Consider the following 72,089-nt stretch of genomic DNA (forward strand, 5'->3'; position numbering starts at 1 on the left):
ACAGGGAGACATGGAGACACTGGGAGACTTTGAGACCTGGGAGACATGGGGCACTCCCAGTATTCCCATGTCTCCCAGCCAGTGTCCCTAATATCTCAGTATCCCCATGTCTCCTAGTGTCCCTGGTGTCTCAGTGTCCGTAGTGTGCCAGTGTCCTTAATGTCTCAGTGTTTCCTAGTCTCCCAAAGTCCTCTATACTCTTAGTGTCTCAATGTCCCCTAGTATAAAAGAAAAAATCCCAGGCACTCACTGTAATAGATTTAAGCAGGTTTATTGGACAACGCAACGTTTTGAACTGTACTCAGGTCTTTATCAAGTCTCCAGTGTCCCCTATGTATCACAGTTTGCCCTTTGTCTCCCAGTGTCCCCTCGTGTCTCAAAGTCACCCAGTGTCCACAGGTCTCCAAGTGTTCCCTAGTATCACAGTTTCCCCAGGTCTCCCAGTGTCCCAATGTCTCTGAATGTCCCCCAGTGTCCTAGTGTCCCTGGTGTCTCTCAGTGTCCGTAGTGTCTCAGTGTCCTTAGTGTATCAGTGTCCCTAGTCTCTCTGAATTCCGAGTCTCCCAGTGTCCCCATGTTTCACAGTGCCCCCAAGTGTCTCAGTGTCCCCTAGCATAAAAGAAAAATATCTCAGGTACTCACTGTGATAGATTTGAGCAGGTTTATTGGACACCGCAATGTTTTGACCTGTACCCAGGTCTTTATCAAGTCTCCAGTGTCCCCTATATATCACAGAGTGCCCTATGTCTCCCAGTGTCCCCTCGTGTCTCAAAGTCACCCAGTGTCCTTAGGTCTCCAAGTGTTCCCTATTATCACAGTCTCCCCAGGTCTCCCAGTGTCCCAATGTCTCTCAATGTCCCCCAGTGTCCTAGTGACATGGGGACACTGGGATACATGGGGACACAGACACAAAGGGACTGGGAGACATGGGGACACAGAAATGCCCTCTTTTTGTGTATGTTCGTCCCTTTCGGCAGTTCTGGTTATGTGATTTGTGTCAGTGGCCCATCCATTTACCCTATCCATAGACTTCCTGCTTTACTGGACACGGCTGTTAGAGGGTATGGATTTACTTGAAAGGTGAAAGTGTGAGATAAACATAGGGTATGTGTTTTTTCATGGCTGCATCCCAGGGGCGTATTTGCCGCGAGGTAAACAAGGCATTTGCCTTGGGCGGCATTTTCCAGAGGGCGGCAAAAAAAGCCGCCCCCAAATGCCCAAGGCAAATGTCTTGTTAGCCTTGCGGCTAAAAGACATGCCGGCGGGCTGCTGGGCGATCGGGCGGCACTGCCTGGCGGGCGGGCGGGCGGACGGCCGGCGAGGGAGCACTTCCCCTGAGCTGTCTGCTCAGCTCCCTCGCCAGCCGCAGAGTGAGGCTGGGAGGCGGAGCCGGAATATGACGTCATATTCCGGCTCCCAGCCTCACTCTGAGGCTGGCGAGGGAGCTGAGCAGACAGCTTAGGGGAAGTGCTCCCTCGCCGGCCGGCCGCCCGCCCGCCAGGCAGTGCCGCCCGCCCGCCCGCCAGGCAGTGCCGCCCGATCGCCCAGCAGCCACTGGACCACCAGGGAGGAAGAGACACCCCCCTCCCCAGCATTCCCAAAGGTAAGGTGGGAGGGGGGGGGTCGGGGCTGTTAAAAAAAAATGTGTTAAAAATAAATTTTAAAAAAATGTGTTACAAATAAATAAAAAAAAAACGTGTTAAATTTTTTTTTTAAAAATGTGTTAAAAATAAATTTAAAAAAATGTGTTAATGTGGGTGGGTGAGTGTGTGTCTGTTAGTGTGTGTCTGTGTCTGTTAGTGTGTGTGTGTGTGTGTCTGTTAGTGTGTGTGTGTGTGTGTCTGTTAGTGTGTGTGTGTCTGTGTCTGTTAGTGTGTGTGTGACTGTGTGTCTGTGTCTGTTAGTGTGTGTGTGACTGTGTGTCTGTTAGTGTGTGTTTGCCTGTGAGTGTGTGTGTATGTCAGTGAGTGTGTGTGTCTGCTAGTTTGTGTCTGCTAGTGATTGAGTGTGTGTCTGTTAGTGAGTGTGTTTGTCTGTTAGTGAGTGTGTCTGTTAGTGTGTGTGTGTTTCTGTTAGCGAGTGTGTGTGTGTGTATTTAGAATGCGGGGCGGGGGGAAAGGTTGGGGGTGGCGCGGGGGGAGGTGGGGGCGCCTGAGTTTTGTCCTGCCTAGGGCAGCACAAAACCAGGATACACCCCTGCTGCATCCTATGAGTTTACCTACAGCACCATCTCCATCAGATAGATGACGCTTAGGCGGTAGGACTGTTTTAGTGTTTTTGGTCAATAAGATTTTGTAATTAGGCCCATCATAATTGTCGGCACCAGGCCCACTGGGCTCTTAATCTGGCCCTGGGGTACACAGGTGAAGATGAATTTTGCTGTCCCCTCCTCCCCCACACACAAATAAAATGCATCTTTAGCAGTGTCTTGTATCCAGCCTTTGGAAATTCTTACCCCATTTAGTGTATTGTATCCCCCTTGTATCTTGTGTCTTACACCTCCTTGTATGGTGGGGCAGGGGCCGTATGGTGGGGTCAGGGGCGGTAGAGGGGCACAGGGGCAGTATGGTGGGGCAGTGGCAGTATGGTGGGGCAGGGGCTGTTGAGGGAAATAGAGGGAGCATGGGGCAGTAGAGGGGGGGGGCAGGGGCGGTAAAGGAAAATAGAGGGGCTATAGAAGGGGCAGGGGCAGTATTGTGGGGCACAGGGGCAGTAGAGAGGGGCTGCAAAAAAAAGTTTTGAATTAGAAAAAAAAAGAAGTAACATACTAAAAGTCTTCCCCTGTCCCAGAGGCTTACCTTGGACCAGGAAGGGGAGAAACTTCGGGTGGGACGGCTGCACTGGAGGCTGGAGCTGCAGATAGTCAGGGATCGCTGGGGAGTCTGGGAGCATTTGAAGTCCTGCCCCCTTCTGACATTATTAGAAGAGGCCGGCTGACTTCACTGCCAGGCTCCTGTGTGCTGGCTACAGGAATAGCGAGATGAGTCGATAAATCAGAGTCCCCAGCCAGAGGCAGGGGATTCAGATTTTTGTGCCCCTCTGCTCTGGCGCCCTAAGGCAGTCGTCAGAGTGGACTTTGAAGCCTTCAGGGTGGCATAGAAAGCCCTGTGTGTAGGGTTAAATCCCTGCTCACCCTAGAGAATACCCATTTTTAGTGGCCCCAGACATTTTGATGAGCTGCATTCTGAAAGTTAGCAATGCATGTAGCCCTTTAAATTCATCCAAAAAAACTGCAGTTGAGCGGTCAAGCTTGCCTCAGTGATTCTCTCACTGGATCTAGTGACTGTAAGACCTTGGAGGGTCTCCCTCCTTGCCCCAAATTGCATTTTGATCAGTGCTAGGCTTCGTCAGTTGCGCAGCATCGATATCAATGCATTGGAAATACTATATTCAATAAAGCCGTCATACTGAGAATAACCAGTAGATGGCAGCAACACACCACTCAGTTTTATCTTAGATTTCCCATTGCTGATATCAGTACTGCTAAAGAGAAGAAAAAAAACTTTGGAATTAGGATTAAATAAAGGATTAAGATGATGGATTAAGATTAGGGTTAGAATACATATTACGTTTAGTATTAGATTTTTTTTAATTAAAATTGGTTTAGATTTAATTGAGGATTGAGTTTAAATTTCAGATTTAAATTTGGATTAGGATTAGGGCCAGCCAAGATCGATCACAGAAGTTTGCCAGTGTATATTGTCTAGTGCTTATTAACTGACCCAGCCAATGGAGCAACCTAGTTAGACATTTAGAGCACTAACTAAAGACACGTCACTTTGGTCCGCTCAGCATGTAATAGATAAATAGACAAGACGTCTACCTACAATCACACTGGTATTAGTAAGTTTATCCTTTTTCTTTCCTTTTTTCTTTCTTTTTAATACGTTTAGTTATAAGATTGTTTTTGACTGGGTCATGCCTTTAACAATTTGACTGGCAAATTAGCCTACTTCAATGCTATACTACTTAAATTTGCGGCATGCTCGATCACACCACCACTTACAACTACGCAAGTTGAAACACATTCTTAACATGATTTTACATGAACGTGCATCACTCCATATGGTTTTTAACAAAAAACCTGCGCGTAACTCACCTATTAATGACTAGCTCTCATTTATATAAAGAAAATGCACAATATTAAAATGCAAGAAACAGGTTTTTTTTTTTTTTTATATGCCTCGATTGGCCAAGTACATTGTCTGATAACACCTAATCTCTTGATTTTATTCCATGTCTTTGATAGCCCACGCAGGGGATCCTAGGGGGTCTCTCTCGTCGGTCACTTGCTCAGACTATCACAAATGTATTCTTGAATGACTAACCGAGTATATTAAATGTATATCTAGTTAGATAAATCAGGTATGTTAGCTCGGGTCCTGGGCCTGTTAGAATCATACCAAATAGACAAAGCGGATTACCAATTTACGTTTCACTATTAATATGCTTAATTCCTTTAGCACGTTATATCATATAAGCAATGTATAAAAACCTGTTATATTCCTATTTAACAAAAATGTGCAAATGTATCATGCCATGAACATGTCTGCATCAACCGGCCTGTGTTTGCTGTTGTGGCTACACGGGCAAGCTTGTAAAGTCTATTGCACCAAAAATAAAGAATTTATAAAAAAAAAAAAAAAAAAAAAGGATTAGGGCCAGCAAGGGAATTCGTCCTCTGACATCAGGAAATCATTCTAACACTATTTATAGGTTTAAGGTTATAATTAGGATTCGGTATAGAATTAGGTTATGGGTTAGTATTTAGGTTAGGTTTATTTTAGGGTTAGATTTGGGATTAGGGTTTGGTTAAGGATGTGTGAGGTATAGGTGTGTGAGCGCTCCAATAATAAGAATAAACTCCAGTAACAATAAAATAATAGTGAGAGACAATATAAAAAGTAAACAATAGGTACAATGTTCCAAAGATTTTCTAAATGTGATACTGTATAGTAGTACAGAAAAGGGTTCCCTAGTGTTATGAAACTCAGGTCCCAGACAAAAAAATATTTTAGTTTTAGGTGTTTTTAAAAAACTAAAAAAATCTGTCAGCACCGAAGTTGCTGTTTAGTGGATAAGGGAGTGCCCTGGATTTTCTCTTTTTTATTGTATAAATTGGCTCTGAGCAGCACCCTATTTATGCATGTTCAGGTGAGTGCAGCCCCTGGTTTCGTCACTAATATTGTGTGATGTCCCCTGTGTTATGCTAGTAAAAAGGTGTGATTTCCCCTGTGTTATGCTTGTAAAATGGTGACAAGCATTCCACTGGCACATCACCAAAGTGATATATACAGTATTTATGATTTAAAGCTGATAACATATTCATTAGAGCAGTGGTTCCCAGACCAGTCCTCATGGCCCACCAACAGTCCAGGATTGATGTATTTCCCTGTTATTCTAATGGAGATACTAACAAAACCTGGACTGTTGGTGGGTCTTGAGGACTGGTTTGGGAAACGCAGCATTAGAGCAAACCCTATCATTGGCATTATTGGGAAAGCATTGAATAAGAAGATTTGTGATTTCATGTGCACTAGCTGATGGAGTTCTCCTTGTAGTGGTTTCATATAGAGAGGGGGGGGCTTTGGGTGACTGGCAGGACTCTGTTCCTAAGAAACCTCAGGAACTTTCAATTCCTCTTTATTCACTTTCAATTCCTTTGATCTAAAAAAAATTAAGTTTTTGTTTTTTCATGAAATGGGGGGAGGAGGGGAAGGATGCCGATATGGTTTCTTGCCAAGGGCGCTGGAGACCCTAGGTACGCCTCTGCCCATTGCCCATGAGAGCTGGGACTGAATGCCCTGAGCTTACTCTGTGCACCATGAGCATGTGTCCCCAGATGCACTTCCTGGAAAGCAAAAGATAAAGAGCAAATAGGAAAAAGTACACAAGACACAACAAGAAAAACACAAGAAAAGATGATACCAAGAGGAACATAAGAGGCACACAAAGGACGTAGTGCAGTAGTTCCCAATCCAGTCCTTAAGTATCCCCAACCAGTCCAGAATTTAGGGATTACCCAGTTGTGTCTAAGGTGTTTTGAGAAAGTAAAAACAATCACTTTAGACACAACAGGGTAATCCCTAAATCCTTGACTGGTAGGGGGTACTTGAGGACTGGGTTGGGAACCACTGGCGTAGTGTGTCTGTATGTGTATAAGTATATGGCTATGTATGTGTGCATGTGATGTGTGTCTCTAGGTGTGTTACTGTGTTTGTGAGTGACTGAGTCCACATATTTGAGGTACTGTGCTAGTGGCTCTGTCTGTTATTGTGTCTGTGTTTGCATGCTGGAGAATATCTATGCATGTGTGCTAGTGTGTGTTTGTGTGTCTGCGATAGCACGCTAGTGTTACTCTCTGTACACATACTAATATGCCTCTGTGCACCGGCCCTGGGGGCGCAATGTCAGGCTGACCGTGAGGAAGGAAGCGCACTGCGCTCCCCTCCAGCCGGTAGCTTCTTGTAGCATGGCCAAGCGCAGCCCAGAGCTTTCCGCCCACCCAGCCCAGCCTCCTACTGCCCGCCCAGCCTCTTACCCCGGTGTCTACCACAGACTGTGTGGAGGGGGTGGGGATATGAATGACATCATATCCCTGCTCCCTGTGCGGTTGGTGCCCAGTGATGAGGCTGGGTTGCAAGACAGGACTCTTCAGAGCCGTACAACATGCACCCCAGGGACCAGGTTAAACAGTTGTAAGTATGTGAATGTGACTGTCTCTGTATGTATGTATGTCTCTGTATGTATGCATGTATGTATGTCTCTGTATGCCTGCATGTCTCATATGTGTGTAGGTGTGTCTGTATGTCTCTGTGTGACTGTGTCCGTATGTCTCTGCCTGTATTTCTATATGTCTCTGCCTGTATGTCTCTGTATGATTATATCTGTGTTTGTATGACTGTGTACTTGTATGACTTTGATTGTGTGCCTTTTATGACAGTGTGCCTGAAAACGATGCCTGTTTGCCTGTGGCTTGAGAGGAAAGACACACAAAGGGATCTGGAGGGAAGGGGCACACAAAACGGACTGAGGGGGAAAAGAGCCACACAGAGGGACTGTGGTGGAGAAGGAGACAAAGAAAGGGGCTGGGGTAAGAAAGAGACACAGAAAGGGGCTGGGGTAAGAAAGACACACAAAGGGGCTTGGGTAGGGAAGAGACACACAAAGGGGGTTGTAAGACACAAGGGGGAATAAAGTCAGTAGAGCACTGAAGGGGTAAGAAATTCAAAGGGGGGGGGGGGGTTAAAACAAGACACACAGGTGTAGCTAACAATCCTTGCATCAGCCCTACTTCTGTGTGCATGTGTATAGGTATGTATTTGCCCTGATAACTAGGTTGGTGTGTGGCACGTTATCTGTCAGTAGCTAATTGCGTATGTGAGGCTAGATATGTGTGTGCTTCTTTGGAAGTGAAGGCTCTGCACAAATGACTCAAATAGAGTGGTAAGGGTGACCTGGCCTGACATTTGCCACATTACTGTATCCCTGTGTTTCCTTTACTTTTCCTGTGTCCTGACCCTCTTCTCTATCACTGTATCCATGTGTCTTGATAACTACATTTAGTAAATTCATATCAGCAATCTCTTCCCCTCTCACATTATTCTTATTTTCTCCTCTCAGTGAATTCCTGCATCCTACTCAAATTCTATTCCTGTTATTACTCTTGTTCAATCTATCCCAGTCTCTCCTGCTGCTCACTGTATTCCTGTTTCTTCCTTGTATCTCACTTCTCACTGTAGCTGTCTCTTCTCTCTCCCTCCCTGCCTCTCCCTCCTCTCTACATATCCATTGTCCCCTCCCCTCAATCATTCTATTGCTGTACCTCTGTCTCTTTGTTTGTGATGCTGGAATCACGAGTTTCAATAGTTCTGTTTCCATTTTATTTGGAATGTTGGCAGCTTTTATGATCACAGGACACAGACCCCTGGCCAGGCAGAGGGAATGAAACGCTGATGGGAGGAGGGGGTGAATGGCTGCAGAGAGTATGGTATAAAAAGAGAGAGATCAGGGAGTGAATGAATAATGTCAAAAAACTAAATTCAGTATTTAGAACACAAGAGAAGAGTGTGCTTTAAATATTATATTACCAAGTATTTAATATTTCATGAAGCCCAGAAATCAAGCATAACGTTTTACTAAAAGGTTTTCATCCAAGCATCATAACCAGTAGCGCCCGCTGTAGCACCCTGGCCCATTTCCTAGTAATAGGGAAAACCATTTTGCAACAGTTTGCCCTCGTACCTGTGTCCACTCTGGGCGCGGAGGGTCCTGCAAGTTCAGTGACATCAGGCTTCTACAGAGCAGCAGAAGTTTGAAGTCAATCCCATCAAAGAGTGTCATCAGTCAAAGACAGTGTCAGCTGACTGCCATCAGCCAATGAATGCAATAATGAGCGTAGCAATATATACAGAATTGACATTAGCCAGCCTGGAATTCTTGATCCTGACTGACTAATGACGCCCTTATGACACTGCCCGAGGTGGAGTTCCACTCCAGCAGCAAAGGGGTTGCACTCCGAATGTGCAGCGTTTTAAATCACAATGCTGCGTATACACACTCCAAGCACCATGACCATTTTAAATCATTGAAGTTTTCATGGTGCATGGAGTAACCCTTTAATAAAATAGACAAAGTTCTTTGCAGGTTGCTTTTGTTTATATTGCCCTACGGGAACACATCCACCAGCTGCCCATGATAAAATCTTTCTACATTGGAATGACAAAGTATGGTCTGCTTTGTTTTATTGTATGTATTTATGTATTTAAGTATGCATTTGTCAAGTTTCATGAAATCCCAGCAGCTGTCACTAAATAAGGCTCTGGAATCATGCACTTTCTCATGTATTGCACCAGTAGTCGGTCGGTAGAATATCCTGCTGTCTCAAGGGATCTTCCACAAATTTCACTCATGTGTGAGAGCAAAACAGTGACACGTGCTTCTGATGGATAAAGCTATGCTTTACCCATATATATGTGAACTACATTTCTTGTGTTACTTAGCCAGTCAAAACAAAACCTTTGTTTTTTCACACTTCACAGATATATATATATATGTTATGCCTTGTTTCCACATCTCTGCTGTTCATTCTTAACTCAATATGATAGAGAGAGATCAGGACAAGGTAAAGACGATAACCCACCATATCAAACCTACGGTACCCTAATAGTATAAAAAGAGATAGTGGTGTATTACTGGTCCTTAGAAAGACTGGGCTTAATATAGCATCCATAGTTGGTGAAAATAGCAGAGTTGAGAAACGAACCAAGGTCACAGAATCTACAAATACACAAGAATGTAATAAAGAGCAGAGTCTAGGAGTACAGAGATCATGATAGTTAAACAAGCCCAGTCAGTATACCAAAGAAACAAACTGAACAAATGTGCTATTGGGAATTAGGAATTAAACCAAAACAGGACAAAGACAGAGTTTTTATAGGCCTGCTGCCAATAGTCAGGCTGGTTGCGTCTGAAGCACTGTGATGCAGGTTGGAGCTTAGAGCCCGTTCAGCATCAATATTTATGCGAATATTGTACAGTTTAGGACTTAAACTATGCTTTGTGTTTTAATTGACACATATAAGACATGAGGAGGAACAAAGAGCCATAGGTAACCTTAAATTCACTCCTATCATGAAACGCCTCCACGTGTCGTGGACCTGGGTGACCTTGTCATGGAAAGCAGGCATCAACCTGAATGCAAGGATATCAACGTGTCAACCCATGAGCGTTCCTCCAGACTGTAAACCTTAACCAGTTAACCAGGTACAGCATCTTTCCTCTAGATACCTTTGAATCAACAAGAGCCCGAACCTCATTTCCACCTAACAACAATAAGGCAACGAAGAGTAACCCTTCTAGTGTACCAATTGCATGTAAGGCGTTTCAAAAGGGAAACATGAAAATAGTTAGGTATTGCTAGAGCAGGAGGTAGAACCAATTTTTGGCATTGGAGTATTCTATAAGGGTCAATGTAAAAAGGTGACAGCCTCATGGAGGGAACTTGGAGCCTGATGGTATGGGTACTCAGCTAAACCCTATCCAGGGCTGCCATCAGAAATTGTGGGGCCCCTAACACAGCTCAAGGGAACCCGTGTGCCCGCCTCTAAATCCCGCCCACAGAAATACACACAGACACAAAAGGACACAGACACAGAAAGATACACACATACTAACAGACACACACACATATAGACAAATACACAAATACACACACACACTGATATACAGACACACACTGACGTACATACATACTCACATACTAACACACACACATACATACATACTGACAAACAGACATACATACAAACTGACATACAGACATACACATAAAAACATAACGGCATACATATACATACACACACACAGATAGATATATACATACACAGATACATACATACACACACAGACACACACACATACACACACAGAAATACACACTGACAGACATACACACTAACATACACACACACTGACATACACACTGACATACACACAGACACAGACGTACTGACACACACACAGACAGACATACATACAGACAGACACACAGACAGACATAAACACAGACAGACATACACACACACAGACATACACACACACACAGACAGACATACATACAGACAGACATACACACACACACACACACATACACACACACACACAGACATACACACAGACAGACATACACACAAACAGACATACACACACAGACATACAGACATACACACTGACATACAGACATACATACTGACATACACACAGACATATTATTATTATTGCCATTTATATAGCGCCAACAGATTCCGTAGCGCTTTACAATATTATGAGAGGGGATTTAACTATAAATAGGACAATTACAAATAAACTTACAGGAACAATAGGTTGAAGAGGACCCTGCTCAATCAAGCTTACATTCTATAGGGACATACAGACTGACATACACACACACACAGACACACACACTGACATACACACACCTCATTTATCAGCCACCCTCCTCTTACCTTTAAGTTGCAGGAGGGTGGCTGAGGATGATGGGAGTGAGCGGATGCCTCTCCTCTCTCTTTTTTCCTCTCCTCCGCTCTCCTCCCGCGCACAGTAAGCGGGGAGGAAGTGACCGGACGTCACTTCCTCCCAGCAGCCCTTGCGGTGCTGCCGCAATTTTTTTTTTTTTAAAGGGGTCCGGTCGCGCAATTACCCGGCCACAGCGCTGACCGGGCCCCTGAAGATATAGGGCCCATCGGGTGGCCCTAAATGCTTGGGCCACCTGATGGGCCCCAGTGCAGATGCACCTGTTTTGCCGCTCCACGTGGGACCCGGGCCGCCGGGCCCCCCAGGGCCGCCAGGCCCGTGACAACTATCATGGTTGTCACCCCCTGATGGCGGCCCTTACCCTATCAACCACTTGTGATTTGGCTTGACACCATTAGACAAGAAAGGCCACCAAAATAGTTGAGAGACGACATAATTGCATATACGAATGCAACTGATAGAGAAGAAGTTGCCTCTTTTGAGGTGGTACAAACAACTTTCTAGAGGGTTTGCTAGAAGGGGTTTCCCATTGAGCAGTCTGAATATGTTCAAGAAGTTTTAAGGTAAGCAACATGGTAGTAGAGGCAATGATCTTATTTTTCGTGACTGTAGGAGCAGGCTTTGGCTCTTCAGTTTCTGAAGGTTTATTTTGTCTGAAAGCGGCTCCAGCCTTGGTGTTCTTAGAACCATGTCAATACATAACAATAATATTTAACTACAAAAGAAACAAGGGCAGTCAAGCCTTTCTAGAAGAAAACCGTTTGTACATCCCTGTACATGATAGGTTCTTGTGATCAGTAAGAACCATCACAAGGGAAGCGGCGTGATCTAGCAAGTGTCCCCATTCCTTGAAGACCAGAATAATGGCTAACAACTTACCGTTACCAATACTGTTTCTTCTGTCAGTATTGGTTAACTTTTTAGAAAAATAACTGAATTAATGTAGAGCAGGGGCGGATCCAGAACCTAATCTTGGGAGGGGCACTGGTAGATTATTTAAAGAAAGAATCCAGGCACAAAAGCTCACTGTAGTGGTTATGGTGCCAGGAATGCCATGGTGCCCTCCCAGGGAATTAGGGGCAGTAGTGTGTGTGTGAGGGGTGCAGTATGTGTGTTAGGGGAGCAGTGTATGTGTGCGTATAGGGGTGCATTGTGTGTATGGGGCAGTTTGTGTGTGAGGGGGGCAGTGTGTGTGTCTTTGAGGGCAGTGTGGGTGTGAGGGGTGCAGTGTGTGTGTGTATGTGTATTGGGGGCAGTGTGTGTGTATTGGGGTAGTGGTGTGTGTATTGGGGAGCAGTGTGTGTATGTATTGGGAAGCAGTGTGTGTGTGTGTGTGTATTGGGGCAGTGTGTGTGTGTGAAGTTATTAGGGGTTGGTGGGGGGAAGAGGGCAGATAAATAAATCTATACAAATATATTTTTTTAACTAAAATTAAAAAAAAATGATATCCCCTCCCTTCTTACCTTGCCCAAGGAAAGGGGATTGTGAATCCCTGGTCGTCCGGTGAAGAATCCCTGGTGATCCTAGTGGGGAATGAACTCTAGCCTGCAGCTCCTGTGGCTAGAGTTCACTCTTGCGGGAACCTGAGCATTTCCATGGTAACCGCTGCAATGCTCTGGGCTCTCAAGAGGAGAACCCGGCAGAGCTGAAGGTCAGAGCTCCCCTGGGTCCTCTCTCCCTCCTCTGCTGGCTGCTACATTTCAGTGCCAGCGGGCCAGTATGGAAGATCTCTGATCTCCCCTCCGGTCCTCGAAGGTACCCAGCAGGATTGGCAAGAGAGAGCAAGGCACTATTATTTTCACGTTGCCCCCCCTGGATCCGTGATGTAGAGGGAGATCATGGGATTGTCTTTGAGATAAGATAGTACCTACTCCTTTTAGCATGTTGATGAATACCCTGCTCAAATGAGCTTACAGTGTAGAGGCCTCATAGGTCCATTCATGAGTATTTGCTCATCTTTGGTCATAGAGGTAATAGGAGAAATTAGAGTTGAAAATCCATTACAAACCTCCTATAGTAATTAGAGAAGCATTAAATAGCCTTGAGACCTAAGGACAATTGCTGAATCACCTCCTTTTTCCAATTTGCAAAATAAATCATTGTCTAACAGTCGTTGTAACACTAGACATAGATGCTTTTGATGGTCTGCAAGTTAGAAGAATGCACCAAAATGTCATCCAAGTACACTATCACAGAATCATGAATTACATCTCTTAAAACATCACTGATGACTTCTCGGGCATTGCAAATGTCAAAGGTCATTTCTGTATATTCATAATGCCCACTTCTGGTGTTAAAGGCTGTCTTCCACTCATCACCAGGTTTGATCCTTATCAAATCGTAAGCCCCTTGAAATGCATTTTGGTAAAAACGCTCTGAAATCAGGATAAGAGGATATGTATTATGGGAAAATAGATTGATTTAAACCTCTATACTCAGTGCATGATCTTAAGTTCGTGTGTGAGGTGGGGGAAGAGAAGCAACTTATAAAACCTTAGCTAGAGCACCTTGAATGTATCCCTCCATAACCAGACTCTCGCTGACAAAGGGAATACTATTCCTTTCCTTTAGGAGGAATGGTGCCTGGAAGACATTCTATGGCACAATCATAAAGGTGATGAGGAAGCAATTTGCCTCTCTCTTTCTTTTCAAACACAGCATTCAAATCTGAATATTACTCAGTGGTAGATACATTAGCAACAAGAGGACAGACAGAGGCAAGGCAACCCTCTCAACAAGAGTCACTCCAGACAACTATCTGACGCTATCCAGTCAACCTTGAGATTTAAAAAAAATAGTATTAGTACATTTACTGTCATATATAAATAGGAACAGTTTCGTGAGTAATAGGTGTTTGTAGGGGTCTACTATCTATGGCCATGGGTGCCTGTTTTTCTTTAAGAGGGAGATTGAAAAGACCACACAATGAGAATGAGGACCAATGCCACCAGCATCATTATGTGTGGTGGGACACTAGGTGCACACATTATCATGGAGAACTCTCCTCACCTCAGGGCACCTGCATTATAGCTGTGTACCTGAGGATGTCTCTAGCCCCAGCACCAGAAGGCTGTTGAGTATCACCAGTAACTACCCGCAATATGATCTGCCTCAAAATAGGAACACTGGGACTGGGCTGTGTGAACAGGGTAAGCGTTGCTATTAGCTAGGGTGTAGACTGTGACTGACAGGTGTTAACTGCTTCATAATCTGGGAAGAGATCACTGCAGGAAGCGACAAACTTGGAAGATATATAGCAAATGCAGGAACATCAAATGTGTGTTTTTTGTATATTGTTTAATGCATTTTCTATATTATGCACTAAAAAGGTTAGCTCCAGCACAGAGTGTCCCTTTAACAAATGAGGGCTATACTGCCCCAGTCTTTATTTCATTTTAGTGAATGCATACCCAGGTCTGAATTTTCACTTACTGTTTCATGGAAAGCAAGTCAAATAGTTGAACTTGGGCCATTACTCATAAAACCATGTTAACCCCCACTAATAGTATTGATCTGCAAAACGAATTCCTGACCGATTTGGTAAGAGTGACTGAGAGTTAACTGTATTTTACCTTCAAAGATTTTCTCCTGCATTCGGGATACACTGTTGAAAACTGTTTTTTTCCTGCTAAGTGTTAACAGAAAAAACTTGAGCAGTTCCAAGTGGCAGGATCAAAAACTAGTTAAAAGCAGAAAAACACCAGGTTTATAAATGTTGAAAATCTGTAACCAGGATACATTGTATCATTCCCCTATACTGTGATGAACAATGTTTTATGAAGTATTATGCCTGGATAAAAACTCACTCAAATTCATACCAAGGAAAGGGATTCTCATCAAGAAAAGTACTGGAATATTTTTTACGTGCATAGTTTTCAAAAATGTATATAAGTAAAAAAAAAAAAAATCAGAAAAATAGGCTGTATAGATCACACATTTTTTATTATTTTAACAGACTGTGGCTGACTTCCTTGAGTGCTGTTACTGTAAATTTATAATTAAAAATGCAGGCTGGTTATCACTTGTGGAAGGGACCAAACCCAGGCTTCACAGTAACATGTACAATCATCACAGAATCCCATATGCATTAAAGAAGAACTATAGAGGGTCCCCCTCTCCCTCGCAACTTCCCCTTCGGCACATAATGGGTAAAAAAAAAAACTTTGAACACTTACCCGATTCCGGCACCGATGTCCCTCGACACTGGGTTGCACTTTGCGTCCTCCAACGTCATATGATAGAGGGACCTAATGCGCATGTGTGGCAAGTGTCGTGCGTGCTTTATACCGCCTTCATAGGACAGCATTGGCTCAATGCTTTCAAATGGGGTTTTCTCTGGCGCTTAAGGTGTGAGGACAAAGTAAAAAAACGTGAAACTCCAGGAAGCGCCTCTGGTGATTGTCTGGTAGACAGTCACTAGAGACAGTCTTAGTGCTGCATTGTAAAAAACAGCCATGCTTTACATTACGGGACTAAGGGGGTCCGGGACAGTGCATTCAGATCACTTCAATGAGATGAAGTGGTCAGTGCGCCTATAGTGTACCTTTAACCCCTTAAGGACACATGACATGTGTGACATGTCATGATTCCCTTTTATTCCAGAAGTTTGCTCCTTAAGGCGTCAAACAATAAGACCTTAAGGGACATCCTAAGCACCAAAACAGCTTTAGCTTAATTAAGCAGTTTTAGTGTATAGATTATGCCCCTCTAGTCACCTCCATTCTCTGCCGTTTAGGAGTTACATCACTTTACTTATACAGCACCAGCCACACCTCCCCTGCATGAGTGTTTAACCAGTTAAAGTATGCCATTTTCACCTGGCCACACACCCACTCACAGGTCCACTTAAATACAGAAGCGATAATACTTTTATAATCCAGTTCTCATACATTATGTATCCCAACAGCAGACCTATAGCACACCATATGTAATCACCCAAAAAGATCTCATTTAAGCATAATCTAGTAAAAAACAAACAACAAAAAAACATTTGTGAGGTGTCAAAGATCTAAAAAAAAAAAAAAAAAGATGTGTTAAAAGAATATTACATCTTTTCACAGTGGAACAAAGATCCTGAAAATAATGTCCAGACTACAACAGAGCACTGCAATTGAGCAAGACTGAACATAGGGAATCCAGTGTATCACAGCTGGAAAAGTAAGAAAAGAAAATATGGCCATGTGTTGATAGGATTGGGAAAAATTACAATATACACTTTTACATTGTTCCCAATGATACACATGCTGTTATACAAGGTCCCCATTGTATTTACAATAGATCGTCAACCTTCACTTATATGCCAGGGAATTTATCTCATCATAATCTGTGTTGCCAACTAAGAATCTATAATGTAAACAGAAAAGAAGTAGCCAATCAGATTCCATTCTACATTTACATCTCTGGTACTCTGTCCTTCAGTTGTTTAAATTAATAGAAGATCCCTTAGGTTGGGAGGTACTGCATTCCCATACAGAAATGTCTCGGAAAGGGATGTGGACGAGTTTCTGGACAGGAATGGTTTCTGCTCTGTATGGCAAGCAACAGCCAAAGTACTTATCTGTGCAGTGCTTCATGAACATGCATGTCATATGCTCATGAAGTGGTACGTGACCCCTGTCCAGTTGGTCTACATGGGTGCAGTTCCCACAGGTGTCTGTTGAAGTTGTTGTGGGGACAGAGGCTCTTTTTACCTTATGTGTTGGGGCTGTATGATAGTGGCCAGGTTTTGGGCCATGATATAATTGGTCCTACCGGACATTCTCTCCAAATGAGTGGACCTATCCCCTCTCTAGACCAGTTGATTCCTTTTCATCAACACAGACTGATCATAATTGGTGGCAAATAGGATTGAAAGTTGAAGGAACATTGACACCCCTCCATAGATGATTTTTCGGCTAAAGTTTGTGACACAACATGGTTTACTGTAAGACCATGGTTCAAAAGTTCTTATCACAATGAGGCCTAATGTCTTTTGACTTTTCCTTTACGGCCATGAACTTATGGCTAATGTAACTGTTACTGAGATTGGACATTTGTATGCCCGAATGTACTGCCATCTGCCTAAATTGTATTACACCACTTTCAGAATGATACTAAAGACTTGGTTGTTCAACAACTGGAGCAAGAGCTATTATTTATTTGGTATTATGAAAATCCACATGGGTTTTTGAAAATCACGGTGTTCTTTTTAAGATACATAGTGTTCGTTGCATGTGTATGACTTAGCTAATAGTGTGTGACTTCAGCTTTTGGTTCCTGATATTTAAATAGTTGGCTGTATCAAAAGACTTTATAGCTGTGCTGGCCTAGATTCTTTATAATATGCCCAACACAAGGCTGCATGTAGTGAAAAACATGATAATCGACTAGTTGTAATAATGCTGAATAACCCTGTAGCTCTCCAGCTGTTATTCAAATAAAGCTCCTTTAATTATTTGCCATAGACAAGCAGACAATTATGGTGTTGTCTTTCAGTGACATTTGGGGAGCAACTATTCTACACCCCTGCCTTGCGAGTTTTCAAAATAATAATCATTAAATCGGTGTAGGAGATTTCATGCAACTCTATTATTCTTCCCACTTCCTATTAAATTCCAGTAAAATCCTGAGATTTTGAGTCAAGCCCTGAGGTCCCAAGCATCTCAGCTCCATTAAAATCAGTATACAAAATCTGCACAAGGTATTGCAAGTTATTTCTCAGTATCTCTTACTGTCTGATAGTTAAGAGACTACTTCAGACTTGGTAGATCCTCTAGTTGACATGTACAAGATATAGCCAGTATAGTACAGCCAAAAAGCATACAAGTATTGGTGTCAATGGAGATGCCTTCACGCTTTCGCACACTAGCTTGTCCCCCGCACTTCCCCCTCCCCCCCATGTGTTTCCCTTGCAAAACCACAATTGCCTTATACATAATACATTGCCGATTCAGCAATATATAACAAAAAAAATTAGATTACTGCAATGCTGACAGGGAACAATGTGAGGGCTGTGATCCATAATGGTGTTGAGGGAGGTGAACCTTGTGCGAAGCACAGTAATAACTCCTTCTAGTCATGACACATGAATTATACAGCAATGCCAGACTGGAAGGAGCATGTACTGTGGTCTGCACACACTGGAGGTACATTCCACCTGCTCCCCGCAGCAGAACACCAAGGATTATGGCCCCCGCTGGTCCACCAGCAAATATAGACCCCTTCATGCAGAGTGGTAAGCAGGAGGCGTTAAAATATGTTTTGGCTTTCACTAAATGCAAAAATGAAAATAAAATGTGTGGAGAGGCTAAAGTCACAAAAACACACAGCCCTCCCATACAGTCAATACAAACATCACAATTAGCCACTATACCCACATATCACACCAACACCCCATCCCACATCATACACGTTCTCCCCATACACTTCACACATTATCACCACAAACACTTAGTCACTACATACTTCACAAACCTCCACCCCACGTCTGACCATCATAGTTGTAAATGGTAATCCATAAAACGAGAGCTCTACTGGTGGCGGTCAGATATTTAAGACAAACTAGAAGTTATGGACATTTTGCAGTGTCCTCATTTTTTTAGTTGGTATCCCCCTGCATATCCAATGAACATAAGCATTAATTATTGGAAAACTGATAGCATAATTGTGCATATTGTAATGAGTTTTATGGCTCTCGGAGACTGAGCTATGATGTCAGTTTTAATGTTATCAGGTCTATGATACACTCAAACACATTGTACATTACTGTGAATTTGATTATTGTTGAGATCAGTGATGAACTTATCTAGTTTGCACATTACTGTGAGCTTTATTGCTGAGAAGCTCCATGATACACCTATACTCATTTGTGTGCATTTCTTTACCGAAGAGTTCTGTGATATGCCATACCTGAACAATGTACTTTTTTTAGTAGGGACAGACCTCCTTTTTAGCCTAAATCTTAGTGCTCCATAATTCCCTCTGAGCTCAGTATTCTTGGTGTATATGAACCAGAGCTCCACATAAATGATACTAACAATAATGTGCCTTTAAACTACATTTCATTTCCTTAAAGGGATACAATAGTGCCAGGAAAACAAAGTTGTTTTCCTGGCACAATAGGGTTAATTGGTTCCCCTTCCCGCAGGGCTGTAAACATTGCATTTCTCTGGAACTGCAAATGTTTTACATTGCAGCTCTAGGCGCAAAAGGGTCACAGCACCCACACCACTTCAATTAGCTGAAGTGATCTGGGTGCCTACAGTGTCCCTTTAAATTGTTATTAGTAGGTAATTTAGAATTTCTCAGAAGAACCCTGCCCCCTGGCCACACTCCCACTCACAAATTAAAATGTCCCTCTTTGTCCATCTGAAAAGGTATGGATACACACTGCTTATTACAGAGAGTTGTATTCGTGAGGGACTCTGTGAAACAATAATGTACTCTGCACACTACTAGGAGTTTCTACTGCTGAAGAGGTCTGTGATGCACTCATATACACAGCAGCTTACTGTATTACTTCAGTGGAGTTCTGTGACACACTCATACACAATGCACATAACTTACAGGGAGAATTCCAAGTGAATTTTCAATTTAAGGCCAGAGTAATCAAACTGAATGAATAGCTGATTTAGTAACATTTTCCTGTTCGGCTATTTTGACCTTAAATTTGAAGTTAACTTTATACTCTCACAACAGGAAATCTCAATAAGCTCCGTAAATGAGGAAAAGATCTTCAAAACATTGTATTGTGTGGCATTTATGATTATTAAGGAGCTCCACAGCAATAATCATTGTTAGTGTGTAGTATCCCAACCACGTTAATGATTTTTGGAGATGGCACAATATACAAATAATTTATCATTTTTAACTCTATTCAAATTTTGGATTCCATAAGTGTTCCATAAGACATAAGTGTATCTAATTTGAAATTGCAGTTTATTGTAATCTGTCTGCCTTCATTAAACCACTCTTGGATCTGCTACTTCTGTCTTGAATTTTGGCTAGTGTTGACTGGCAATTGAAGAGAAAACTGTATGACTATTATATAGAGCATTTTCATGAGGCTGGAAAAAAAGGAATCAAATAACTTGTCTCAGATCCCATAAAAACCGCCATGGTTAAATAAGTGATTTCTTTAACCCAATTTAAAGCAGCTGGCTAGGAGGACTCATATGCATTCAATTTAAAATGACACTGTAAGACGCTGAATAACAGCACCACCTCTTACCCAGAAACATGCACACATAAAAAACCTGGTAAAATAAAAGTAAATAAAAGCATGAATACAGAGACAAGATTTGAGTATTTAAAACATATATTCCTGCTCAGACATAATTCAACCAGAGCCCTGCCAGAGATCTCTCTAGACCAGGGTGCCCAAAAAATAGATGTTGTAGAGCTACAACTCCCATGATGCTTTGCATGTCTTTCGAATGACAAAGCATCATGGAAGCTGTAGTTTTTAAACCTCTGGGGATCTACCTTTTGGGCACCCCTGGTCTAGAGAGATCTCTAGACCTAAAGCAGTCTCCCAACCCAGTACAGGATTGGGAAACACAACTAGATGACAAAACGTTTACACGCAATGTAAGAAAGTTATTTCTTAGTAGTATGGTTACCTAGGTGTTTGGAGTGTTCCTTTAAAGGGTCACTCCAGACTTCTAAAGCACTTTTTTAGCTTACTGAAAAGATTTATGTGTGAAGAGTGTACTATTATTTTCGTTTTTAAAAATTGCACATATCAATAGAAATTAACACTTTTATAAATATACCTGGTCAGGACAATTGGTCCTTTTACTTCCTGGTTTAATTAGTACAGTGGAGCTAAACGTAAGAGGAAGGCAATTACCCAGAGCATCGGTCTTGCAAAGACATCTCATTAAAATGCACTGGGAAGTCTGTGATTGGGCAGCCACAGAAAGTCTGGGCGGGGTTTGTAAAGGCTGCAGACGAGAGAACTGTAGGTTTTGCAAGCTGTTTACATATATATATATACCCCCAAAGAAAAAAAGGATTATTAAATATGTGCAAAGTTAAATTTGGGGTATATCTACTAAACAGTGATGTTTAATTTATTTTGTATTTATAGTTCAAAATATAAAATTTATACCAGTGTCAAAAAACCACCCAAGTGTCATAAAATATACAAACACATGTACAATTTTTGATTATTGTCCAGAGCCGTGTGAGGCTCTGTCTTAGAGGCTCAGGGGTGCCAAATATATTATTTTGTATTTAGTCAGTGAAAGTGTCGCTATTAGTAGAACGCATATGTTTTTTTATAAATAATGAGAAACTTTGTAAAATACAAATCTTGGAAAACAAAAGATGAAAGACCTACCCTCCATTTCTAAACTCGTGAAATATGCAAAAAAAAAAAAAAAGATGGCCTTCAGCGAGTGTTAAAAATTGAATATGAAACCTTGTTTACGGTTTTGCATATATTTACTTTGTTCAATGCTTACTAGTTCAGAATCCAAGCTGGATGGTAAAGTAGAATACACAGCATCCTTTAAATAAATGTTAATAATGCACAAATACACAGAAAAAAACACCATTTCACATTTTGGTATTTTTATATTTCTAGTGTTACAAAATGTTGTTGTTTTTTTTTGTTCATAACAAATAGCTTTTCTTAAAATTTACAAAAGTAAAAAACATAAAAAAACACAGATTTTGCCCACAAGTTATGCTTTAATAAAATCAGCAAGAGGCCACCAACTCTTTCTTCAATTGTCTCAACTGAAGAAACATTGGATATTTCGGCCCTTCACACATCACTGTGTATGCTATGAAGGCACTTTGAAGGGACGATGATTAGGGCAGTCTCCAAGCCCCAGTGCAGGTTTTGGGGTTGGGGTAAAGGGCTCTGGCACTCATTGCTTGAGGGACCAATTAAACGTGTTCATCGGATGTGAGTTACCCCACAGATCCCTCTGGCAGTGGATAAGAGGGAGGCGCAATGCGGCCTGACCTGCAGGTGCTGTGCGCAAATGCGTGGAGCATCATTATCAAATAATAATAATAATAATAATAAAAATATAAATCAAAGGAAGGAGAAAGACAGGAAACAAGCAAACGTGACCCCCACCCCTGAACGTACCATGTGATCTGCCCTTCTTAACCCTTATCCATGCCAGAGACCTGCAGAGCTGTGATTAACCCGTTCCCTGCCACAGAAAATTGCAAAGCAGTGATTAACCTCTTTCCTGCTATTAAGGCCTGTAATGCTGTGATTAACCCTTTCCTTAAAAAAAAGAGACAGCCAGAGCAGAACTTAACCCATTCTCTGCCAGACTTAAAGAGCTGTGGTTAACTACATCCATGCAGCGATGAGCAAAACAGTTATTAAACCCTTCCCTAACAGAGTAGTGATTAACCCTTCTTTGCAGGAGACTTGCAAAGCAGTGATTAATGCTCCCTCTGTCAGAGCCCTGCAGGGCAATAACTAAAATGAATCGAGCACGGTAACATCCAGCAGAGCAGTGATTCACCCCGTCCCAGTTAAGGGCCTGCAGGTACTCCTTAAAGTTGAAACGTATTGCTTCCCTTCCAGAGACTTCAGAATGCATAGAATGGTGAAGGGGCAGAGAGGAGGCGTCAGAAAGAAATTAAACGGGGGACGGGGTACCTTGTGCGGCATTTCAGGAGTTGGGTGACCATAGACTTGTACCTCCCTTTCCCAGATACAGATTCCTGCTCTGCAAAAACACTTACCTAACTCCTCATCTGTCCCCATATAGATTACTAATCTATATTTATTTTGCAGGACTGAAATTTCCTAATCCCACACACAGTCACTTGGTCAACATGCAAACACTGTTTGAATCCTGTTTTTAGTGCTCATTACAGTATGAAATAAACAATACTCTACAATTAATCTAGACCTTAAACATATTATGCTGCATGCCTAATAAAACTGTACTAAGTCTAAATAAGTAGGAGGTTTATTCTGGAATAGGGATTACAAGCCCCAGTTTGTGATAATGCCACAAATGGTCGCTTATTCCGAGGGTTAAAATTACCCTCCCATGGCCAGAGCTGTTCCTTTACTTAAGTTCTACAGTGGCATCTATCAGACAACAATGCCCAAAATATGCTGTGTAACAACAGCTTAAGGGAGCTACCGTTTGGCCAGTCCTCCTTCACATTCATCAGTGATCATTTTTGTATGAATGCATTTTAACGAGGAGGGCTGAAGGTCACAGTTTCTTGTCTGCCACACAAGTTAAAGTTAATTGTAAGAAATACTTCATATTGGCTTATTATTCCCCCAATTTGCTGTCAAGGAGAAACAACTTTTTATAACATGGCCAGGTTTCATTTATTAATAGCTATTTTTGTAATCACTACTAGTAACATTAAGTTAAAAAACAGCAGATAAGTTAAAAAATATATATATACATTTTCCACACCAACATTAGGTGGGTAATGAATAATATATCTTCCTGGCAAGCCTCAATCATAAGATTTATTCCCTGACATTGTGCTGGTTCTAAAGGCTTTCTACTGGGCACAGTCATCTTTGTGGAGTCAGTACTGTACTGTACAACAATGCAGATCCAGGGCAACATAAGCACCTGGAAAATGGCCCCTAGTAGTAAGCTTATACAACCCATGTAAACAACTAGAAATAAAAGTACAGCAACATTTACCAAAAATGCTATGTAAATATCTGAAAGCTGCAGTAGAGAGATCCTATATTTGGCAATTCACGTGACAACCATTTTAACAAGCAAATGTTATATAGCAGTTCTCTATTCCCTTTTATAACAGCGGTGGTAATATTAGCTGCTTCAGTTCTGTAGATGCCATGTAACCTGGGGAAGGAGGGAGGATAACCTCAGACCTATTTAGGCAGGTTTACAGAGAAAGACAAAATGTGTCTTCCTCAGAAATACTTACCCTAGACAAGAATAGGGACAGTAAAACAAAATATTTTGCATAGGTGACATCAGGGGTCTTTTTATTCTCAATTAAATAGTGCTGAGTTTAGGAAACTGGAAACCCTATCTAAAATATGTCTCTCCTCTGAAAGAACTTTTCTAACATTCAGAAATATATGTAAACATTTGTGGAATACATAGAAATTTATATATTTGCTATTGTGTGTGCTGTAACTCCAGCGGCTGGAAATTTTTGTTTTGTATTTGCTCGTTCCTGTTAGGGCTGGCTTGCCTAAAAAAATTCTCTTAAAATAAGTGCAAAATCAAATGGTCCTTCATATCGAAACTGATATTTCAAATGATATATACATTTTATATTTTTGTTGCGATTAAACCCATATACTCATTGGGTGAAGTTTAAGAAAAATTATATTAGCACTATTTGATTGAGAGAAGACACCAGCTAATTATTATCAAAAGACCCATCCAAAATATCAACATTTCGTCACCTTTGTTTTACTGTTCCATAAGAGCAATGGAATAGTGCAGTCTGGGGGAAGGTGCAGGCAGACAACTTCACAAAATTAAGAATTGGTATTGGCTCCTTTTATGACCCTCAAAATGTCGTTTTGCTATGCACTAATACATGTATATGACCCCCACGTTGTTCCAAACTGTCTTCCTGACCAACAACAACCAATTGTATAAAAAATCCTGTGACTGCGCAATAACCATCTTGGATGATGTGGCTTTACCCTGGCAGTGAAGGGGTTAAACACAGCGCAGCGTGCCACATAAATAACAAGAGGTCCAGATGATGTAAACTGCATCAACCTCTTCCCCTCCCTCCCCAAGTGGGTCACACTGCTCCTCGTGTTGTCTGTGTGTGGAGGAAGGTAGCCGTGGGATGGATGGAGACGCAGTGATGGGGGGAGGGTCCAGTTTTATTTGGTCTCAGACTTTGTCCAGCAGAGAGCGCTGCCAATATAGGAGCCTCTTGGGAGTTCCACACTGCCTGAAAAGAATGACAGCAAGTCCAAGGCTCAAGACACAAAGCAATAGAAGAACAGGAACCACAACAGCTGCAGTGCTTACACCTCCACTTGCTTCATCCACTTCAATGATTACGACTTCCCTGTCATCATCCTTATCTTCAGGTACTCTTGCTGAACTGCAGCCCATCCAGTCTGGTAGAACAGATTTTGGGAAGCCAGATTCTGTCTTCAATTGTTGGTTGTTGAATTTCCAGTACTTGTTACCCTTATAAAAATAGGTGAAGGCTGACGGAGAACAGAGAATGAAGGAGGTGTGAAGAATATGGTAAAGAGGAGAGGATACAGAGGAAATGAAGAAGAAAGCAGAAAACGGAAATGGTTACGTGAAAGAGAAGAAAAGGGAAAGAAAACAACATTATTATGCATCTAATACACAGGTAGCATTTTCACTGTCATTAGATAATAAACACCCATTTTACCACTATTGGCCTCCCTCTGCACACAGCAATAGCCCATTATCTCCTTACCACCATCACTGCCCATGAATGCTCCTCGGACAGAGTCAGGTATTCCTTCCCACACTTTGATCAATTTAGGGTAATCCGCATCCACTGCCCTCATTTCCTCATTAAAGCGGTAGTATCTGGAGGAAAGATAGAACATGATGTTCAGTGTGTAAAACAAAGCAACTATGTTCAACCAACCAGAGATCTGCTTTGACATTGAGAACTATATTCTGTATATTTGTCCCCCTTAATCTGCTCACTTACTTGGTTCCCCTGAAAAAGTAGGTCTTTCCGTTGGGCATCCAGTAGAGGGCAGCATCAATCCTATCACTTGGTAGTCCTCGGCCAAGCTCCTTCAGTGTCTTAGGATATCCAGGCTCAAGAATGTTTTCCTCAAATACCCAGTATTTGTCTCCTAAAAATCAACACTAATGAGCACTCAGACCGCAAACTATATTGTTCACACACTAGATGCGAACGTATCGAAGAACTTGATACAGAAACCTTTGATGGACTGCAGTTTTTAACTGTCTGTAGTTGTCAATTATTCCTTTAAAGTTCTACAAGGCAGGTTCATTTTACTGGTTGTTCTTACCTTATCATAAACCAGTCAATTGTTCGCTCGTCTAATTTCATTATTCTCCCTGGTTTCATAGTGGCATAATGATAAATAATAACACTGCTATTCAAAATTCAGATAACATTACTGAACTTTATTTCAGGGAAACACAAATTCCTTTATTAAATTACCTTTGAATATATGGCCCGCTAGACGGGGGGCAGGTGGTGTGGGGAGCAGACAGGGAGGAAGCCCGGGTCTAGGGGTGTGGTTAAGTAACACCTGGCGACACCGACATGGACCCCCCTCTGGCCATCACCCCCCTCCCCTCCCGTACCACCTTATCAATCACCTCTCGTTACTCCGACGCAGTGAGATTCTGCCTACCCCCCTCCCCCCCTTTTTTTCTTTCCTCCTTCCACTTCTCTTTCTTCTCTTATACCTGTTCCTCTCTCCGCCCCTCACCCTGTACAACACCACTGATCGCAAACGGTAGATGGTAAGCTGCCAGACTGTTACGAACCCATGTGCCACGGACACTGAGGTACTCACGGGCTTGGACAGCAACCACCTACATTTCTAACTTTGGTTCCCGTGACAGCCAAAACTCTCACACAGCACATTACATCTGACTAATAGGAACAAGACCCGCCCATGACCACAGGATGGGTTGGAGTGGGGGTGGGGGGAGTCAACGGGAGAGCACAGTATGGAATAGGGGTGTCACAGCCAACAGGTGGAGGCACAACTATAAACAAGCACCGATTATTGTGCAATGCCTCCCCCCCGCCCCCCCACGCGGGAGATAACATACCGCACAACACGTGGGGCAAGCTAAAGCACACACATGCCTAGAAAGGGGAGTCCCAACTTCACACACGGGTTAGAACAGGCACAAAGTATGACACTGATGCATGCAAATTGAGTCCATAACAATGGCAGCCCACTTCAAAGGGGGAAAGAGATCCTACTGTCCCAGTCATACTGCTGCTCTGTTCCTGCAGGCTATTCCTCCCTAAGTATGAAACTGAGGGAGGTAGAGCCACGGCTCTTCTATTGGGGAGGGGATCTATAACGATCTTTGGTATATTGGTTTCCACTACCTTCATGTGTTACACGAAAAACTGCATTCCTGGTATGTTCGACTGAATTAAAAAATAAATAATGTAAAAATTACCTTTGAAAAAGACAAATTTTCCATCCTTGCGTTCATATGCAGAGTTAATAGAGTTGGGAAGCCCGCGCCAGAATTGTCCAATAGGCATGGGATACCCATCCATCACACGGTTATGACGTACACGCCAGAACCAGCGCTCCTACGGCAGGGATAAAAACAAAACATATTGAACATAGTAAGGTAATTATTGAAGGTTCACAGAGATGACACTAGGTGGGAGATATTTAGTATGAATATAGGTAAAGAATTACTATAAAGGTAGAATGCCAAGATATAGTATAAAAAAAAAAAAAAAACAGGACCTAACAGAACAATACTTTGATTAAACAAATAGAAGGGAATCATTTTTTTTCCTATTATGTCTGGTGAAATAATATTTGAAGTATTTAAAACATAGTATAATTGTAGTATGGTGTTTCCTTACCTTGAACACAAACATTTCTCCCCTCAATACAGCAATGGTATCAAAGTTGCCTTGACAGATATCAGGGCCATAAGGAGTATCGGGGTCATAAGGACCAGCGTCTGGTATATGACTGGGTGTAGGCTGAGGTGGACGTGTGGGACGGGGTGCCCGCGTTGGATGATGTTCCCCATCCCCTGAAAATAGGAAAGATAACAGTCTAAAAATTGTTCCATTCTGTCAATTCCTAATAATATCCACTACATGCAGACACTTTTATGGGACCAGTACTTCCCAGTTGTTTTGGCCGTATGTCAGGCATTCCTTAACCTCCTATGTAAAGTCTCTCTCATATTTTCTCCTTGGTAAAGGGTCCTGGGATACTTTGCTACACAGTTTATTACACTGGGGGAGTGGGTGCAATGTAACAAAAATGTAATACACACACGGATATACCTGTTATATATGCCTGTTATGAACAGTGATTGCAGGCAGACTTGTGATGCTACAATTAAAATTAATCCACAACAACTGTTCTTTTTAATCTATAATCTTACACAAGAACTGTTACAAAGTTTATTTTGAGGGGTCAGCAAGTACCTAAGGGTGAACTAAATGTAATGTCAGGTACTGGCACCTACAAATGGCAACTGTACTTTTTTATTATGTGACAGGAGGAGCTATTTTCATGTATGTTTTTTTTCCTACTTTTTTAAAATAAAATAAATTTTAAATGTTTTTTGCTGAATTTAAACAAATGTATTTATTTATTTATAAAATATTTTACCAGGAAAGATACATTGAGATTTCTCTCGTTTTCAAGTATGTCCTGGGTGTGGCCCCTAATGTATTATGAGTACATATTTTGCACATAGTACACATTTGTACTATGTAATGCCATTTCTGTGCAGTATACTCACTATTTCCATACAGCTGTTGGATTCCTCTGCGGTCATCATCTGGTAACTGAAAGTTCTTAGTGTCCATCCACTGATAGAATGGGGCCATGATGGCTGATGGATCATTAGAATGTTCTAAGCCTAATGCATGTCCAAGTTCATGAACAGCCACCAGAAACAGATCATTACCTGCAGGCAGTGAAAATCTTTGTTACATAATGATGAAATCACCTTCTCCGCCACATTTGTTTTTCTTTAATGTTTTACACCTCTCAGTCGCTAGCTACCCATTTCATTCTTACCATCAAGATCCTCATTCCGGGTTGTCCAGGGTTCTGCTGCATCAAAGTGAGTGTCCCCACCAATGCCTTGACCTGGAAAATATGCATGTGCCAAAAAGCCTCCTTCTCCATCGAAGGGAGTACTATCTCCATGAAACCCCTCAGCAAAGAAAAGCATGATATCAGCATGCTTGGCATATCCATCTTGAATGTCGATATATCGAACCTCACGAAAGCGCAGTGGAGTTGCACTCTCCCAGACTTTAAAGGCTCTTCGGATTGCTTCATATGTTTCAGTTTCACCCGCTTTTGGAGTGTAGTTCTGTATACTGCAATAAACGTATTTAGAATGTATGTATAAATACCTTAAGAAACTAAATTATATGAAAGGGGCACTCTAAGCCTGTAGTTGGTAAGGTTTTTAAGAGTGCCCCTTTCGAGGGGCCATTCACTTTGTGAAGACCCTCTTTTGTTTGCAAGTTTTTTGGTACATACCAGAAAGTAATATCCTTGTGTTGCCACTTTAGACCTTGGATAGCATATCTCTTCCTTCTCACGTTTGCTTTGATTTCAGACCCAAATTTGTCAGGAACACCACAACGTGGCTTCCTCATAGCACTGTAAATATACATGAAAACATTAATTGTTCATTTGTGACAAGTAGTAGCCAATCTGTACTCCAACTGCTAAACTCAGTAAACGGCTAACAATGGCTCTCATGACACTAGGCTTTCATGCATATTACATTTGAAGACCAGTGCCTGCTTTTTTTTTTTTTTTTTTCCCCCATCTTTAAAATTCTTCAAATAACAGAGTATGCATTAAAATCAATGTCATTAAAAAGGTGCATTTTAAATGTCTTATAACTTCGACAATGACAAAATTACATTTTAGGCTGTGGAGGATTTACCGGGGTATAATAGGGGTAGCATTAGTAGATGTTGTGGTTAGGAAGTACATGTTTTTAAGGTGCAAGGTGTCTGCACTCTAACTCCCAAAACTGAATCTTTTTAATTGTTTTTGCACAGATTTAATGACGTCAAATGATCAGTGTCATTCTAAAATCACCCTTTTTATCATGCATGCAATGTTACAGATTTGAAAGGTATCCCTACACATTTTAATTGTTGTTTTATTATCGCATTGCAAGCATTGTAAATAAACTGACTACTCAGCATTGAAAAAAATCAATAACAAAAAAAATCAATTAGTTAATGTTTGACTTGCCCTACTGAAGACAGGCATGTCCATGAACAGTGACCAGCAGCCCCCTCCTTCTCTTAAAATATCTAGCCACAGCCTGTCTCCTCTCCCTTATCCAAGAGCAGTTCCAGTCTAGCAGTGCTAGTCACTACCGCCTCCCACATAATGAAAGTTTCTGTCTCCCACAAAACCACAGTTTCACCCTGTTGCCTGTCCTTGAATACAGTTTCACTCCCTCCTAATTTCACTGAGTAGAATTCCTCTTGCACTAGGGCACAAACATAAACCTAGTCTACACATGTATCCAGTGCTAGCTTCTGCTCTTATATACTGTCAAACTATGGGATAGAATGCACCTTAAAGACACAGTACTACATCTTAAAGAGACACTATAGTCACCAAAACAAATTTAACGCAATGAAGCAGTTCTGTTGCTCTGTAAATTGAGCTTTAATTGCAAACAGTAGGCTCTGCAGAGTCTATCAAGCTATTAACAGAGTAGGAAATCAGAAATTCTAAATGAAACAGAATTTGCAATAAAGGAGGTGTAAACATTAGATGACTCTTTACAGGAAGTGTTTAGGAAGGCTGTGTAAGTCGCATACAGGGAGGTGTGACTAGGACTGCATAAACATAGTGATTTAACTCCTAAATGGCAAAGAATTGAGCAGTGAGACTGCAGGGGCATGATCTATACACCAAAACTGCTTCATTAAGCTAAAGTTGTTTTGGTGACTATAGTACAGAAGAATGTACTCAGCTCCACACTTCCCCAGGTCCACTCTACTAGAACCCCAACATGTTCCCAACTATTATAAGCCTTCCTTTAAACACTTATAAGTGTTTACAGTAAGAATTGCAGGGAATTTACATTAAATTTAAAGTTTAAGGTCAAAATAGCTCAACTGGAAACATTTTCCCAGTCAGTTAAGCTTTCAGTTCGCCTAGTTTGTCCTTCAATTGGAAATTCACTTTGAATTCCCTGCGGTTGTCACTTTAGTGAATAACTCTGCTGGTCGGTGCCCCACACCTCACTTGGGCATGGACAGATTAATTGCAGAGCACACACAATTATAAATTGGCGACGAACAGACTGTGACATCAGAGCCAGGTCTGGTGTTTCAATGAAACCCGTAACTCAATAATTAACTGTGGGATACAGATGCCATTCACTAGGAAGTTAAAATAATTAGAAACAAGAAACTCATGTCTATTTTGTATCATTCATAGCTGTATTACTAAATGTATCTAGACCTCCACAGATTTTGAAGTTCATCAAGATGTATGATATTCTAAAAAACAATCAAAAATGGAAACTGTACCACTTGCACTAGAACAGCTCCTCAGTGCTCCACTTCCAAGATAAAATAATCTCCCTTACAGAACGTATTAATTGAAACAGAATTAATGAAAAATATTTGCACAAGTTAATGGAAAGCACCAGAGGAGTTTTAATTATTTCCCCCTTCTATTATTTTTTTTGTATCCGTATTATAAAATGAAATAAAACAGCAGGTCTAACACTTAAGAAAGTGCTCTATAAGTGAGGTGCGATAACTTATAAACACAAAACCATAATCATGTTAAAATACAACACAAGTGTTAATGTACTGTATATTAAAATGTTTTGAGTAAATGGGATCTATCATACAACAGACAATCTACAGTCTACATTTATTAGTTACAACTCAGTTACTTTCTAGGCTGGATGATACTTTGTATGTCACCATTGAGGTCGGGAAGTCAATAACAGGTGAACAATGTTGCTAAAGAGGAAAACACTAACCTCCAACAACCCTCTTTATAAATAGGCCGTATTAAAGGGACACTCTAAGCATCCAAAACAACGTTAGCTTAATGAAGCAGTTTTGGTGTATAGATCATTTCCCTACAGTCTTTTACTGCTCAATTATCTGCCATTTAGAAGTTAAATAATTTTGTCTATGTAGCCCTAGTCACCCCTTTTTTTCTCCGGCTGAGACTCCCACAGCCTCCCTACACATTTCCTGTGTAGGGAGACTGTGTTCCTTCCCTTGTTGCACAGTGTGCTTAATTTAGAATTTATCTCATGCTCTTTTGATAGCCTGTAACAGCCTCCTGTGTGTGATTAAAGAATGGCTAAATACTGGAGGACCATATTGGGGACCTTCCATAAGGTTTCCTAATCCAGTCTCAAAAACCATTTAACAAAATCATTTTAGCTGCTTGCAAGTCTCCTGCTGCGGTATTGTTACAGGATGAAATGCCTTCAATCAGGGAGTTCATGGCTAAGAGTGCTGACAGCTATGGATAAACGTATGGTCTGCAATACCCTTTTCTCTTTCCATAAAACTTGGGACCCTTGGATTACGTATACGTGAGTCTTTTGGTGGTTCTGTATGGAGACATACCCTTCTTCTTTTTGACCCACTGCAGTGGGAGGTCCCCTTCTTAACGTTTGTTTCTTTCCTTTTTCTTTATAATATATGTAAAAAGTCAAGTGCTATTTCCGCATTACATTTTACTATATCTCGTTATTTCTGCCTTGTCACATAAATGTACACTGTAGTCCCCAGAACCACTACAATGCATATTGTAGTGAAAAGGCAATAAAAAGGCAGTGTTTGCATGGGGGCCTAGTGACAAATTTAGTAGCAGTCACTCAGACAGCCACTAGAGGCGCTTCCTAGCCCAGTGCTGCACAGTATGTAGCACTGGCGTTCAGCATCTCCACGCGGAATGTTTCCTGTAGAGATGCAATAATTCAAAGCATCTCTATGAGGAGATGCTGATTGACGCAGTGCAGCGTTTTGCAGTGCATGCGCAATAGCCTACCCATGCTTTATGGGAATGCCATGGATTGGCTGAGATCATCAAAATTGACAGAGCCAGACACGGTGAGACCAGCGGGAGAAAAGGTGAGTAAAATCACCTTTTTACTGCGATTGGAGGGGTGTCGGTAACCTAAACAGCCAACTCAGGCCTCTAGAGTCAGGAATACATATATATATTTATATATGTTTATATTCCTGACACTATAGTGTTCCTTTAAATAATAATAACATATAAAGTAAACACACTGCACTGTAAGATCTGTCTAAAAATAAAATCATTTTCATGCAGGCTGTGTGAAACAAAAAAAAAAAAGAGAATCGAGCAGTGAGATTGCAGGGGCATGATCTATACTACATAAAATACTCTAAGCACCAAAGTTGTTTTGGTGCTTAGAATATCCCTATAGTTAATCAGGAATATGAGTTTCTCTATAGACATCCTCTTTTGCATCCATTACCAGTCTCTCTGGGTAAGATACACTAAATAACACCTTTTCCTGTTCACAAGCAAAGTCAAATCATCACTCTAAGCACTATAACCGCAACAGCTCATTGTAGTGAATATGGTTCAAAAAGTCTTTGGCTTATGCCAAATTGTGTTCTGAGCAATTTGGCTTAGTTGCCAACCTAAGTTCAAAAAAGGCTAATGCATTAACCTCTAGCTACTTGGCTGCCACTGGCCTGTTGTTCCATGCCAGATGGGCCTGGACACACGAGTATCTGTTGAGCCTAAACAGCCCAATATCATTGTAGTTCCTAAAAGACTCAAAACACTGCACTTCCAAATTTCCACCATACCCCAGAAGCACTTCAATCTTTTATCGTGCCCGTATATCCTCTGTTATAGGATAACTGCGTATTTTCTATACGTGCCACATTTGTCATGTATACACCTTGTCCTTTGATTTCATGCAAAACACAGGTGTTCCTAATGTCTTAATGCACACTTATCATTTAGTGTATATGTATATATATATATATATATAAATACGGCTTTAGTCCCCGATTACAAATATATATGTATATACCCTGAGAAGGCTCTATTCATTGAGTTTATTTTGCTCACTATATGTGTGGTTAAATATGCATTTATGTACTGCACCATAATATTTTATTACTCTTTTTGTATTCTATGTATCCATAATTGTTACATTTGTGAGGGTAAGTCCCTACATTTATTATGGGCCGCTACACTCACACTTTATATGCTAGGGGGTTATCATCTAAAATAAGGTGCACATTTAATATTCATTTAGTATATATACAGCCATATACTGTAACTTTATGCTGACACTACTTTTGGGTACCAAGCAGGCAGCTATATTCTCTCATGAATTGTGAACAACCACATACACATAATTAAACATACACATGGCTATTTAGTAAAGTGAGCATTCCAAACAAATTTCAAAATTAAGGCCAAAGTAGCTGAGCTAGAAGCATAGCTGACTTTTATTTCTCAATTTCAGCTATTTTGGCTTTTAGTTTAAAATTCACTTTGAATTCTCGCTTTAGTGAATATCCCTGATAGTATCTATGAAAATGACAGACCTTTCTGTTTTGCTGTCTATTTTGCCTGTCACAGTCAATCCGTAGAATCGTTGCATGGCAGCTATCGCCTCAGTCATGGACTGGGGGGAGCGCATGGTGTGAGTACGGAGATCTCCTGGGGGCAGATACCCATACTGTTGAAGCCAGGCCTGGAGAGAAAGAGAGAGAGAGATAAACATAATAATCACACCCAAGGAGATCATAATACGCAAACACTCCAAAAATATCTGTAACATAATGACTGTGTCTGATATTTTCCAGGAGTTATGAAGAATACCAGGATATGGAGCGCTTTATTTTTATCAGTAGATGGATATGTTTTTCTTGAAAACAGAGTGAATATTGTTCTATGACTCCACCTGTATGGCTGACAGAAAAGAATGTGGGCTGCTGCACATGCATACACCTGCATGTTATTTTAATGAAGTGCTTATGCCAAAGAGTCCTGGAAGTGACATCAAAAGTGTACATAATGCTGTTTTTATTACAGTCGATAGTTTTTTTACATGCAGCACCTTTATAAATGTAACAATTATAAGGCTTGTGTAATTCAAAACACGCAAAATCTGAGTCCTTTTTTATATTTCTAAACAGTACATGGTACTAGCAAGATTTCAGTAACATAGTAATCCTGGTTGAAAAAAAGACTCTTGCTACCTTTGTCTTTCCCTATCGATGAACTTTAATTAGGAAAGAATCTAACCCAAATCACTGTTTGGGAAGCTCAATAAGGGGATTGGGAATCCAAGGGGAAGAAGGAAGGGAGAAAACATAAATGATGACTGAATACCAATGCCTATACTACATATGTAATAACTTAATTATATAATGGCAGGTACAAGTCTGAAATGTTGTAAAAAAAAAAAAAAAAAAAAAAAGAAGAAGAAAAGACTTGGGTCCATCACAATGGGAAAAATGACTTTTTGTATCAGATTTCTTCTCGAATAAAAAGCTGTTACGTCACATATTAAAGGACCACTAAAGTCACTCAGACAATTTCATCTCAATAAAGACGTCTGGGTGCAGTGGTCCTGTCATTAGAACCCTACAATGTAAAACACTGCATTTATTTTTTTTAGGAAACTGCAATATTTATATTACAGGGTTAGTTCTTCCTCTTTTTCACATCTTGCCCCCGCAGTTTCTATAGAATATGCTGGCGCTATATAAATAATAATAATAATGAAACTACCTTGATCCCTAAAACTGAGAAATGCTAAAGAAGAAACATGATGAAAGATTAGAGATCTTAAAAATGTGTCACAATCTCTATTACACAACTTAAGCATGTGCTGATGTTTTATATGATTTCAAGAGAACCAGTAGACAATAACATTTGAAAAGTAAGCACATTTTTTTTGAAGAAATACTTATTTCTGTGTATTTTAAAACACAGCATATGGAGTGACATTTTCCAATCCAATAAAGATGTTTAATTTCAGCAATGTTGAATCATATGGGGCAGTATAAAAACCAACATGTCAGGGTCCTGTAAGAAAGAATACCTACCTTAGCAGATATAGTAAAATAAATAAATGTCTAACTGTTTAATAGGAAGAACTAAAGTTAGGATTACTGAAGTTTTATTTAATTTCATTTGCAAGACAGCAGCAACTACAAAGGCACTATTTAAAAGTCTAGTGATAACACATCTTCACAAAAGAAAAGTACAACATAAAATAAGACTAAGTATCTTAGGTGTATTAAAGACACACAAAAAAACAGCTAGACACATCACTTTAGATACAGAGCAGCAGTCATTCTGAAAGTGGTAGAATTAATATTCATTCATATATGTGGATGACCGTTTTAGGTCTACGCCCCATGTTTTCTGACCCCTCCTCCCCCCAGTTTCAGCACAAAGCAAATGCAAGTGGCTCCTACTGGAGACAATTTGATTGATCCATTCACTATATTTCAGAGAGAGCTTTTAACCATTCCCTAAAACCATTTAACCATTTCCTAAACTGTACAAAGCAACAAAGATTCAGCTAGGAAAATATCAACTTATACAAATTAGTACAAAAAAAAAACAAGTCCTGCGCTCACTCCCATCACTCCAGGGCGGCAGCAACGACCACAGTACACATCAGCCCCAATACATACAGTAAAAACCAAAGACAAAGTTACCTGCGTTATAGTTAAAGTTACCTAAATCCCTATATATATTTAAACAAATGGAAGTCATTTAGTTACTCCAATGGCCATTGGAGGGAATGCCCGCCTGCCAACGTAAAGGCAGACCCCCTTAGGTGGGTCGTACAGGGGGTCTGCCTTGACGTTGGCAGACAGGCATTCCCTCCAATGGCCATTGGAGTAACTAAATGACCTCCATTTGTTTTACTTGGAGAGCAAAGAGCAAAAAAAAAAAAAAAATGTAAAAAAAAATCACATAACACCAGTCCAATGTATATTAATATGCCGACTATCTCAGGTAGGGAACGGGTTAACCGTAAAATACCATGTTTCCATGATGGAATGAGTATTTGTGTGGGGGGTGGTCACAGAGTGATGTTTTTGTCTCCCTAGGGATTGCAAGTAATGGGCACAACTTCAAAGTGTGTGTAAGAGGAGGAGAGGTCTACAGGGAAAAAGGTTTTACATTACAGGAAAAACACATGATAGAAACTGAAAAAGACAATAACGGAAGGGGGATGATAACTAGAGGACGTCTGTGATTTAATCAGTCTCACATGATTGCTTACGCAACCTGCAGCTTTTAAAAGAACACAAAGCACACAAACAGAGACTAACATTCAATAACATACAAATCAAACACACGTGGACCCTTTCATGCATTCATGGAAGTAAGGACTTTAATGCTCTCCTGCAGTATTTCCTTTTATCCCTCGAGAGAGTGTACCATTAAGAGTGGTTGATATAGAATGATTTAGTAGACAGTCGGAAAGTGTCTATACATAATGCTCGACAAATTCTTTCATAGAGTTAGCTACACAAATATATTAACATACATAATGCATTACACCACAGTAACCAGCCCACAATTCACGGACATCTTTTCTCCAAAAACATACAGCTGGCAACAAAATATCTTATAATAATTTCTATTTATTAATTTGCATGTTAGCACACACTATAGATAGCTTCCCTACATGTTCATAGTAAACAAATCTTTTATCACAAAGTGGTGCAAGCAGGGCTCTCCTGATAAGTGACACTGAACACAGGATGTCGGCTAGCAGAGAGCCTGCTGGCTAATTGTAGCCAACAAAGACTTTCATGTGTTTCCTAGCCGGAAATGGATTGCATTGGTGATTCTCATATATTGCCTTTATTGTTTTAATAAGGCGCGGCCTACAAACCATATTCATTACTTCATCTATACATCTGCACGTCAGATAACTGTACATCTATTTCCTTCCCCCCTGAAAAGGTTAGACAACAATGATTCCATCCTGTGGTCAGAACTGCATTATTTTTATAATCCCGCTTTCCTTTAAGACTTCCGTAATACCCTTCAGCCAAAAATATGACTGAATGTCATCCCTCCTGCATAGAGTGTTGAGTCCCACTACGATCACTATAAAATCCCTCAAAAACTGCAAACACAACAATTCTTCATGATGACACACTGCTCAAAGACGCACAAAGCTAATTGTTGCCTTAAAAGTCAGAATCTTAAAACGAGATTTACAGTCCTCATGGATCGAGCTGGAAACCTCTGCAACAAAGGATATGTGTAGTGAATTTAGCTGAGCTTGAAGCATATACCATTAGTATCACATTGCTAATTGCAGCACGAGCTACTTTCTGATTGATCGTTCCTTCTCTTACCTATCTACACAAGTGTTTCAATTCTAGTACTGTATTTCTGTGAGTAAGAATTGTATTATTATTTTTTCCTTACACTGTGCACGTCCAGTTACATATAAAGCACAGACCCATATCAGTTTTGTACAGATCTGAACAAAGTAAAAGAAGAGGGATGATATGTCTACCTGAGCCTGTTTTGAATACAGTCTTCCTTCTAAAAACCCCCACCCTGTTTCTACATAATTAATCACGTGCATGCACAGACCTGTCTGAACAGAACACAGTGCAGACTGAAACTGAAATACAGGGTTTGGGCTTTTTTTGTAAATTCTGTTACTATTACTAGAGAGCTGAATGTCAACGGAATGAATAAATATATACAGTTGTGCAAATCAATGATCCTGCCAAAGGAAGGGTTGGCAACTTGTTGCCTAGAGGGGCAGAAACAATTCAGTGGCCCATAGTGCAATTTTACCAACCTACCCATTAAAACCAGCAATAGACACAAGTACACAGAATAGATATTGATAAACATACAAGATAACTGAATAGAAACAATTAAAGTGCTATGCACTTGGGCACATAGGTGTGAAAAGTGGGTAGAGAGCAGCCCACTTGACACTTGGACATCACTAATCAATAATAGAGAACTCCCCAACCAGTTTTTAGGAGTTTTGAAGGATTGTCCAGCAAGGGAATGCTATTAATGCATTATTATCATTATTGGTATTTATATAGCGCCAACTTATTCTGCAGCACTTTACAATATTATGAAAGGGGGGAATATACAATACATTAGACAAATATAAAAGTATACAGGAACAATAGGTAGATAAGGACCCTGCTCAATCAAGCTTACAGTCAGAGGAGTGGAGTATAAAAACACAATAGGAAGGGCATCGGGGGGCAAGCAACCAAACAATGTGGCAAAGTAGCAGAACTGGAGGTGAGTGTGGAGTGTTTTCACAGACATAGAAGTTACTGTGGGCGGCAATAAGCATTTTTAAATGATTGAAGAGTAGGGGAAAGTCTGATGGGGTAGGCAGGCTGTTCCAAAGGTAAAAAAAAGTGCCCTTGAGAAGTCCTGCAAGCGCGAGTTAGCAGTAAGGGTGGGAGCAGCTGACAGGAGAAGGTCGCTGGCAGAGCAGAGAGGCCGAGAAGGGACATGCCTAGGAATCAGTTGTGAAATGTAACATGGACTAGAGTTTCTTTACAACTTTATAGGGACAGTGTCACAGAGACCGAGGGATTGAAGAGTTTGGAGAAGGAGGACATGAAGAATTAGTATGGAGTAGTGGCCTTTGGATTTAGCTGTGATGAGGTCATTTGTAGCTTTAGTCAGAGCAGTTTCAATAGAGTGGAGGGAGCGGAAGCCAGATTGAAGAGGGTTGAGGAGAGAGTTGAAATTGAGGAAGCAAGCCAATTAAGTAAAGACAAGTCTTTCTAGAAGCATTGAGGAAAAAGTGAGCAGGGATATGGGACGATAGTGGAAAGGGGAAGATGGGTCTTGAGATGTCTTTTTTAGGATAGGTACGACAGAAGCATGTTTAAGGGGAGCAAGGACATCACCAGACGAAAGAGAGCAGTTAAAGAGGTGTGTTTAGGATTGTACAAGACAATGGAAAAGAGATCTGATAGGGTGAGAAGGGACAGGATCAAGTGGACAAGTGGTGGGATGAGAGGAGAAGCGCAGCAACCTCCTGTTCAGTAGCTGTGGAGATGGCCTGAAGGGTAGGGAAGGTACAGTCCAGGTGCGGTTGAGAGACAGAGAGAAGCAAAAGGGGGGGAGACTCTTTCCTTAACTGTTTAATCATGTTGGAAAGGTAGCACACAAAGCTATCCGCTGAAAGGTATGTTTGGGGGTGGCTTCAGCGGGGTGAAGGAGAGAGTTGAATGTATCACAGAGATGCCTGTTATTGTGGGAGCATGAACTAATGAGAGGAGAAAAGATGACTGTTTAGGAAGGGTGAGGGCTGCTCTGTATGAACGTAAAATTCATTTATAATTTAGAAAGTCTGACAAGGTGCAAGGTGCCTTTTTCCAGCAGCGTTCAGCTGAACGGGAGCATCTCTGCAGGTAGCGCGTCAACTTAGTTGGAGGCGCGTCTTCCTTGACGTGCATGTTTGGAGCGGGCCTGCAGCGTCCAGAGCAGAGAAGAGGGTAGCATTATTTCAGCAGATATTCAAAGAGAGATCGGAGAAGGTAGCGATGGGTCAGAGTTTAAAACGGACATCAGCTGAGAGTTGTTTGAGGTCAATAGAATTCAGGTTCCTTCTGAGTTTAGCGGGGGTTAGGGTGAGGATGTTCGGTGAGGGGGCTCTCAAGAACAAATGATAAGATGTGGTGATCTGAGAGAGGAAATGGAGTGTTATAGAGATTAGAGACCGTGCATGCATTATGAAAATAAGATTGAGGGTATTGCCAGCTTCATGTAACTGTGATAGCCCAAGAGAGGAGGTAATATCTCTGCCACCAGCCTCTCTGTGCCATCTTTCAGCCCCGGCATCTCTGTTCCATTTCTCTGACCCCGGCAGCTCTGTGTCATTGTTCTGCCACCACCCTCTCTGTGCCATCTTTCTGCCACCAGTCTCTCTGTGGCATCTCTGTGCCTCCAGCCTCTCTTCCCCCGGCATATCAGTTTGCCATCTTCAGGTGGGTATAACATCATGATCTATACAGTGGTATAGATTATTCTTATACCTACATTTACAGGCTGTATCAACCACATATTTTGAGAATTACAAAATGTCCCAGGCACAATACTGTCCTATGAGCTGCAGCATCATGTGACTGAGTTTTATCTCTTGGTCTTGGCAGTGAAAGCGCCTCTAGTGGCTGTCAGTAAACATCGCCCTGTGTGCAAAATGACAATGTTTTACCTTGAAGGGTTAAATATACATGACCACTGCAGCTAGGTCACTTCATTGAGATGTAGTGGTCTGGGCGACTTTAGCGGCCCTTTAGTGATAATGAATAAAATATTTATACTCAATTAAAATCTTTTACACAATTAAATGCCCCAATGACATAAACATAATCTGAATTCTGAAATTAAATAGGTCTTTATGTACCCTTGGCCACATCAGAAATATGCCATGGGGCACACATAATAATACCTGAGGAAACTAGGCAGGAAGTACATTTTACTGGTATGAACATTATATACCTGTTCACACACAATGTTGACTGCAGACTGTGAATGTTGACTCAATCTGGACTAAGTTACAAATTAATCTCTTTAAGAGAAATGGATAAGGACTTTCCATAGGATTTTACCAATATTTGTACACCAGAGGGATAGGGGAATTAAATACACAATCCTGCCCTAACTTCAGTGTTACTGTGTCCTCCTCCCTCCAAATTGGCAGTTGTTTAAGTCACTTATAAAATTTGAAGAATAGGTCAAATTCCCAGAAACACCATTCACACATTTATGATGAGGCAGCTAGCATATCCTGGGTGGGGATAATACCACCAACACTCTCCATACCAGAGCAAGTCATGCTCTGGATATTGTAAGTAGGATACCATCTTTTTATTTCTTTTATTTATGCATGTGCATACTACACCATAAGGTTTTCTATTGTGTCTCCCCATATATACTGGAGGATAAGAACTGCAGATCCATATATATCCACAGACAGGGATTGTACCATCCAGGCGATTATCAGCAGAGCTCTCCGTAGCTCAATCAAATGTAAGTGTGCACTTTACACACTTTATTTAACATTAAATATTGCTGCTACATATTGCACTATTTGTGTATATTTTTTTCTGGTTTTTTTCAAGATACTTTGGAGTCACAGATGTCATCAGATATATAAGTATATATATATATATCTTTGTTTGCACTATCAGCACTGTATATTCACTTTATAGGGCGCGGTTTATCACTCTGTCTACCTATATTTGTTCTCTTGGTGAGATTTTTGGGAAGTCTCACAGATTCTCTGCTGCCCATTCCTTTTTTGCACTGTGTAGCGAGCGCTTATTTTCTGTTTTATCCATGATTTGAATTTATAGAAGAATTTTGTTCCAAATGTCATTGTTTATTACCAATTTGTTTTATGAGGTGTACTTGTGAATGAGGTGTTAGATTTGGCCTGGAAAGTATGATGTGGAAATTCCACCGACAGTGTGCACCATGGACACGTTTAGCTGGTGGCAGGCAGACTTATAATTAAAATTTACTAATTATATAAAGTATTTAGAATTCTCCATGAAACCCTATTTTTACATTTGTCTTCTCATATGCCTCAAGTGTACCTCTTGTGGGAGGTGGGGTGTCCTTAGTGTATCCCATAGAAAGTGTTGGGGCAAAAAAACATTTTCCCATTTAAACACTTGATTGGAAGTATTCTTGCATCCAAGACACATTCAGTTAGCACTACTGCCCAATTCACGTATTATCAGAATTAAGACCTACAAAAGCGATACAGTGCTAATTTACTTTCTTAGAACAGATTTTTTTGTAACAACTGGAGAAATATTTAAAGATTACAATTGAACTAATTTCTGAGCAGGTACCTACATTGGGAAACAATTATGCTCTATAACCTGATATCTCAGAAACAATTTCTTATCAGAGACGCTGGCATACATTGACTTAGGGCAAGGCAGACCACAGGAGCCAGGTAAAGTGTGTAATGGAAACACCAAATTCTTCATTTGCCTAGCTCTTTATAGGAAACATATGATAAACAAATAAATATCACTTACTTAATATATATATATATAGTTTTTTTTGTTGTTGTTTTTTTTTTTTTTTTTTAAAGACTGCAGAATATATGAAAGAATGCAGTTATATTGTATAATATAAAGTTAGTGGTCTCACAAGTATATCAATGAACACTAAAATATAGGTGGATGATCATTCATCATCTACAAACATATGGAAAATTAAACTGGCTGCATCCACAGGTATCGGATACCAACGTTTTGAATTGGTATGGTGCCAAAAGTGCCCTGGCGCCATCCTATTGTAAGATGTCAAGATGTTTTATCATGGGCACCTGCACCACATCTTGCCATAGTATCTGTAAAGTATAACTGATATAGTCCTGTACTCTGCCTCAGCTGGTGCTCTCTAATAATGGGTGCAGTCCTCCAAATTCCTGTGTTGTTCTATAGAGCAATCTGGTTTCTCCTGCTATAGAAGACCAGATGCAGCTTATTCAGGGTCGACACCCACCAACAGGACCTAGGAAACTTGTCTATTTGTACTAAAAACTGTTTGACTTCTTACTGCAACATAACTATAACAACGGACTGTAGAGATTAAAGGGACACTATAGTCACCAGAAAAACAGCAGCTTAATGTAGTTGGTCTGGTAAATACAGTATGCCCCTGCATGCGTTTTAATAAAAAACACTGCCTTTCAAAGAAAAGGCAGTGTTTACATTACTGCCTCGGAACACTTATAGTGGCCACTCCTCAGAAAGAGGCAGATCGAGAGCGCGAGCCAGACGCAAGGAGCTCCGCTAAGCGCATGGAAAAGGTGAGTACATCCCCTTTCTAACACAAGATAACGGTGGTTTTAGAACTATGGTGTCAGGAATACACATTTTTGTTCCTGACATTACAGAGCCCATTTAAGGTGTATGGAGTGTTCCTTTAATCTTAGTATATGGAGTTATTCCTTGACACAAATGCCTTCCTGTGCTATGGTTTAAAAAGAGAATCCTCAAAAATAAATGCATTACAGTCACTTAATTTCACGATAATGTGCTGTGTACTACAACAAAAATTAGCATTGTGCATAGAGCGGTAGGCATCTACAAACACCCCGTCTACTGCGATTATATAGAAAATGTAGTATTATGCCAGGATAGGATGTATGGAAGTAGAACACTGGCTTTAGAGATGGGATCTCTACAGGTATCCCTGTGAACAATGAAAATATTTGCCAAAACATCAGAGAAATTAATCCAGTGTATCAGCTTTTGTTAGCTAATACTATTTATTGCTGCAGAAACTCTATTACGTTCATAAAACTTGACTGATAAAATACCCTATGTGTTGTGCATGAATACTAAAGAATACTATAAATCATTTTCTAAAGTTGAACATGTCTTATTTTCTATACTTATGGCTTGCTTGTGCTTAGCTTTGCTCTTTCTCTCTCTCTCTATATACATACATATTAAAAAAATATTGTCTTTTTGGCTTCTGTGGCACAGAGGAATAAAACAGATGTCCGTAGATCTTGGGGGGAGCTACTCACATGAAAGAGATGTTGCTGATTAAACAATGTTTATAGCTAGGGTTGCCAGTCCCCCATGGTTTTGTGGGACAAAACCATTTCCAGCAGTATGTAGGATTCATATGATATATGAATGAAAACAATTATGTTATCAGATGTTGTTCTTTGGAATCCCTGCTGTGATTAAAGCACTAACAAAGGAAATGAAAGATTTAGGCCAAAGTAGCCAACCTGTAAAATATCTCCAACAAACTTTTTCTTGCTTGGCTATCTTTGTCAGTTCTCGCTAAAATGTCCCGTTTAGTGAATAACCCTGAGATTGTGCTTACTTGTATCTCACACGCATGCTACATACTGTAAGCGGTGTTTTTATTGTAATTGTCGACAAATCATCTGCCATGAACAGGTTAAGCACAAGGCAAATTTAAAGGCAAATAGCATATACAAGGTCATTTACAGTTTCAAGAAAAGTAAAATTTATAATGCTCTAAAAACTATTTATAGTAATTTACTATATGTATATATATTTTTCATGTGAAAAAAATCACAGTAGTGTTCCTTCAAACAGACAGTATGCCTGAAACAATAAGGCGGGGCCAGCAATAGAACACATTGCTTTACTTATTACAAAGTAGAACTCCTAGCAAACATTGCTTAATTGATGTGTATAAACTCAAGTGTAGCAGATTATTTTAGCTGCAGGCCCTGCTTTTACAGTAAGTCATCCACAGGTATTTGTTAAGTGTAGCAGGCAGTAAAAATGCTATAACCTCCCTCCTCCCCCATCCCATTGTGTAGAATCCAGCTGGAAGGAGTCAACAACTAGAGAGATCTATGAAAAGCAAAAATTTAAGTTGTAGGCGTCTGAGGACATCAAATGCAATGCACAGCATTGTCCATTGTATGTAATATTCCACAAATAAATCACAACTCCCACCCTCCCCCCACCCATGTTAAAAGCACAGTTTTCATTTAATTCATTACTAAAATTCCAAACTGGACGGCTTGGTCAGGTAGTTGGCTAGGTAAAACGCAGCTCCTATCATTCTCAGATGAATTAGCTAATCGAGCGTGAGAAAAGTGCTGTCCTCCCCCTAACTCTTTGTGTATCCTATGGCACAGACACAATAATTTCTCATAGAATAGAACAAATTCTCAACGTGAGTGAGGAAGAGAACCCTCCCGGCTGTCAATCAAGGGTGCAACTTAGGTCATTTATAAAAAGCAGGATATCTCTTGAAATAAGACAAAGGAGACACAGATATATTACAGATCCTACTTCCTGGAGAATGCTTTAGGGCAGGGGTAGGCAACCTTCAACACTCCAGATGTTGTGGACTATAGCTTCCATGAAGCTGTTACAACCATAATGCTTGCAAAGCATCAGGGGAGATGTAGTCCACAACACCCAGAGTGCCAAACTTTGCCAACCCCTGTCTCAGGGACTATAAATTCTACATGTAGCAGAATGGCTGCAAGAGATATTGCAGTCTCTACACATTGCAAAATTACAGAGAGACTGCAGTCTCTACACACTGCAAGCTGACTGAGATTGCAGTTTCTACACACTGCAGAATGACTGAGGGATTGCAGTCTCTACACACTGAGGAATGACTGAGAGATTGCAGTCTCTACACACTGAGGAATGACTGAGAGATTGCAGTCTCTACACACTGAGGAATGACTGAGGGATTGCAGTCTCTACCCACTGCAGAATGACTGAGGAATTGCAGTCTCTACACACTGCAGAATGACTGAGAGATTTCAGTCTCTACACACTGAGGAATGACTGAGAGATTGCAGTCTCTGCACACTGCAGAATGACTGAGGGATTGCAGTCTCTACCCACTGCAGAATGACTGAGGAATTGCAGTCTCTACACACTGCAGAATGACTGAGGGATTGCAGTCTCTTCACACTGAGGAATGACTGAGGGATTGAGGTTGAAACTGAGTTAGCAGTCACCAGTCAGTCCAACAGACTGGGAGAAATCCTGAGGGAATAACTGTTGCTGCTGACTGGAAAATATTGAGGATTACTGGTCTTAAAAACCATATTCCAAAACAGCAATTCATAAAATGCAAAGGTCTGGGTTTTATCTAAAAGCTCATCTGCGTTAAACTGGGAAATACACAAAACTTGGGTCTGCAAGAGGATGCTTGGGGGCAGGATTCAAAAACAATTACGATTAGCTATAAAAGTATGGCTAAGTATATGGCAAAGAACATTCTGCAAATGTTAAAGACACATCTCACTGCAGATTGGGATTATCACAGTACAGCACAATAAATAGGCAAAGGTATAGTTTGGTTCCTCACTTCATATATACATTTAGACCACATTTTCTTAAGTGAAAATATTGACAAAACTGTTGTTGTCATTATTATTATTGTGTGTATTTATATAGCGCCAACATATTCCATAGCTCTTTACAATATTAGAAGAGGGGAGATAACATATTTTATTCTTATATGTATAGTACTAGGAGAATAAAGCATACTTCTAGACAGTGTATAAAATCTATATATGTCAGTTCTTTGGCTAAAAACTAAGTTTGGCTGATGTGATTGGAGCATTATTCTACATCTTTGTGAATGGTTGTCTATCTCTGCTGAACAATCCGCCACATATAATAAAATACAAAAAATATGGCTTATCGTGCAGCTAGCTAGCCATCTCTCCAGGGCACAGAGACTAAATAATAGGTTTCTGTTCTACAAGGAAGATCCTCCGAGTGGCCTCTCTCCCCTCTCAATGGCTCTCCTCATTCATTACCCACTCTTTCAGGCAATGTCCCTTTTCACTATTGATATTGATTCTGCAGTCCCACAAGTAATTATTCATTTGGCTAAAAGCCTCTTCTACATCATACTTGGAGCCCTGTACTTTTCTTCCTCTCCTTCCCTCGCATGCCCTGTCTGCTTTTCATCTTTTCTCCTCTCCTTACTTCTAATCAGACGCTCCTCCATGTATGTCTGGTCTCTATAATATTCCTATTGCTTCATAATGATAATGTGTGTACATCTGTTCTAACAGAGTCATCCACTAAAGTGTCAATATTCAGAAATTCAAAGTGAAATATGGTCAAATAAAATAAAAAAATGCCATCTTTTCCCAATTTAGCTATTTTGACCACACAAAAAAAACCCACACAAAAACTTTCAATTCATGCAATTCGCACTTGAGTGAATAACTGTGACATTGATGTCTACATTGTTCTGTCTCTCCAACATTACTTATCCCCCCCCCCCCCCCCCCAACTCCTGTATTTCTATGTGTAACCACATCTTCCCTGGTTCCCCCTGGCCTGTGTTTTAGCAGTATAATAACCCTCTCTTTCTCAGTGTTGGGCTCTCCCTCCCTCTCCAAAACCTTCCCTGTCTCTCTGTGAGCATTGAATCCTATCCAAACTGTTCATGTCCAAATTTTAACTGGATTCATCTGTGACCTCAGATTCTAGGGGGAGCCCAGAATGTCTTCTCCAGGAAAAAAAAAAGTAGTGGTAAGGAGGGGAGAAATTGAGGGAATTAAAGAAACAACAAAAGGGAAATAAAAATGTTTAAAAAAAAGTAAATGTATGTGTGTCTGATTAAATATTCCTAAACATTGTATAGCAGGGCACTCAGCATTAAAATTAGATGATATATATAGATTGATAAAAGAAAGGCTGAGTACTAACCTCTGGACTGAATTTAGTGTTTTTACTGCATACAAAGCACAGTAAGAGACACATGCAGGCTGCTCTCAGGGGCTCCATGCTGGGTGTCTGCTCTCCCTGCTCTGCTGCTGGGTTACTTATAAAAGTAAACTCAGCAAAGCTGTCTCCTTGTCCTGATCTGGGGTGCCGTCTCTCCTTGTTTGCGTCTTCTGCAAAAACCTCGAGTGCAGTCCCTCAGTGCTTTATTTCTTTCCTGTGTGTCTCTTCTCTCATTGCTTTTCTAGGTTTCTTTCAGCTCCTTCCTCTTGCTCTCACCCCTCTCACTGGCCCTGATGCTCCCCTCTCTGTATCCCTCCCTCTCACTGCAGACGTGGTCGTTGGACAGGGGAGGTATTGGCAAATGGAAAACATCAGCTCTGCTTTGGAGCCTCCTTTTTTTGTGGGAAGAAAGTTCACTGGCTCATATATAATAGGCGCCCCGAGGCATCAAAGACAGTTTTTAGAATACTCCAGTTATTGAACTACCACTCACATTGTGCCCAGCAGCCATCATGCCAGCCTTAGTTCACAGGAGCTGGGGAGAAGCAAAATGACATTTATTTCACCTTAGTCTAATTAGAATCAGAAAATGATTATGAAACATCAAGAATTATTCTTTTCCAGGGTTGCCCAAAAGGTAGATCCCCAGAGGTTTTAAAACTACAGCTTCCATGATGCTTTGTCAGCCAAAAGGCATGCAAAGCATTATGGGAGTTGTAGTTCTACAACATCTAGGGAACTTACCTTTTGGGCACCCTGGGCCCTGTTTCTATGTATTTTATCATTCTAGTGTTACCACCACAACCAAAGTGAGTATACAGATAAAATCATGCAATCATGCAGATAAAATCGTTATGAAATACTTACATAGACTGTGTTGGAATTTCCGCCATAAGATATACTATGACAAAGTTTGTCTTAGTATTTTTCCTACGCTTGACAAAAATTTACAAAAGGTACGCTTCTTTATGTCAAACACTCAGCCGCCACCAATGATGGCTGTTGTTAAAGGGCTCTGCATATGGAGGATCTTGCAGGACACACCATAAACCCAAGTGTTATATACTCTTGCATGTGAACACTGACGGGCCAGAAGCTTAAGAGGACTGACAGGAAGTAGATGGTGGCGGCCATGAGGTTTAGGTAGATATAACTCACCTTTCCCTGTGCTCTTCGGCCAGCGCACTGCAAGTAGGGCAGTCACAGTTGGGGGTCTTTGCAAATTACGCAGAGCTGTTTTAAGTACATATGCAAAAAACAACAGATTAGGTTGACATTCAAATTAGAGGTGTAAAAGTGATATATACACAGGGACGTATTAGCCGCGAGGCAAGCAAGGCTAACTGACAATCCAGGCGGGCGGGCGGCTAACTAAAAACCCAGGCGGGTTTGACGTCATATTCCGGCTCCCGGCATCCCTCTGCGGCGCGCGAGGGAGCTGAACAGGAGAATCAATGCTCCCTCGCCGCCTACAGTCACCGGCCACCCAGTAGCCCCACTGGATCCCAGGGAAAGGGAGAATGAATGTAAAAACAAAGTATCCCTGTTTACTTATTAGAAATGTCAGAAGTTATGGTGCTGGTAAGTACTGCATTAAAAAAAAGCATTACCACCCACCAGCCTTGTAAAAAACACTTGTATTTATATAGCAACGGCATACTCAGTATATTGTCCCTTTTTGTTTTCACACTTGTATGCACCATTACAATTCAGAGTTCATGGGGTACTTATATGTCACACTTATAAATCTTTACCTGTCATTTCAGATGTGACAGAGATGTCAAAAGATATGTAACGTTTTTATTATTCTCCCCTTAAAGGACCACTCTAGGCACCCAGACCACTTCAGCTTAATGAAGTGGTCTGGGTGCCAGGTCCTTCTAGGGTTAACCCATTTTTTCATAAACATAGCAGTTTCAGAGAAACTGCTATGTTTGTGAATGGGTTAAGCCTTCCCCTATTTCCTCTAGTAGCTGTCTCATTGACAGCCGCTAGAGGCGCTTGCGTGATTCTCACTGTGAAAATCACAGTGAGAGCACGCAAGTGTCCATAGGAAAGCATTATAAATGCTTTCCTATGTGACCGGCTGAATGTGCGCGCAGCTCTTGCCGCGCGTGCGCATTCAGCCGACGGGGAGGAGAAGAGGAGGAGAGCTCTCCGCCCACCGCTGGAAAAAGGTAAGTTTTAAACACTTTCCCCTTTCCAGAGCCGGGCGGGAAGGGGACCCTGAGGGTGGGGGCACCCTCAGGGCACTCTAGTGAAAGGAAAACTAGTATGTTTTCCTGGCACTAGAGTGGTCCTTTAATCGATTTTTTTCTAAACTACTTTTAGCTGCTTTTGAGAAAATATTGGGGCCAGAGTCTTATGTGGGGTAAATACTGAGTTCAGTTGAGATTTCTTGTAATCTTACCTTAAACCCTTTCACGAATAAAAGGTGTAAAGCAGTAATGTTTAACCTTGACATCAGTAATGAGTGTGTAATACATTTCTCATGATGCACAGCCATCATAGAGGAACATATGATTCACAAATATCCTCAATACTAAAGTTATTTATAACCAAGACTTACAATTTCAAGTCATTTGCTACTAACCAGGCCTAAAAAGCTACTCTCCACTGCAAGCCTGGAGAGAGCATGGCATGCTTAGCAGGGCTATATTTTCACTCACCAATTGGTGAATGCAGATTGTGAACCTTGGTCCCTGGCATAACTGCCGTGGAGTGTCACTTGCCAATACAGCTCTGTACTTTCTTTAGACTCTCCTACTGTGACTATGCCAGCCTTTTCCTACATAGAGAGTGTTAATACCATCCATTTCCTCACTAAGTTACAGCTCTAGCCATTTACACAACACCCAAAGACTGACTCAGCTTCAATACAAATAATTCTTTTTACATGCCTCCACCTTTGAACTGACCTTCTCTTTACCAACAATGCCCAAGCAGTCTCATATCCTTTAGGAATCCAGTGTTTTTAGAATGCAAATCACCCAGAAGTAACATGAGCAGGGAATTAGAGGGATTTTAACCCCAGAGTAAAATGCCATAGTTAATTTAAATTAAAGTAGTCATTTTAAGTTGTAGAGGTAGATTGCATTCAATACATTGAAGTGTGGAAGAATGCACTTTAACATTGGGGGAAATTCTGCAAATCTAGGTACAACAAGCAAAGAAAACACGTTTTAAAGGGACATTCATAACTTTGGGATAAATGTTTAATTCAAAAGATTTAGCTTCAAATGAGACAGTTGCTTCACTATGCGGACTGAAAAAAGCAGGTAAATGTTTTTTTTTAAATTATTTATCTTTTTCTTCTTTTTATATGCTTTCCACACCCAATGCAGGGGGTCACTGATCTACCCAATCAGCGTCCTATCCCTAGGAATGCAGGAATTATGCATTGACAGATTTACACACGTGCAATTGAAAGATCTCTTAACCTTGCAACATCCTGACAGAGAGAGAATGGGGGGGGGGGGGGGGGGGGGGGAGTCGGTGGGAGTGGATGCTGATCAGTGTGATCCTGCAGGGGAACTTCAGAACAGACAGACCCTGTTGTGTTTCTCTTTCCTGCTGCTGCATAATGATGCCCTGTTTCAGACATAAGTGGATTGGTCTGAAACTGAGATGGGTTATTAAAAGAGGGGGGGGGGGGGCAGTGAAGGGGAGGGGGGGGGGGGGGTAAATAAACTCCCATAGCTGAGAGACATGACCAATAATCCAATAATGTAATCTGACCAAGTTTATAACAAATGTATAAATGTTTATTACATACTTTTCAGGAAAAACACACTCTGAGCACCAAAACTTCTTCAATGTAAGTACTGAAATTGTTGTCAAATGGTTTGACAACTTACCTGGGGTCCACCAGGCACCAGTCACCTTATATGTCAGATCTGGAAGCTGTCTGCACTGAGCTAATCTTGGTGGTGCAGGGTGTATCTCATTGGCTAAGTGTGATCAGCTGATGCTCTCAACTGACAAGCAGGCCTTGCGCGGCAGGGATTTGCTTAGGACATCTGAGGTAGTTATAGTACTTGAAGTGTTCCTTTAAGGCTTATCTGATGTCAAGTTTCCAACAACCATCTTCCATGGGTAAGGGGGTAGAATCTAGTAAACAGTTACTGCTATGAAGCCGGGAGCATGAGATCTGTGATTCCATCTCATATCCTTGCTAAGGCTGGAAGCTCCTTTTTATTACTTACACCTAGAGTATGACATCAAACTCTGAGGTCATCAATCGCTGTAGTAGAGGTTGTTGGAGAGGAGACAGGAAAGATCCCTTGCTTCAGCCCAGTGGAAGAACATCCTGAGTCACAAGCACAACCAGACCCTGAGTATTCCACGTGGCATAGGGGGCCATGTGCCGATAGTGCATCGGGGCCCATAAGCTGGGGATGATCAAGACCATACACTAGATATGTGTTTCTGATCAAGCTGGGTGTTGTGGCCCTTTTACAACAATTCGGCAGTGGTACTAAGAGGCACTGAGTAGAGGTCACTTTCATCCAGCTTTCAGAGTGCCGCACAAGGAGCGAAAAAGAAGAGGAGGCAATCAGAGGAGGGTAAAAAGAGCCTAGAGAGCCAGCCACAGACTACCATCAATCTCAGCTAGGACCTCCTGCAGCAAGATCCCACTAGACCCCAGGGAAGCCGCCCTCCTGCACCCAAAAGGCATGGGAATGGCAGTGTCACTAAACATATGTAAATTATGACTTGTGTGTATGTATCCATGTTTCTCTAACTGTATGTGTGTCAATGTGAGGATCTGTGTGTGTGTGTGTGTGTGTATGTGTGTAAATATTCCACCAAACACCGTGACTACATACAAAAACACCCATGTAAAAGCCAACAATACATACAAATCCAAACCTGCATTCAAACGCACGCACTACACACAAACACTCAACTGCAATTAAATGGCACACAAACAAACCCCTACATTCACTCATACACCCCATACAAATACATGCTTACATTCAAACACACAAACACTGCTCAAAAATACATCTTTGCAAGGATGGACAAATAGATCCCCAGCTGGCAAAGCTTTGTGGGAGGTGTACGACAGATGAGGATCTACCTTTTGCCCACAATTGCGCTAGAGGGGGATCCAATACATTTCTTTTACCAGGGCTCTCTGTACATGAGTTACGCCACTGTTTCACCCAGCAGGGTCTCTAGATATAGAATGGTTTGAATGAGGAAACACTTTAAATTGCAGATAGCACAACCTTCACCCCAATAGGTTTGTCAGTGACAGGAATACACATGCAGACTGTTTGTAATGTTGAACTTGATGGGTAAATTATATGCCAATGACATATGACCTTAAAAGACAGGCTTACTTGCTGCCAGTAAATAGAGGGAATCTTTTTTTTTATTATTAGTGTGTGTATATATATATAATTTTTTTTATAGAAATGAGTATACTGTTCCTTTAACATACCACGTGACATTATAAGGATCCCTCTCCCACACAGCAATATCAGCAACAGTGTTGCTCATTAAAAGTGTTGCTCAGCGTCATTTGCGCTGAATAATACTGACCTATAAAAGGAAATATGGAAGGTCACACAAGGGCACAATCAGCAAGTGGGTCCCTAGACTAAAACATCTGTGCTAAGCAGCTCTAGGCGAAGAAACAGCGCAGGAAATGTGCTTTGTAGACATTGGTGGTCATTTAAAAATCTCCACTCTCAGCACGTCTGACCATGATCAGCCTGTTAGAATTGTTTGTGTTATTAAGGATGTGGAGGAATCTTTGGAAAAGAAAAGGTTACACAACAAATAATCCCCCTCCTTCTCCACACGCCCTAATATCCCAAGAAGTTCTGCCCCCCTCCCATGTCTTCATGCATTTGGCACACTGCCGTCCCCACACTGCTAAGCAGCAGAAGTCCTGTCTCAGCACAAACTCTGGGTGTGTTTTCTGCTGAGCTGGGATATATGCTCTCCCCCTTGTGACCCCCATTTCCTGCACCCCTGCCCACTTTTCCTTCCACACCCTCCTTAGTTTTCAACCCCCTCCCCCTTCCCTCCTTGGTTCCTTTGTCTCTTTCCCTGCCCTTCCTATAGCCTCTTGCTTGCTTTCCATTGACATATACAATAACAATGTAATATTATAGGAGGAGCTGCAGCAGCATAGCTCAATCCATATAGGCAGACAACAAAAGCAAATCTGGGACAGGCATTCTAATGTACACTGTTTCAGGAAGTAAATATATCGAAGATACTCTGTAACCACAACATACATCATTCTAAAGCAGGGATGCCAAGCTCATTCCTTATAGAGGAATGAATTCTGTATGGAAGTGCATAAACTGAGTGCCATATGCAACATGCCTGTAACAAATATTCTCACTGCAGTTTTATTTATGGCAATTAATTTTTTTTCTTCTAATTTTAGACATAAAACATTTTACATTAGTCAACAATGATTTGATGTGGAAATCATAGTTGACTAATTCACTTTAAATTCCTAACAATTAGTGAAAAATGTACTGCATAGATACCTGTTGTGTATGTATAAGGTGTGATGTCATTTTAGCATATTATTTTACAGAATCACCATTCACGTGAACTGCACGAGATCTCAAGGAGATGAAAAGAGATTGTCTGGCATCCTTTTACCCTATCCTATGTCTTTTCATGAATGTCTATTCAAAACATGGTACACCCCATCTCATTGTCCTTTCCTCCTTTTGTGAGACTCGGTTTCCTGTTTCTCAGATTTTATCTGTTTTCACCATGGTCCATCACCTTTTTACAAAACTATATTCTCCACTCTCTCCAAGAAACACAGGCTTCTTTCCAGTAGTGGGATTCAAAACTTTTAGTAACTATTTCCAACTTTTCATATGTTTCAAACTCCACAGGGCCAGCCCAAAACAATGTGCTACCTGGGTCCAAGACTCTACCTCCACCTCCCAGTCATGCGCGCGCGCACACACATATATGTTCTGGCGGCAAAGGGAATGCTATTAATGCATTAAATGGATAAACATTGTATATCATGCCAATGAGCAGAATATACAAAAATTAGGTATACCATGCAATGAGAAATAAATACATAAACTTGATATATCATGCCAATGGAAAGTAAATCCATAAACCTGGTATATCATGCCAATGAAGCAATTAATACATAAATTAGGTATATCATGCAAAAGAGCAGTTAATTCAGAAAATGTATGTATCATGCCAATAAGCCACATGCGCCCCCTGCCAATGCCATTCTGCCCTTAACCTTTCTGTGCCATCGCTCTGCCCTTAGTCTCTCTGTGCCATCTCTCTGCTCTTAGCCTCTCTTTGCCATCTCTCTGCCTCCAGCCTCTCTCTGCCAATAGCTTCTCGGCCCCTAGCCTCTCTGTGTCATCTCTCTGCCACCAGCCTTTCTGTGCCATCTCTCTACCACTAGCTTCTCTGCCTCCAGTGATGGTGACAGTGTGTGAGAGGGTGACAATGTGTGGTGATGGTGACAGTGTGAGGGGTGATGATAGTGTGTGTGGGATGGTGGCTGTGTGTGTGAGGTAATAGTGTGGGAGGGTGACAGTGTATGTGGGAGTGTGTCACCCCCCTCTCCATCCATGTCTCTCTCTACCTTCCATCCAAGTCTTTGTCTCCCTCCCCCTTTCATCCATGTCTTACTCCTTCTTCCATCCATGTCTCTGCCCCCATCCCTTCAATGTCTCTCGCCCATGCCTCCCATCCATGTTTCTCCCCCTCCCCATCCATTTCTCACTACCCCTACCATCCATGTCTTTCCCCCTTCCATCCATGTCCCCCTACACTTTCTATACATGTTTTGTTCCCCTCCCCTCCATGTCCCCTTACCCCTTTCATCCATGTCTCCCTCCCCTCCATGTCCTGCTACCTCTTCAATCCATGTCCCTCTACCCTTCCATCCATATCTCTCTCCTTTCCCCTCCATGTATCCCGACCCCTCCCATCCATACCTCACTCCTGCCTTCCATCCATGTCTCTGCAACCCTCTCTTCCATGTCTCTCCCCCATGCCTTCACCCCCCCCCCCCCCCCTTACATCTGAACTCTGAGAATGGGCAAAAGCTTAGAGAAACTCAGTAGCTTGCCCTTCAGTTAGTCTCCACTCAGGCAGGGCCGGTGCAAGGATTTTTGCCGCCCTAGGCAAAAGTAAAGTTTGCCGCCCCCCCCCCCCCCCCATATGACATCACAATGCCCCATGTTAACTAACGCAAGTGCTGCAGTGCCGCCGTGTTTACATTAAAAGGCCTGCAGGGACAGGCTATACACACCAGAACCACTACATTAAGCAGTGTCCCTTTAATGTGAGGTAAATTAGAGATTAGTGCCACGAATAATATACTAGATTGCCTACTTACAATCAGATGAGGATGGTGATGGGCTCTAGCTGCAGTCTGGCTCCACTGGTCTGGTGTAGAACAGGCTCTCTGGAGGCTGTTTGTGTTCTGGGAGAACGGGAAGCAGCTCCATTTTTTTAAGGCCCTTTGCACAGCTCAAGGTCTGGGCCCCAGGGTCCACCTTCATGTTCCACCAATTAGTTTGTTCACAGGAGTAGGGGATGTCCTGATATGTGTGTAAGGAATGCATTGTGTGAATCTGTGTTTGTATGTGTAAGGGCTGCAATGAGTGTTTCTGTGTATGTACGGGATGCAGTGTGTGCGTCTGTAAGGGGTGCATTGAGTGTGTGTAAGGGGTGCATTGAGTGTGTGTAAGGAATGCATTGTGTGTAAGGGTTGAATTGCTTGTGTGTGTGTGTCTGTGTGTGTAATGCATTGTGTGTTTTTCTGTGTGCAAGGGGTGCATTGTGTGTGTGTGATGGATGTCAATCTCTCCCCCCTCCCTTGTCACTCTCTTCTCCCCCTCTCCCTCCCTCGTCACTCTCTTCTCAACCCCCCTGGTCCCTCTCTTCTCCCCCCCATGTCCCTCTCTTCTCCCCCCTCTTGTCCCTCTCTTCTCCCCCTCCTCCCTTGTCACTCTCTTCTCCCCTGCGTGTCCCTCTCTTCTCCCCCCTACCTTGTCACGCTCGTCTCCCCCGTTGTCACTCTCTTCTCCCCTCCCCACTCTCATTCCCCCTCCTAACCCCGTCAATTCCCCTCCCTGTCAATTTATTCCCCCCCTTTCAATTTATTCCCCCCACCCTGCCTGTCCATTTATTCCCCCACCCTGCCTGTCCATTTATCCCCCCTCGTCCATTTATTCCCCCCCTCCCTGTCCATTTATTCCACCCCCTCCCTGTCCATTTATTCCACCCCCTCCCTGTCCATTTATTCCACCCCCTCCCTGTCCATTTATTTACCCCCCTCCCTGTCCATTTATTTACCCCCCTCCCTGTCCATTTATTTACCCCCTCCCTGTCCATTTATTTCCCCCCTCCCTGTCCATTTATTTCCCCCCCCTCCCTGTCCATTTATTCCCCCCTCCCTGTCTGTCCATTTATTCCCCCCACCCTGCCTGTCCATTTATTCCCCACCCCTCCCTGTCCTTTCCCCCCCTCCCTGTCCAATTATTCCCCCCCCTCCCTGTCTGTTTATTCCCACCCCCTGTCCATTTATTCCCCCCCTCCCTGTCCATTTATTACCCCCCTCCCTGTCCATTTATTCCCCCCCTCCCTGTCCATTATTCCCCCCCTCCCTGTCCATTTATTTCTCCCCCCTCCCTGTCCATTTATTTCTCCCCCTCCCTGTCCATTTATTTCTCCCCCCCTGTCCATTTATTCCCCCCCTCCCTCTTCATTGATTTCTCCTCCCCTCCCTCTCCATTTATTTCTCCTCCCCCCCTCTCCATTTATTTCTCCTCCCCCCCTCTCCATTTATTTCTCCCCCTCCCCCTTATTCCCACCCCCTGTCCATTTATTCCCCCACTCCCTCTTCATTGATTTTTTCTCCTCCCCTCCCTCTCCATTTATTTCTCCTCCCCCCCTCTCCATTTATTTCTCCCCCTCCCCCTTATTCCCACCCCCTGTCCATTTATTCCCCCACTCCCTCTTCATTGATTTTTTCTCCTCCCCTCCCTCTCCATTTATTTCTCCTCCCCCCCTCTCCGTTTATTTCTCCCCCCTCCCCCTCCCTCTTATTCCCACCCCCAGTCCATTTATTCCCCCCCTCCCTGTCCATTTATTCCCCCCTCCCTGTCCATTTATTCCCCCCCTCCCTGTCCATTTATTCCCCCCCTGTCCATTTATTTCTCCCCCCTCCCTGTCCATTTATTCCCCCCCTCCCTGTCCATTTATTCCCCCCCCCCATCCCTGTCCATTTATTTCTCCTCCCTACCTGTCCATTTATTTCTCCCCCCTGTCCATTTATTTCCCCCCCTCCCTCTTCATTGATTTCTCCTCCTCCCCTCCCTCTCCATGTATTTATCTCCCCCCTCTCTATTTATTCCCCCCACCCTCCCCTACCTCTATAGTAGCGTGGCCGAGCTCTGTATCATGGTCCGCGGGTACAGGGAGCTTTTGTTTCCTGTACCCGGCGGACTAACAGGAAGTGAACACTCAGTGTTCACTTCCTGTTAGTCCGTCCGAGTACAGGATACAGATGCTCCCTGTACCGGCGGACTATACCGCGCTCGGTCACGCTACAGAGAGGGAGTGACAGGAGGGAGCGCTGAGCGCTTCCCTCCTGTCAGCCCCCTCCCTCTCCTCATGCTGTGCCCGGGCGGTGCGCCCTCATGGACGCACCAGCCCGGGCAAAGCTGCAGCCGCCTGAGGCTCTCTACAGAGCGCTCGGGCGGCTGCAGCATTAGGGGGGCCGGCGGTCCTGGCGGCGCCCCTTCCCAAGGGGCGCCCTAGGCGGCTGCCTAGTCCGCCTTACAGGTAGCGCCGGCCCTGCACTCAGGTCTAAAAAATATTTTTGCTTTCTTATGCCATTACAAAGAGAACATATACAATTTGCATATCAGACTAATCCCACCCACAAGGGCAGTCCAGAACAGAAATGCTGGCAAGTTCTCTCTGCACAAGAGACACAGCAAACCCGGGCAATCATTTCATTTCAGCAACCCCTGCATTCAAACACCAACACTACATACAAATACAGCTATGCAATCAAACAAAAACACTAGATGCAAACACAATCCTGCATTCAAATGTCATTACGATAAACACACCTCTGCATTCAAATAAAAACACTACATACAAACACACAACTACATTTGCCAATATTATGCAGATACATCATTGCATTCCAATTTTAACACTACACACAAACACACCCCTGCATTCAAACGCCAACACTACACACAAATACATCACTGCATCCCAAAGGCAACAGTACATATATGTACACATATACAGGCCCGGATTGGCCATCGGGCATACCGGGAAAATGCCCGGTGGGCTGCGATGGCCGTGGGCCGAGGCCGGCAGGGGAGATCACAGGATATCCCCAGCCGGCCCATGCAGGGCCCGCGCTACCTGAGCGCCTGCCCTGCTGTGTGCCTTCATGGGCCGATGGGGAGATCAAAGATTGTAGCTGGTTATGGAGGGAGGGAGAGGAGGACCCGGGGAGCTCTAGCCAGCAGCTCCGCCGGGTTCCTCTCGCGAGGTCTGAGCATTGCCGCGGTTACCACGGCAATGCTCAGATCTCGTGAGAGTGAACTCTAGCCTACAGGCTAGAGTTAACTCTCACCACTAGGACCAACAGGGAAGGCAGCACGGCTCCCCCCCGCCCCCCCTCCCAGGCTAAAGGTAAGAAGGGAGGGGGTGATATAACTTTTTTTTTTTATTTATAAAAAAATATATATATTTAGATAAAAAATAAATTCACACTAACAGCCCCCTCACACACACAGCCCCCTCACACACACACAGCACCCTCAGACACACACAGTATCCAGACACACAAAGCCCCCAGACACACACAGCACCCTCAGACACACACAGCACCCTCAGACACACACAGCACCTAGACACACACAGCACCCTCAGACACACACAGCACCCTCAGACACTCCCAAAAACAACCTTTAGACACACACAGCACACTCACTCAGACAGCACCCGCACTCACACACAGCACCCTCAGACACAAACAGCACCTTCAGACGCACACAGCACCCTCAGATGCACACAGCACCCTCAGACAGACAGCACCCTCACACACACATAGCACACTCCCACACGTATACAGCACACATACACACACACACACACACATATATATATATATATATATATATATATATAGAAGTAGATGAATCCTTGCACTCACGCTCTCAGTATATATTGGCCGGGTGCTTGTAATCCAGGGAACAGCATATAGTTGTAGATAGTGATCAGCACTCACGGACTTGGTAAAGTTAAAACTTACAGTTTATTATTCCATTTTAAAAGATCAACGTTTCAGTTCCCACTGGAACGTTCATCAGGATCAGGCATACATTAATAAACGATTAAATGTGCATTTATATACATAAGATGTAAGTGTAATTAGCAGGAAAAGACTTACCCCTGTGCTCAGAATGGTGGGAGTGATGCCCCTGGCGTCCGCCATCGTTCCGTGCGCATGCGCGGACGAGGCCCCGCCCCTACGTGGCGTGATGACATCACGCATTGCTAAGCAACGTTGTAAGTCACGTGGGCAGCTACCAGGAAGTGATAAATAAAGTTATCATGTGCGTCCGGTTACCATGGGAACCCGGATCTGTGAATACCAAATGTAAAATAAATTATATACACCAATTGAGCAATCTAAAGGATTTGATGATGAAGTAAAGTTAAAAGAGGTGGAAGTAGGGTTAAAGAGTATAAAGATTTATATGTGCTTAAAGTGCATAAGCATTATAGTTGTATTAATCTATTAATTAATGTTGTTAGGATTTGAATACTAAATCTCTACAGTGCATATAGTGCTAATGTTATTCTATTGAAGAGATGTGGTTAAACAGCCTATAATTATGCCGGAAATTATATTCTGGTGGTGATTTAAGTGCCATTATTGGAAGTGAAAAAAAATTATATAATATATAAAATAACCCTCAGTGAGTTAACAGACAAAGAAAATTAGAAACATAGAATGTGACGGCAGATAAAAACAGCACCCCTCTTACACACACACACTGCACCCCTCACATATACAATACGTCCAAATATATATATACACACTACAGCACCCCTCACACTGCACCACTACACACATTATGTTCCAGATCAGGGCCGGACTGGGAAAAAAATTCAGCCCGGGCATTTTTTGTTCACAGCGGCCCACTGAAAAGGGGGCGGGGCCAGATAGGGTGTGTTTTGTCATCCCCAATGACAAGCACGCCCCATCTCAAAGTGAGCATGTTGGTTCAATGCTCTTCCAGGGCATGAAAAAAAGGCCCTGTATTTGTTCTGCACAGTGCAAGCAAATTTATCAACATGCTTGCATTGTTTGCTTGAAACTTGTCTCAGGGGTTTCCATAATTGGGATACTCACTGTATCCCATTTATGGAGACACTATGTGTTTGCTTACATGGAATCTAGTGTGTGCATAGGGGATCCAGAGTGTGTATGTCAGAAATGTAGTGTGTGTGTAGGTGGTGCAGCGTCTGTGTGTAGGGGATCTAGTATGTGTTTGAAGGACTCAGGAGTGTATATAGGAGATCTAGTGAGTGTGTGTGTGCGTGTATAGAGGATTCAGAGTGTATATAGAGATCTAGTGTGTGTATATCTGTAGATATCCAGAGTTGGGTAGGAATCTATGGATTGTCTGGAATTTAATGTGTTTAGGGGTGCAGTATGTGTGTGAGGGGTTCTGTAGTATATATACATATATGTTTGGTGTGTAGTATTGTGTGTGTGTGTGTGTGTGAGTGGTGCAGCGTGTTTGGGGGCTGCTGTGTGTGTGAGGTGTGCAGTGTGTGTGTGTGTGCTGTGTATGTTAGGATGCTGTGTGAGGGTGGTGTGTGTGTGTTAGGGTGCTGTGCGAGGGTGATGTGTTTTAGGGTGCTGTGTGAAGGTTCTGTGTGTGTGAGTGAGGGTGCTGTGTGTTGGGGCGCTGTGTTAGGGTGCTGTGTGTGTTAGGGTGGTGTGTGTGTTAGGGTGGTGTGTGTGTTAGGGCGCTGTGTGTGTTAGGGCGCTGTGTGTGTTAGGATGCTGTGTGTGTTAGGGCGCTGTGTGTGTTAGGGCGCTGTGTGCGTTAGCGTGCTGTGTGCGTTAGCGTGCTGTGTGTGTTAGCGTGCTGTGTGTGTTAGCGTGATTTGTGAGGACGCTGTGTGTGTTAGAGTGCTGTATGAGGGTGATGTGTGTTAGGGTGATGTATGAGGGTGATGTGTGTTAGGATGCTGTATGAGGGTGATGTGTGTTAGGATGCTGTATGAGGGTGGTGTGTGTTAGGATGCTGTATGAGGGTGATGTATGAGGGTGATGTGTGTTAGGATGCTGTATGAGGGTGATGTGTGTTAGGATGCTGTATGAGGGTGATGTGTGTTAGGATGCTGTATGAGGGTGGTGTGTGTTAGGATGCTGTATGAGGGTGATGTGTGTTAGGATGCTGTATGAGGGTGGTGTGTGTTAGGATGCTGTATGAGGGTGATGTATGAGGGTGATGTGTGTTAGGATGCTGTATGAGGGTGATGTGTGTTAGGATGCTGTATGAGGGTGGTGTGTGTTAGGATGCTGTATGAGGGTGGTGTGTGTTAGGATGCTGTATGAGGGTGATGTGTGTTAGGATGCTGTATGAGGGTGATGTGTGTTAGGATGCTGTATGAGGGAGGTGTGTGTTAGGATGCTGTATGAGGGTGATGTGTGTTAGGATGCTGTATGAGGGTGATGTGTGTTAGGATGCTGTATGAGGGTGGTGTGTGTGTTAGGATGCTGTATGAGGGTGATGTGTGTTAGGAATGGATGCCGTATGAGGGTGATGTGTGTTAGGATGCTGTATGAGGGTGATGTATCCTAAATAATACCCTAACACACATCACCCTCATACAATGATAATAATAAACATATATTTTAACCCCTCCAGTAGTTAAATCATTAGTATTACTAATGTGTTGGGGGAGGCAGGTAAATGCCAATATTGATGTGGTTTTTTTTTATAATAAAAGTTTAAAAAAAAACAACAGATATTATACCCCCAACCTTAATTTCCTACCTATAGCCTGGAGGGGAGGGGGGGCTGCTGACATCCATCCCTGGTGGTCCTCGTGGTAAGTGAACTCTAGCCCTCTGGGGCTAGAGTTCACTCTCGCGAGACCCGGCCGGTTGCCATGGCTACGGACGGATCTCGCAAGAGAAACCCGGCGGAGCTGCAAGTTAGAGCTCCGCCGGGTCCTCTCTCCAGGCAGGCTGTCTCCCTCCCTCTCTCCCCCGCCGGCGGCCACGTTTGATTGCATGTGGGCCGGTGAGGGAGATCTTTGATCTCCCCACCGGCCCTTCATGCAACACAGTGGGGCAGGCGCTCGGATAGCGCCGGCCCTGCATAGACCGGCTGGATCTCCCCGGCCCGTGGCCATCGCGGCCCACCGGGCATTTGCCCGGTTTGCCCGATGGCCAGTCCGGGCCTGTTCCAGATGCACGCTAGATCCCTTACCCTATATGCACTCTTAATCCTCTACATACACACAATCTCCTATACACATTCTGTGTCCTTTACACGCTAGATCTCCTACACACACATTGCACCACCTACACACACTACATTCCTTGTAAGCAAACACACACAACATTCTCTAAACACACCCTCTCTACAACCCCTTCACACACTATGTCACCTATACACACACACACACTACAGCCTGTATGCACACACTCGCTAAATCCCCTAGAACACTAAGCCCCCTATACACACACTTTCTACAGCCCCTGGCCACACATATTACACCACAAACACAAATTAAATTTACCTATTTACACAATACCACACCGCACTCTCCACACAAGCAGGCTCCAAACACATACACCATACACTTTCCTGGCCCTTTTTTCCTCTGGTATCCCACTTATGGAGACATCAGAGACAATTTAAAAGCAAACACAGCGCAAGCATGTTATTAAATTTGCTTGCGCTGCGCAGAACAAATACAGGGCCTTTTTCTCATGCTAGAGATCTTCAGCAGGGCTGTGCGCATTGAACCAACATGCTCACTTTGTGAGGGGGCGTGCTTGTCATTAGTGATGACAAAACACACCCTCTCTGGCCCCGCCCCCTTCTTAGGGGGCCGCTCTGATTGAAAAATGCCCGGGCCTAATTTTTTTCCCAGTCTTGCCCTGCACAAATGTAGTACAACAGATACACCAGATACACACAATACACCCTTTTTATTGTTGTAAGAAAGTAATAAATTACATTTGTGAGATCATGTAAAGTTGGTTTTTTTGGGGGGGGGGGGGGGGGGGAAGGCCTGACAACCGAGCTGGCAAGACGTGTGCACAGAGAGCTCTGACATAAACAAACCTAATATTGGCTCATATTAAAAATCTCGATTATAGCTATCCTGCTCGCTGACAACTGATAGCCGGATCGCGTGGGGACTCGTGGACATTTATATTGTGTACTTCTGCTGAGAAAAACCACGATTCACTTATGCGGCCTAGCAAGGAAAGCGACCTAGTGGTTGGGAGAGGCGGCCGATCTCCCACCATGGGGACTGTTAAAAGCAGCAACTCTCCTGGAGCCCCGCATCCCCCCCTCTGGACCGGTGGGGGTCATCCCGGACCCCACTGGGGAATCTTACTAACTCACCACAAGAGGCTGGTCCGCCAGAGGCAGAGGCAAGCATACCCCACGGTCCAGACCTGGAGAGAGCACTTTGAGGCTCGATATGATCAACTATGCCAAGAATTCTGGAAGCGTACGGAGCTCAAAGCCACCCCCACCCTGCTTTACCTGTGGTGAAGGGGAAGGAGGCCGCGGTGGTAACTTACCAGTCCAGCACTCACCTGAAGTCGCGCCCATTTTGCCGACGGGCCCACCGACGGAACCTCCCAACGCCGAGCTGCACAACAGCACGCCAACATCAACCACCAACCCCACGACCTCGCTGCAGCCTCTCCGCATGTCACTCAGTTGGGAGCAACACACACACACCCGTACACCACTCCAGCGGAGAGTGCACGCATGGCATTGCAGACCCAGAGCACAGCGGAGACCCAGAAAACAGTACCCGAGGAGATTGGATAGCATCTCAGCTGCCACGGATCAAGAACACAAGGGCGCCCGGCACCGAAGAGGCCCTCACCTGCAGAGTGGCAAACCCTTGTTCCCAGGAGGTGACAGCCTGCCATCAGCAGGCATAGGTTAATTAACCCCAGGCAGAGACAATCCCCAATGCAGATCATACTCCCACCTGCTGCTAGGGGACGAGCAAAAATAATCTTAATAGCTCACCCATCACTCTTACTCTGTATGCTCCCTGATAAGAGTGCTACCCCAGGGTCTTGTTGCCTGACTTATGAGTCTTTTTTGCTTAACCTTCAGCCCTTAGCAGCCACGCAAGTAATACAGCTAGTCCAGGACTGCACTTAATCTCAGTTGACATTATGCTTTTTATTTTCATTTTTACCTCACTTTTATATTCGTTATAATATGTGAATTTAGCATGGTACCCACTGCACACGACCGGTTGAAACCATGCACAGAAATTGTTTCTGTGTGAAAATTGATTCTCTATATAGTCATACAATAAGTACCCAGTGGTTCCCCCACTTAAAAGTTAAGCGCTGTGTAGCATGTTATAAAACTATTTTTTACACGATAAAGTTAAATCACTTCCATTAATCTGTGAAATACATTTTACTATGCTTAATTTCCTTAGCATGTTATATCATATAAGCAATGTTTATCAGCCTGTTAGTTCATGATTATCTAAAAAATGTGCGGATCACACTGCCACACTTTTGAAATGTCTTGAAAACACGAGTAGATGCTGTTGTGGCTCTGCACGCTTGTTGTCATCATATGCACAAGAAAAATAAAGAATTAAAAAAAAAAGTTGTTTTTTTGTGTGCCTACTTTTGTTCTTCTTTGCATGCGTATGTATAGATTTATATTTAATGCATTTGGCCCTCCATATCTATTTCAGTGGAGAATTTGGTCCTACAGAACAAACTTTACACCCCTGGCTTAAAGTGTCCTGTAAATGTTTTTTTTGTTTGTTTTTTTTCATTCCTGTTATATCCAAGGAGTGGTCGAGAGAACTAAAGAGATACACAGAAAGCCTGGTAGTTAATTTTTGGCTACAGCACAACCGCTTCAAAGCTGTACTCTACAGTTCTGAGACAGATTTGAAGGATTTTTTTGATAAATCTAATTATTCAAATTGAAAATTGAAGAGAAAAATATGTTCATAATTGTGTAGCTGTTATATGAGTTATATTCTGCATTAGTTTGAGAGCAGGTAACAACTAACATTAAAGGAACACTATAGTCACCTAAACAACGTTAGCTTAATTAAGCAGTTTTAGTGGATAGATCATGCCTCTCGGGTTTCACTGCTCAATTCACTGTCATTTAGGAGTTAAATCACTTTGTTTCTGTTTTTGCAGCCCTTGCTACACCTCCCCTGGCTTTGATTGACAGAGCCTGCATGAAAAAAAACTGGTTTAACTTTCAATCAGATGTAATTTACCTTAAACAATTTTATCTCTTGCTCTATAGCTAGGGATAAGAAAATCTAAATTAAATAGAACGTGCAATAAAGGAAGGATAAACATTAGATGACTCTTTACAGGAAGTGTTTATGGAAGGCTGTGCAAGTCACATGCAGGGAGGTGTGACTAGGGTTAATAAACAAAGTGAGTTAACTCCTAAATGGCAGATAATTGAGCATTGAAACTGCAGGGGCATGATCTATACATCAAAACTGTTTCATTAAACTAAAGTTGTTTTGGTGACTATGTTGTCCCTTTAAGTTTATCATATCATCAGCACGGATGATCTCAGAAGAGGTGGACCAACTATCGAAAGAAGACTGTCCTGGCATTGGATTACAGGTGAGTTTAAAGGGGCTTTTTGTTTTTGTTTTCTTAAAGAGTGAGTACCGTAAGTTAAAATCTAAAAAAAATATTTATTTTTAAAGTTAGTGCTCCTTTAAACAACTATTATACAATATTGTAGATTGATTGTATAAGTAAATAGAGAGTGGCACATTTATTAAACCAATGTATGAGTTTTACGAAGTAACATTCACACTAACATCAGCATGGAAAATAAAATAGTTTAAAAAATAAATAAAGCACAGTGCTGCCAAGATGACAATAATATGATTAAACATTTCTTGAATTGAACTAAACAATAGGGATAGACTGAATCCACAATTGTCTTCAGAATTCTGCCAATAGCATTGAAGAATTTTGGTTAGGTGCCATTTTGGCAGTGTTTTTCTCCTGTAAACTGAAACCAAATCTGTTTCAGTTCAATTACGCAGCAAACATAAACAAACAAACTTGACAGATGATGGTATGTCATGTATTGCTAAAATAGCACAATTTTTTTGTAATTTTCATTTTCATTAGGCCTCATTGTAAAAGGCACAAAATACAGCACAGTTTTGACATAAGGCCAATTCTAATATTGCAAAGACATTCTTTGAAAATAAAAATGGGGGAGTGATTAGAAATAGAAACAGGTGAGTGAATGAACAAGTAAAGTGAGCCGATGAAGATATCCAGTCCTATTAATTGATGTAAGATAATTTACATTTACACAGAGGCTCCACATACAAACCAAAGATTATTGCTGTGACGGACAGCCTGGCACCCCGACCTGGTACCTCCGTCAATCGCTGCTTCCTAGTACTTGCGAGCACCATAAGCATTGTACTGGAACACCATAACCACCATAAACCCCACGAACCGCCGCAGCTTGGTTGGGGTCTCGCTGTCCTTAATCCACCCTGGACCCAAGAACAGGGTCCAGCTTCCAGTGGGTAGACCTCTCCTAGTCCAGAGAGCGTAGCAGGAACAGCTCTTATGAGAGCTAGTGATTATACTCAGGGGAGTATTGTAATATAGCAATCCCCAGAGTGAATGTAGTTCTCCAATCCCCCAAACATGAGCCAAGACTTCATGAAGGGTTAAACGAATCTCAGTTTAATGGTAGCCACAACTGACTTTTTATGACAGTCCCCATGCAAGGGGCACTCCCATCTGGACCTGAGAGTAAACCACAGTAGAAATAAATACAAAATCACATTGGCTCTCAGGTCCAGGACACTCCCATACAAAATCAGATAATTCCTCCTCTGTGCCTGGGAGATAATTGGATCAGGAACTGTACTAATCTCCAAGCACAGAAAAAAAACCATAAATTTTTATAACACATAACCTCCCCCCCCCCCCCCCCCCCATACATCCCCTGATAGCCCTGATCTGGGTGATCAACATATCCAAAAGTCTACCTGATCAGTTCAGGGGTTATGGAATTTCCTGGAAGTCCTATTTTTGACCGACCGTGCACATGGTCCTATGCCCAAAACAGTTCCAGGGAATCAGGGCTAACGGTCGGTCTCTCTGTCTGGAGTACAAAAGTTATGTACTCACATGAACAGAGCCTTTTCAAGTGCATTATAGGTATATTGCAGGGCCCATAGTCCTGAGGCAAGAGGCTGGCCATCAAGCCCCTCCAAGAACACGTGACAAGGTTCAGTTCATCATAATTGCTTTAGAGATTCTTGATACTGTTGGAAGACACACAATACTATGAGTTTTATTTCTTTGGAGCTCTGGGTTTTTGCTCTGGGTTTTCCATATTTACGCTCACCTGGCTATGTGTGGTGGGTTTAATTTAGACAAAAAATGTTTTGCATCCTCTCCTATTTAGCTTCTTTGCAGGGAAGTTCTAAATTCCTGGTTGGCCCAGCAGGAAGATTATATTTCCTAGTTTTCTACCATGCAGGGGTATTTTCACTGGTGATTCAGCAGCGGGTGGTTAATGGTGATTCGGTAGTGGAGTGCATGGTCTGCATCACCATCTGGTCAGACCATATTAATTGCTCCTTCTGGTCCAGCACTCTAATATGAAAGTCATAGCGCAAGATAAGAATCTCAGCAGTTGCTCTCTGACTCCTCTCACAGAGCACGAGAACTGCAAGGGAGTGATTAATATGGGGGAGTGATCATACATTCCACCATGGAATCATTTTTAATTAATATTTTGCTGGTTTATCAAAATAAGCAAATAATAAACAACTGTCAACCAATCAGTGACTCCCTATTCACAAAACTGGCTTGAAAAAGTCACTGAGAACAGTTTAAACCCTGAAGGTAAAAGTGTGCCCAGTTGTTATTGTGTCTAAAGCTAACTAAACTATCCCTTTAATTTGCTGTACTCATTATTTGCTGTGTGATGTGAATAAAAAAGGAAAAAGAAAAAAACTACCAGTAGGTGTCTCAACATCATGATCAATATTGTCACAGTTGAAATGAACGTTAAAACATAACTTTTAGGGGGCGGAGCCAAGCAGCCATGCTGAGCGGTCGCACAGGAGAAGAGCTCCGTGCAAAACTGCTCATATCCAGCCAGAATTGGGGCAAAACCCTGCAAAATGACGTTTGAAAGACATCGAGTATGTAGCCCTAGACTGCAGGATACAAAACATAGCTTCCTGACCGCGACCGGTGGCTCCTAACCGGGGATTGAACTGAGGCCTACCTGAGGCCTACTCAGCTACAGCGGGGGAGGCGGCCGATCCCTACGCTGTCTGCAGCCCACTAATCGGGAGGTCTCCCCGGTTCACTCTCTCCCCCCCCCTGCCGGTGAGGGATATCCCGGTAACCGAAGCCTGCAACAAAGAGCACAGCGACAACAGTGCCTGACGCCATGGAAGTCACCACGTGTAACCCGCTGCCGCCCCTTGAGGAAAGGCTGGATCTCCTATTTGCCGCCTTTTGGGCAAAAATATATCGCCAGGGAAGCACTAACGAGGAGAACGCACCAGCAGTGATCCAAAGAGAGGACGTGCTGAGACCTGCGGCTCCCGACCGGGGCTCTGGTGAAGCTAAGAGGGAGGGAAGGAGGAAGCGGTCGACCCGACGCAAACATGTCAACCACAGACCTAGACCAGCGGTGAGTCGTCCTGCCCCCCCACAAGAGACTCAAAGCGGAACCCCACCGACCGCCCACTGCGCCCCTGAGAGCTCATGCCCAAGAGACCGAACCGCCACACAAAACGACGCCCAAAGCGGATCCCAGTCAGGCGCTTTCTCCGGCCATTACACTCCCTTGCAAGCAGGGAATTGGCTGAAACCGACCCACCAGCGATGCACTGGCCCTCAACCATGAGGCACAGGCAGGTCGGAGGACTAGCACATAAGTTTCACAAATTTACATGTTGGGACTCTTACTTATCATTTATCGCATAATTAATATAAGCTAATTTGTTTCACAGTCAAGCTTAGCACTAACCACTAGCACTAACTACAACCATACTTGTATAACTCAAAGTAGAAAAGCCTGTAACCTATCTAGCGGTGAATCTAGTATACTGTAATTTATGCCTACACTCATTAGGCGTGTGTTTAGACTACCTGCTCCCATTTCATCTTACTTAGCTTGATGCATTGGCCTAGCACATTCCGCGTTCTTTGACTCATATGTTCCCTTACATTGTTAGCTTGCTATTTACCCATGTATCACCTGATATCTGTCTATCCTAACTTAGCGAGTTTAAATCGATGCCTTAACTAACATTTCAACCACTAAAGCGATCACAGCAACGAGCCAACTGGAGTGTACCTACGTGTTTAGATTTATCTACCTTTCATGACCAGTCTAGCAACAACTAGCGAAGATGGGTTTTTCATTAGTTTTACTTTTGTTTACTTCATTTAACTCCTGATGATTCCATTGCCTAGTGTAAAATACCTTTATAACTGTTACTTCATGCATGCTATTAATCTACTGCAAAGCTTGTTTAATATAAAACATAAAATGAGGCTGTTATTCGTAGGAGATGTACTATTGTGTTAGAGCGATCCCATCCTGTACAAACACTGTATATCCCCTACTCTTTATTCTGTACCCTATTTAACTCCTGCCTCAATAAAAGAAAGATTGATAAAAAAAAAACAAAAAAAAAACATAACTTTTAATAGATATGCTATAAAATAGAAATATATAAAGTAAAAGATAAAAACAAAAAGCACAAGGCTAAATTTATGTCCTGTGATCTGGCTTAGGCAAAAACACTGAACCCTCCAATATGAAATGTAGCAAGGAGAGTATCAGTGAGAAAAGATACTTAGTAAATCAAAATATAACACTTGCTGTAGAAAGTGTAACCGGAATGATAGAAGGGAACACAGAGTGCATCTATGATCTATCCTCTAGTCTAGACTCTCCTGCAGTAAAGAGTCTACTGGATATAGGAGAAATGCCTCTCGTGTTCCAGTAGTTACTAAACAACACACCAGTGTGGTTGAAAAAATACTGCACTAGTAGTCAAAGAAAAAACAATGCCTGTGAGCCAGGAGGTATAAGAGACAGTAAACCGCTAGGATTTGTATGTTGCAATCGAAAAAAATAAATATATGGAGTGTAATAGTCCTAATGCTAGCTTGTTGGTAAAAATCTAAGTGCCTTCGAGGGCCCCCCCTTATTAAATGCCTATACTGCCTCTATAACCCCCCATTGAAAGCTGATAGACAGAAGACAGGACTAAAAGAACAAATGTCTAGATAAAAGAGCAAGTTCGCTGGTAGAGTCACGGCTGTGTTAATATAACAGCAAAGGTTTAGCTGACTAGGCGTCCTGAGCCTCTAGTCAAAGAAAAAACAATCTATTACCATTTTGATAAAGCCTTAAAGGTGAAACGCGTTAATGGTTTTAAATTGTGAATTTTATAACAATAAAAGTTATTTTTGTTTACCTTTTTTATAGGACCAATCTTTTACTTATTTTTATTGTATCTCATATACACTATTATTATTCCTGGCATCTTTTATTCTATTTCTTTTTTTTACACTGTATCCTGCTTCAAGAAATCCATAGGTGGGGATAATTCCACCAGCGCTGTGGAAATAGAGCAGTAATTTCTGCTCTACTCTTGTGAGCAGGGGCGGACTGACCGGTCGGGCACTTCGGACATGGTCCGAGGGCACGGCCGGGAGGGGGGCCCGCCATCAGGGGGCCCGGCCGCCCCTTTAAATGCTGCAGCCGCCTGAGCGCTCTCCTAAGAGCGCTCAGGCGGCTGCAGCTTCTCACCTC

General features: G+C 42.3%; 1 protein-coding gene across 1 annotated transcript; it reads right to left on the minus strand.

Annotated features, from left to right (window-relative positions):
• Positions 1–21,437: 21,437 nt before the first annotated feature.
• On the minus strand, positions 21,438–48,310 carry MMP14 (matrix metallopeptidase 14). Its single transcript, XM_063454866.1, has 10 exons — positions 47,944–48,310; positions 34,288–34,436; positions 29,216–29,338; positions 28,742–29,049; positions 28,461–28,628; positions 27,562–27,737; positions 27,138–27,276; positions 25,666–25,816; positions 25,423–25,538; positions 21,438–25,180 (listed from the first exon to the last, which is right to left on the minus strand). Exons 1-10 carry the CDS (start codon positions 48,019–48,021, stop codon positions 24,855–24,857), a joined length of 1,734 nt encoding a protein of 577 aa, XP_063310936.1. The 5' UTR covers positions 48,022–48,310; the 3' UTR covers positions 21,438–24,854.
• Positions 48,311–72,089: the final 23,779 nt, after the last annotated feature.

The sequence above is a fragment of the Pelobates fuscus genome, chromosome 5, assembly GCF_036172605.1.
Source record: "Pelobates fuscus isolate aPelFus1 chromosome 5, aPelFus1.pri, whole genome shotgun sequence".
Lineage (NCBI taxonomy): Eukaryota > Metazoa > Chordata > Amphibia > Anura > Pelobatidae > Pelobates > Pelobates fuscus.

What these genes read in the sequence shown, in the direction of transcription:
- MMP14 (XM_063454866.1), bottom strand. Translation starts at nt 48,021, where the DNA reads ATGGAGCCCCTGAGAGCAGCCTGCATGTGTCTCTTACTGTGCTTTGTA. An exon ending in CACAAGGATATTACTTTCTG is followed by an intron (nt 29,050 to 29,215) that starts GTATGTACCAAA and finishes CGTTTATTGCAG; the next exon opens with TATACAGAACTACACTCCAA. An exon ending in CCAACAGCTGTATGGAAATA is followed by an intron (nt 27,738 to 28,460) that starts GTGAGTATACTG and finishes TCCTATTTTCAG; the next exon opens with GGGATGGGGAACATCATCCA.